This window comes from Manacus vitellinus, unplaced genomic scaffold, assembly GCF_001715985.3.
Source record: "Manacus vitellinus isolate BGI_N305 unplaced genomic scaffold, ASM171598v3 scaffold_36_pilon, whole genome shotgun sequence".
Classification (NCBI taxonomy): domain Eukaryota; kingdom Metazoa; phylum Chordata; class Aves; order Passeriformes; family Pipridae; genus Manacus; species Manacus vitellinus.
This window is the reverse complement of record NW_021940508.1, coordinates 7,676,364-7,745,992: the sequence shown is the minus strand read 5'-3', so window position 1 is coordinate 7,745,992 and position 69,629 is coordinate 7,676,364. Positions and strand designations below refer to the sequence as shown.

Here is a 69,629-nt window from a genome sequence, read left to right as displayed (position 1 = left end):
CCAATTGGTTTCTGTCTGCCTGATTCTTCTCAGCTTGTCAGAGAAGCCCAGGTGAGTGATGTGTTTTGCCTTTCTGCTCTCTTCTCCCCTGACCCCAACATGTGGTGCTGTAAATTGCAGGTAGTCACAGTTCACTCACGAGTCATGTCAGTCCTGTGGTGTCATTTCATGTACCAGACAGTATTTGCAGAATGTCTGTTGTTAGACTTTATAGAAGGATAGAAATATGATGGGTCATGCAAAAAGCTTCTCCTTGTTGTTTCCTTAGAAAGCCACTAGGTTTTTATTTTTAAGCATTTATTTTAGTGTATCTACTTTGAAGAAGCACGGTGTTTTTGTGCAGTGGTTACAGTTTTAAATGTTACCCTGGCTAAGTTTGAATATAATTTTTAAGAGCAAAAGTGCTAAGAACTGATACACCTCTGCAATGGCATAATATCCGGTTCTTTTTTTCTGTGTAGTTCTGAGAGGGAATTCTGTGGGGCAGACAAGTTACAACTTGGTACCTTGGTGGCTCCCCTGTCTTGAGGAGCATGTTTCTATTAAAATAAGCTGTTAGTAGCATAAAATCAATTGCTTTAGCCTAGTTGTTGAAAACCTAATCTCCAAATGCAGGTTGTGATACAGGAAACCTAATTGAACTATGTTTTCTCATTTAGATCCATGATTTTCCTTGACCAGTCCCAGTTGATGATTGTTTTCACTTTGTCTGTGACAGATTGCTTTAGGCTTTTTCCTTATAACCATTAAATGATTACCTGATTGTCCTAGTAGACCTGTTTCCACTCATTTAAGCTGATGTGGGAGAGCTACATATAGACACACACAAAGTTATGATAGCTCTGCTCACATACCAAAGAGTGTGTAGTAGTGGTGCCCAATGCTTCTGCCTGTGTGTTGTTTTCCAAAATCTCCATGCTGATAACTTACATATCACACCTCTTGGAATCTTAGAGCTCAGGGAAGGAAACTGGAGCCCGCTACAGGATGAGATGTGGCACAACACATAGTGAGTAGCCTGTAGAGGCCCATGAATCCTTGCTGGCTTGTTGCCCTTTAGAATTAGGAATTTATGACTTGGCAATCCAGTGGCAAAGTACTCCTGTTCAGGTATGTGCCATTGTCCTGTCGAGGCTGTCTTAACACTTCTTGTGAATCTGAGGTCTAAGCTGCCTGTGGACTTGACTCCTAGGCTGTGTTCTCTGAACATTTTGTGGTTATTTAAAGATTAAGGCTGTGCAGAATTTTGTCCTTTACAACCAAGCCACTGAGTGGTCAGTACACTGGTAGTGAGTAGCTTACAGATGCCTCTCTGTGCTAACCTGGCTCTGAAGGACCTGATATTAAGTGGAAAAAGCTTGAGGGATCCTGTCCTGTCAGTTACTACAGCAAAACCTGCTGCCGAAGGAAGGTGTTGTCATTGTTGTAACCATTGTATCTGCTTTGGCTGGCAAGGCAGTAGAGTGAAAATACAAACACCTCTTAAACTAGTGGGAGTGAAACTAATATCGAGTGCCTTAGGAATCTTTTAGGGCAGACTGAGTAATACTGTATTGGCCTTCGGATGCATAGTTACTCTTCTGCAATCTTGAATGACATGTGGAACTAGTGGATGGGAGGTAGTTCAGTGGTGCCAGGTTGGGGAATGATTGTCCATCTAGTAACGTGTTACACTTTCCCTTGCTACATCTGTAGTCCTGGGGGAAGAAGGCGGGAGACTTGTGAAACTCATTTTGGGACGATCAGTAGCTCTAAAGCAAAACTAAATGCAGAAAGGAGACAAAATATGGTATTCTAATTCAGGCTGCAGCCAGGTTTTGTGCACAGAGGCAAAATTACCCTCTTGTAGTGTCTGCCAGCTTTGTTAATCTGTAGGCTGGGAAAAGGTGATGACTGTCCATGGTAACTCAGGTAGCTCTTCTTCCTTGGTAACTCACGTTGCTGTTAGAAGTAGCAATTACGATCCTTACAAATTAATTTTTTTCCCCTTCTCTCCTTTCCCCTCCACCCCCATCCAGTATGACTTCTCACTGGAAAAGAAAACAATCGAGTGGGCTGAAGACATCAAAAAAATCCAGGCTGCCCAGAGGGAAGCTGAACGCAAGGCAGAAGAAGCACTAGCTAACTCCAAAGCAACTCCAGAGGACAGCACCAGGATGGGGTTCTCAGAGGGACCTTGCCCTGAAGCCATGCCTCCTCCTATCAACCCCATCCTCGCTAGCCTGCAGCACAATAATATCCTTACTCCCACGCCAGCCAACAGCAGCTCTGTGAAGCAAAAGGTCCTCAGCCCACCTCGTCCAAAAGCAGATTTTAACCCAGCTGATTTTGAACGCGAAGAAGACCCGTTTGACAAACTGGAATTAAAAACTATTGATGATAAGGAGGAATTAAAAAATATTCTTGAAATTCACGTTGGTACTACTGGGCCTATTGTTGCCCAGCTGTTAGATAATACTTTGCCCAAAGGAGGGTCTGAGTCTGTGTTACAAGATGAAGAAGTTCTGGCATCCATAGAAAGGGCCACGTTGGACTTCAAACCCCTTCATAAACCCAATGGCTTTATCACTTTACCACAGCTGGGAAACTGTGAAAAGATGTCCTTGTCTTCCAAAGTGTCCCTTTCTCCTATCACTTCAGTGAGCAATATCAAATCCCTGTCCTTTCCTAAACTTGACTCCGATGAGAGTGATCAAAAGTCATCAAAGCTCACGAGCACTTTCCACAGCACTACCTGTCTCCGCAACGGCACTTTGCTCAGCTCTTTGCAGGCCTGTGCCCAGAGTAAAGGCAGTGAACTGAATGGACTCCACATGGTTGGTGTTTCTGCTCTAAATGAGGACAGTGCCAGGGAGACGTCGACATCACCCTTCTCATCCAGGCTGTCTTCCCTGGCTGCGCCGACTGTTTGTACGGAAGACGAATCATCTCAAAGCACATCGACTACGGTAAATGTGCAGTGGATTGGAGCTGGGGCTGCTGGGGAGAGGTGGAGGTGCAGAGGCAAATCCTCCCTCTGGACTGTCCTGTGGCTTTGGCTATAGCTTCATTTATTAGGAGTGACATGTAGATCCTCTTGGCAAATTGATCAATCCAACAGGCCTTCATGCTGGCAATTCTGAACCTCAGATGATTACTCTGCAGTTTTTCCCAAAAATTTGGTAATTTTAGGCTAACTGTAGTGATTTTTCTTTCAGCTTCTCAGCTCTCATTTGTTGTTGATAGTTGCACACCTTTGAACTAAGTATATAAGGCATCTTTTGTGTATGGTCCTGCCTTTTGTCCTATCCGGCTGACATGTATCAGATTCTGAAGTGCTGTTAGGCTTTGAGTCAGATCTCTTCCAGATTTCTTCCTCGGTTTGCTTTTTTTATTTGCTGGAAAAAAAGGGAAATGCAGACTTCTCAAGGAATAGCAGTAATAACAAATTGAAAAACACAGATGTGCTGTGTCATTCAGGGAAGAAAAAAGTGCTTGTGGTTGACCTGCATTGAAATAAGTGTATTTTTTTATTTTTAATTTGCTTCCTGAGATCCTTTTAAAATTCAGTCTTCGAAAGGAAGACAGTTATGGTGGTTTGAAATCTGGTATCCACCCTCCCTCGTGAAGGAGGGTGGAAGGGTTGCTTGGTGGAGACCAAAACCAGTCTTGAAGATCATCTTGTATTTTTAACATCACCGTTGGTTGCTGCCCAGCTCTGAGACAGGAGATCGAATCTTCATTTCCTCAGTCTTGTTGCAAGTTCTAAAGTGACCCTGAGGACACTAGCTTCACACCAGCTGTTGTTTTTGTCTCTTTGTGAATAAGAGCAGAGATTAGAGTAAGTTTGTGGACTTTTTTTTGTAAAGAACCTCAGATCTGGACATGAAGGCTAGTGAAAACTGTGTAGTCAAACCCTCTATCTGGTTCTAAAATAATCTGCATTTTTTTTCTGTCCAGTATCAGCAGTGGTTCTGTGGTTTTACTGGCACACTGTAGGTTTTTGTGATACCATATGCTCTGTAACAAATGATGCTGCTCCTCTCCTGTTGTTCTCCCACCTCTTTTCAGGCTTAGGTGAATGCACTAACAATTGTGAAATACAGTATTCTGGGAAATGGTGTGTTTGTCACCGGAACAACTGTTTATTGGTGACCAGAACAAATTTAATACTGTGAACTTTGGCAGGAGGAGCACTGTGCTGGGCACCTGCTCACTGCTGCAAGTCACAGGGGTGAGAGGTGATTGTGTGGTCGTGGGTAGCTCAGAGGTGAAACCTCAGTTACAAAACACGTAGCATCTCGGGGGGACTAAGATGAAAAATCACAACTAGATAGATGGAAATTAAGATGGCCAGATTTTCCCTCTTAACTATTCAAAATCTCTCTGCTGGATTAAAATTTGTTAAAGACCAAGAGGGAAGGTGTATCCTCAAGAATGCTGCAAGGGAAGATTGAAACTGACAAAGAAAGAGACTTGGTAGTAGAAGTAATAAAGGTCTTAATTTGAAACTATTTCTCCTTTGGAAGCAGCAAATCAAGAAAGAGGTATGCTGACAGAACTAGTTCTTTCTGTTTGAATTCCAAGACTTCAGGTTATACTTGTTTCATGTTTCCACAGGAAAGTCCCAGTGACTGGAAAATGACAACTGAGAGGCAAGAAATTGAAGTAAATGCAACAAAAGAATTTAAGTAAATGTAACAGAAGTCCTCAGAGTAGGAAAACAACAGAAGGAAGTCAGAGTCAAATGTAGAATAAACCTGTCCTTTTTCACAGAATCATTATAGTAGTTTGGGTTGGAAGGGACCTTAAAGGTCGTCTCATTCCAGTCCTCTGCCATGGGCAGGGACACCTAGACCAGGTTGCTCAAAGCCCCATCCAACCTGGCCTTGAGCACTCCCAAGGATGGGACATCCACAACTTCTCTGGGCAGCCTGTCACAGGGCCTCACCAACCTCACAGGGAAGAATTTCTTCCCAATATCCCATTTAACCCTCCTCTGTGTCAGTTTAAAGCCATTCCCCTTTTCCTGTCACTACACGCTCTTGTCCAAAGTCCCTCTCCTTGGAGGGAGGGACTTGGAGCCCCTTTAGGTACTGGGAGGTGCTCTAAGGTCACCCCAGAGCCTTCTCCAGGCTGAACAAACCCAGCTCTCTCAGCCTGTCTCCATAGCAGAGGTACTCCAGCCCTTTGAGCATCTCTGTGGCCCCAGCCTTTTAGGAAGCCTTGGGACAATTGTGTGTCCACAGTGATTTTATAATTTTTTTCCTCATGAGACTAGAAATTGTAACTTTGAATTTGCAGTTACCAGTGGAGTTTTTGCTTTACCAGTGAATAGGATGTTGGAAATTTTGGATGGAAACAAATCTGTGGTTTCTCCATTTCTCTGAGGCTGCACAGGTTCTGTGATGGTCCCCTCTCCTCACTTTTTGGTATGATTTTCAGAGCTTTGGCAGAAGGAGAAAAGACTAGTGAAGACAACAGTTTGAAATTAAACTCAAGTAGATTGAGGAACAGGAGTTGATTTTCCCAGACTCTTGAATCTCTGGTGTCAGAAGCAGTTTTGGTTCTCCTGGCTACAGCATCAATAACAAAGCATCATCCTTCATTCAGACAACCAGCTGCATTTCAGGGCTTCTCCAGACCCACATTTCACCGTATCCCATATCCTAGTGCTTTTTGCCCTGGGTATTCAGTGAATATGATGTCTTAGACTTTGTCTTATAGAAGAAAAATTCTTACCCTTGAGATTAAAATGGTCAGAAATGGAGAAGAAAACCTTGGTGGTGGTTTGGCATCTTTTTGCAAATAAATGGAATTTGTCAAAATCTTGGTAGATTTTGTCAGAACTGGTTTTCTGTATAGGCCTTTTTGTTGTTCATTTTGGGCCCAAGGAAGGCCTTTCTGAAGGATGTGGACAAGCTTTCAAGCAATCTGTGTTGGCATAACTGTTAAGAAATGCAAAAAGCTGTGGTTTTTGGTCCACAGTGATTTCCTGCAGTCTGTTCTAATTCTGTTTAAAATGCAGGAGTTCTAGATGTGTGAACTGAAATGTACAGACTTGGTGGGGCCAAGGCCTCACTTTGCACAGCTCTTATCTTGGGCAAAATCCTTTAAAGTGATGGGTTGGTTCTGCCCTCTGGCAACCTGGTTTTGTGGAAAGGGAGCAGAAGGAACGTGACCCAGCCTTGCTGCTGTATCGGGAACGGGTCTGAGTGCTGAGCAGAAAAATCACATGCTCTTTTTAGCCAGTGTGCCACGTTGTTCCTATGCTGCTGTGGAATTCAGTGCTTTGGGAGTAGAAAAGAGGTGTATTTTTCTCTTACCCCTTCTCATGTTCAATAAGTCAAGAGAAGTCTCTAGGCAACAGTTTCAAAAGTACCACTGTTACTCAGGCTGTGCAGCGCTTGGTCAGGAGCTGAACTGGAGCCAGCGAGTTTCGCTGAGCTGTGTGAACACACAGCTGTTACAGTGACAGAATAAACAAGCTTACAATTATTATGAGAGTACACACATCCTGCTTGGAGTATAATCCGTTTGTAGAGTGCTGAGAGAAGAAATCCTCATGATGGCTATTCTGTAGCTACACACATATAGGTGGCTATTCTGTAGCTATTTCTGCATGTGAGATGTGTGATGTCCACTTCTCATATGCAGAAGTGTGATCAGACCTTGAGCCTCCATGGTGTGGTGGAGTATTCTGTAAAACCCTCCTTCCCCAGCTATGGCAAATTCTGCTCACTGGTGCATAATGTTTATGGTTGTTTTATTTGTGTGTTGTCCAGCAGGTACACCCAGACTACAAGGAAACAGAAATCCCTGTGGTAAGTTTCCAAATACCTTGCACTGGATCATGTTTATGATAATCTCCAGACCTAGTGTTCCTGTGAGTACAGGAAAATCATAGGTGGTGAGTAAACCTGTGGTGAGGGAAGCAATCTCTGTGCTTCCTCTGAGGTGTGGGGTTTGGCTGTATCATGACCTTCACTGTTGCAGGGGCTGGGTGTTCAAAGGTTTTGGTCACACCAGTAGGAGGGGGTTTATTGTGAAGAATCTGGGTTGTTGATTGCTGTTTTGGGCGTTAAAAGAGTGTGGTGGGAATCAGACATTGTGCACCGCTCTGTTTCATCCTCACAGCGTGTAACTTCCCAAGGGCAGTCTAGAAACCCTCTTGTATTAATTACATGGGGTATCCTGGTTCTGCATTAGCCAGGAACAGGATGTGGGGATGCAGGAGATGACCATCACCTCAGCCTCTGTGTTTTCCCCTTCAGGTAACACACCAAAACTTCCCAGTGTCTAAAGTGCCCAGCAGCAGCAGCTGCACGATGGAGCTGCAGCAGGGTCTCTCCCCCAGTGAGAGGCAGTGCGTGGAGACCGTGGTCAACATGGGGTACTCGCCAGAGAACGTCCTGAGAGCCATGAAGAAGAAGGGACAGAATATAGACCAGGTAAGAGCTTGTGCAGTACAAAGAAAGGCTTCGTTGGACACTGGTTCTGCTGAGGAGCAATCCTGGGTTTGCAAGATGGATGGGGGGGAAAACTTCTTCTAACAGCCTATAGTGACTGCCATCAGCTGCTGGAGGAGTTGTCACCTGGCAGTGGAGGCTCCCAAAAACAAAGAGAAGATGGCTTGTGCTTGTTCCTGATGAGAGACTACTCGAGCTGGCCACATCTGTGGGTGCTGTGGTTGGAGCCGTGCTGAGCGTGGGATGGGCCTTGGCTCTGTGTGCAGCCGGGAGAGGAGCTGGGTCTTCCCAGAAGCCACAAACCCATCCAAAGGAAGCTCAGCATGGCTCTGCACCATGCTTAGTGCCACATGGCAGAAATACAGCCAGCTTCCCTTGTTCTGAGCACGAGGGCTTACGATGCTGACGTCTCTCCTTGTAGAGAGATCGGCCCCTGCAGGCCTGAGACAGCCCTGAAAGGCTCCTGCAAGGCCCCACTGACCGACTTTAGTGTGCACCCTGGTGCTGGTGCTTTTTGCCTTGTGTGTGTTGCCTCAAATGACTGCTAAAACCAGGTCACTGAGCTTAAATCACTGCAGGGTGGAGGGTGGCTGTGGGTCTTGGATCCACTTCAAACACTTTTAAGTGGGGAGAGCACGGCCAGACTCTGTGCTGGCCCTGGGCAGGCTCTGTGCCACACAGGACTGTGCCTGTGCAGGAGGGTCCCAGGGGCTCTGGCTTGCTGGGCTGATCTCCTGCCCACTTCCTACACATTGAGAGTGGCTTAAGCTCTGCACTGGAGTGAACTGTGGTATCAAATGGAAAAAAGTGTCCCTTAGGAGGGCGGTTTTAAATCCTGCTGTACTTGCAGGCCGTGTTCTTTTGCACACCTCGCACTGCCCACCTGACCCTTCCCTGTACCTCTCAAAGCTGAGGATGGGTAAGAAATGTGTCAGTGGTTTCTGTGCATGTGAGCTGGGATTTGCAGCTCACTCACCGGGGTGCTGAGTTGATATTCAAAGGCTGACTGCTTTCAGATTGCATCAGCTCTTGTCGCTGTCTGAGAGGAAGCTGAAAGCTGACATGTCTTGACTGCTGGACCTATAGTTTCATTTTTAAAATGTGTAGTATAAAAAGCACACTTTGGCCTTCTGCTGCGCCGTAAGGCACAGAGGGCTGAAGGTACACTTCAGAGGGTGCTCTGACTGGCGTGGAAGATGTTCAGAGCTGGCTGGAGAGCACAGGAGGACAGAAGGGCTTGTCTGCTTTCTCTGCGCTCTTGTATAAAAAGAGTGTCTCAACTCTGCTAAGAAGGACTTTGTCTCTGAAGTGCCGGGTTGGAGTCATGCTCAGCCCCTCTGCACAAAGGTGCCATTCAACCACGCGCTGCCAACGCCACAATGCAAACTTGGTTTCTTTTCTTCATTCCTTACAGGTGCTGGATTACCTGTTTGCACATGGACAGCTTTGTGAGAAGGGCTTTGACCCACTTCTTGTTGAAGCAGCTTTGGAAATGCACCAGTGTTCAGAGGAGAAGGTGAGGGTGCAGTGGGTGCAGGAACAGAGAATGTGCCATGACAGGGAATTCCAATAGCAGTTTCTCTGGCTGATGTAATTCTGGCTTTCATGGTAATGCTGCTTTTTTTCCAAAACTGACTGCCAAAGGGCATCTTTGTGTTGATAAAGCTAGAATTTGTTAAAGCATTAGAATTCTTCTGCGTTGTTCTGTTACTCACTTTGCAAGCATTTTTATGAGGACAGGATTTTTTTGAAACCTTGCTTATTGTGGTCATAATGTTTTGAATGCCCAGAGTTCTCTTGTGGGCAGGGTGCTTGGTACATAGAGAGTTAACTTCAGCAGCAGCAAATTGTCTTTCAAACCCTGCCAGCCTGCCCTGGCCATGGATTTTCTCCCTTGTATGAATGCATCTGCCTGGCTGCTCAGCAAATTGGTTTAGGGCTCACTCTAGAAGAAGCTGGAAAATGAGTTTTGGTTCTGGTTCATTGTCTGGCTGCTTTACCAGCACCAAAGGTACAACAGGGGCAGGTAGCCAGGGCAGAGGACAGCAGGATCTTTTAAGTCTGCCAGCCTGTTGTGTGCCAGGTTATTACATGAAGTCTTTAAAGGTGCAACCCAACCCCCACCCCAGACATACGTATGCCTTCCTGCCTTTCTTGAACTAGTGATGAGCTTGCAAACAGAGGAACAGCAGTGTGAAGGTGGGAAGGAACTGAGTTCAGGAACACATTTGCTACTTGCTCAACCCCAAAATTGGAAATGGTTAATCTCCTGATTGTCCATTTCAACCTGCTTGCTTGTTGGGGATTTCTCTTTCCCCTGGAGTGGAGCAGAGGCACTGTAAATGGCAGAGGGTTCATAAAAATGATCAGCTGACTTGCTTCTTGCCACTTTATTTTTTCAAAGCTCAGGGAGGATTTGCAGTTGACGTTGGTAGTATTGTATGTGCACAGTGGGGTTTGTGCTAATCCCCCAAGTTTGCCCTAGATCTGAGAAGCCAGTTGACAGCAAGGGCTACTGTGCTGTTCCCAAAGTCAAAGTAACTTTAAAAAAAAATCAGATGCAGCAGCAGCTGCTGGATGGGGGAGCTGGGTCCCATTAATCAGCACTTTTGGGAGCCCAGATTGGGCCAGGCTGATAAATTTCCTCCTGGGAGAGAGACAACCACATAGGCTAGGCTTTGGTGCCCCTGTTGAAGAGGATTTTGGAAATGAAGGACAAGAAACAGAGGGCACTGAAGGTGAGGTCCCGTGGCCTCCTGCACCCAGAGCTCTGCTGTGAGCAGAGTTTCCCCAAAGAGAGCCAGAATAGGCTGTGCCTGGGGAGGAGGAATCTGCAGCCATGGCATGCCCAGTTGCTGAAGACAAGCTCTGTGCTAGACCTCCACCAAGCACTGATCCACTTGTCTCTTGCAAATAATGGGCTTGTCTGTCTTTCAGATCACAGAACTTCTCCAGCTAATGAGTCAATTTAAAGAAATGGGCTTTGAACTAAAAGACATTAAGGAGGTCTTATTATTACATAAGGACCGACACAACGCTTTGGAAGATCTAATGGCCCGTGCAGGAGCCAGCTGAAAACACATTCCTGGATTCTCGGCGTGCAATGGAGCAGGACCAGCCCCGCCACCTTCACACCCAGTGTGACTTGCTCTCAGCGGGAAGGAGTCCAGCTTTTTCCATACAAGGGAGAGTGACTGAGCAAGCCTGCCCACGTGCATCACTCCAGCATTTCTCTTTCCACTGAGGGCCAACTTTCTTTCTTAAATTAAAGTTTTAAAGTGTCCTTTCCTAAGTTTCCTTTTTCCAGCTTGGCCATGGAGAGTTCAGACTGCCCAGCCTCTACTGGAATTGTACATAGGTAGAGATGGAGTGGTTCCCCCCTCACTGTTGCACTGGAGTTGGACAGAAGAATATTAAGTTGGTTCTGAAACTAGAATGCTTTGGTTCTTTGAAGCTGCTTTTATGGTGTCTTGTCTGCTTGTCCTGAATTACTTGACTGTGTCACAGTCCAGATTAACTGGTTAAAGTTGACCTTTAGTGCAATGGAGTTTTATTTTTTGGTTGAAAGCTAGTCTGTAACTTAGTAAAACACTGGTTCAGAAATTGTCACTATGCATAAAGACAGAACCTTGTTTAGTCCTCTTGGATTTTGTTTTTTACCCATGCATCCAACACTTCTGCCAGACATGGGTGTCCAATGCTCAGTGGTGTGTAAGTTCCCTTGAAGCAGGTAAGCTGTGAACTCTACCTGGACCTGCAACTTGTGTTGGTTCTTGTACGTGAAGGCAGAGAGCTGGGGCTCAGTATTCTTAATCCCCCAGGCTTGTAGGATATTTAAGACAATGCCCTGCTAGGAAATCAGTTATCTTTTTGTTTTAAATAATACTCAGTGTGATGCAGGAGGTTTCTTTCAAGCACCTTCTTTAAAACAAATATACTCACTGCATTAGTTCCATTTTTCACACTGCTATAGAATTACATAATAACATCTAGTACTACCAATCAGGTTTGGGGTTGTTTTTGATAGTTCAAAATATTATGTTGTACATTGTTCGAGTTCTAAATACATAAAATATCAGCAGTCTTGAGGAATCTCTGATTTGCTAAATATTTTGATTCTGCAGAAGAACAACTAATAAAACCCTCCAATATAACTCCCAGTGTCATGGTTCCCATCTCTCACGCTCTTTGGCTTCAGCAAAGAACTTGCTGGGTCCTGCTCCTGTGGGCACATGTGAACACTTGGGCAGAACATCCCGATGTCTTGGGGCCGTGGCTGCAGTGGTGGAGTGTGCTGGGCTTCTCTGGGGCTTATTTTTGCTTTGTGACAAAAACCGAGCTTAGGGATCCAAACTCACATTAGAGCTGGAGCTTTGGACTTCCACAGGCAAGAACAGCCCAGTCATTGCCTTGGTGTAGGTTTTTCAGTAGGAGGTTTTAGCTCATCAGGACTCTGAAGGGGGTGGCATTTATCTCCGTGGTGTTTGTTTAACTTTCTGTGACCAGAACATCTAATTTGAGCCCAGTGTGAACTCCTGGAATTCTCTGTGAGGTGCCCAAGTACATTAATTACATACCTTTACTTAAAATGCTGCCAAGGAGGGATGTAGCTGGCAAGTATCCAGGAGATGTGGAGAGGGGATGAGGAGGAGGACCAGGGCAGATTGCCCTGCATGTATCCCATGGTGTTGAACGTCACCATCTTCTAGTGGTGGGACTGAAATTAAAACTTGTCTGAGAAGGATGTGCAGCAGCTGATGAGAAATGTGACAGTTTGAAATGAGACAATAGGGTTCCTGATTAATTGGAAAACATGGCAAACAAAACTGAAACTGCTTTACCATCACTGCCAGGAGCAGTCGCTGGTATTGCTTGTATGGCTTTCTCAACAAATCCCCATCTGGTACCAGACAGTCCTGAAGAGGCAAGAAGTCTTGCCAGTGAAACAACAACTGTTTAGACCAAACCTCTGAATAAAATAATCTCTTTGGTTCTGTTAGTGTGTGTTGTTTTTTCACATTTTCCCTGTGGGGGCTGGTTCTTAACCCCACTACTCTCTCTGCGTATGGAGGCTGTTGTAGAGGTGAGAGCAGGGAGGGGAAGGTGGTCTCCTCATTCCAGGGAGCCAGACCCACCTGACTCTTCCCTTGTGATGTTGCTCGTGTTTTGGCAGTGAGGTTTCCAGACTTACATCACTGGGTGGCTGAAGGCATGAAGTGTATTCCTGGGGTGGCATCTTGGAGAAGAAAAGACCACGCAGTGTGGGGATTAACCTCGTGTCTTAAAGGAGGGGAAGGAATGTGTAACGAGAGACAATGTGATGAGACTTCAGTGTTCTGGGTGCTTACTCAGTACTTTTCTCTTCTGTCAAGGCACAGCTCAGCACAGATGTGGAGAGGTCCTGCTGGCTGGAGCAATGCTGGGCTCTCCCCTGCTGCTGGCTGGTGGGCGGATTGGCTGCACCCCTGGTCACACTGGAGACCTCAGGGCTTTTCCTTGGGTTCTCAGGTCGGATTGATTTATGTACCTGGCACTTGTCACTGCTGTAACTTTGTCGGGGTGGGCACTGAGGGCTGGGCTCCTGGTGGGAGGGCTTGTGAGGAGAAGGGTAGAGGCAAAGCCAAAATTACTGGCTGGGGGTGTGGGAGCAGAGGTGTCGCTGTGGTCACTGTTCAGTGTTTTGAGGGTGAGTTCTTTATGGGATCCTGCAGTTGGGCAGGGGGAGCAGCAGATGCCCCCATGCTCCAGGGATTTCTCCACCGAGCCCTGTGGCTCCTGGCCCAGCCCTGCCAGAGCACTCCCAGCAGTGCAGAGCCTGGCTGGGCAGCTCTCGTGTTGGCCATGCAAGGGTCACTGCTGCTGGCCCAGGCTGGTCAGGCCGGCCACGCTTCTGAAACACCAGCCACACCAGCAGACTGGGGAAGAAGGGGATCTCTGCCAACTCCCAGCCCCACTTGATCTTCTGCAGTCAGTCAAATGGGCACTTCGATCACGTTTCCTTCAGAATGGTTTTTACCTGAATACTGAAGTACATTGAATTTTACTTTAAATTATGTCAGCTGTTGAAATAAAGTACCAAGCCTCTTCCATGACCATTAATAGTCTTTGTTGCACCTCAATACAAAAGTGAACCAAATGAAAACCTTTCATATCAGTTGTCAGTGGAATATGAGACAATAGGAAGAGGATGACACTTCTAAGATGCTCATTTAGCACATCTTCACATAAGAATTAATGCAGGGGCTTGGTAATAACCCTAAAAATGGAGAAAAAACGTTCATCTTTGGTAGTTGCATACGAGGAGCCCAGTGTTGGTATCTTCTCAGTGTGCAGCACTTCAAACATGTCCAGCTATTGCCATGGCTGGGCAGATTTCCACAGCCAGGGCTGCTTTATTTTTTTCATTTTAGTCAAATCTCACATTCAGTGGGGAAAATAAAATTTGGAGAACAGACTGATAATAAAAGATTACATTTAGGAAGGTACAGTCTTCTGGACTGGCTGGATGACTCCAGTTTAAAAAAAGATTGTATCAGACCTCGGGAAACTGTGTGTTGTAGTTATTTTGATTACTTCTTGTTTCCCAGTGTCCCTGGCCATTCCTCAAGGGAGCAAATAGTTCCAGCTCTGGGAACGGGCTCTGGGGCTCAGATCTGCCAGATGAAACTTGCCTTTTTCACAGTAGACCAGATGGGATTCACAGGTTGCTCAAAACTGGCAGCTGATTTAACTCATATCCCTGCTTGTGGAAATTTTTGGTCCCTCATCTGTCTTGTCACAACTGTCTGAAAGCACCGAGGTTTGGACACGGCACTGTTGGTTGTGCAAATGGTTCTTCCTTGTGTGTTGCTTTAGAAATGTTCAGTTGCCAAGTGCTTGTGAGGGTACTTTGCTGAGCTGCACTTTAAAATCCTGAACGTGCATTTAGCCAATACTCTTCTCCCAAATGTCAAAGCACGTGGAGGGAAAGTTTTCGTCCCTCGCACTGTGTTTTTGGCTGGGCATCACATTTTCCTGTGACCTGTGCACACATCCTACAGTCTGACCTTTTCCTTGGTTCCAAACAAACTTGCAAAACTCCTCAGCTGCTCCCTGACAGCCCTGTTTGCTGTGTGCTCGCTGAGAAAGTGCTGGGGAAACCACTCTAAGTGCTCACAACCTTTCATGCAGAAAGTACAAGGACTACCCAGCTGCCTCATATTCCCCTCGCCTTGCTCATCAGAACACTGTCCCTGGCCCCAGGAGGTGAAGGGAGCTGTTTTAAACACTTGCTGTTCCCTGAGTGGCTTTAGCAGGGTGCTGGGTGTCCCACTGCTTTACAGCTCTCCGTGGTGCTCCACCGCTCTGTGCTGTGCACAAGCACCAGGAGTCTTGCTCAGGGACACCTCATTTCTCTGGGCAAGGAAGGCTTTTGAACAGGGGGCTGGGACATGTGGGTTTAGGTGTGACATGTTGCTGGCCTGTAACCTGGACACAGGAACCATCTTGAGAGCCATCAACTCAGACCCTGGAGAAACTCCGCTCTCTGCTCCACAGGGAAATCCAGTTTCAGTTGTAAAATGGAGACTTAACCAGTGCTAAAACACCCCACCAGTCAGGAGAGTGATGTGGGATTCATGTGTGACATTCCTGGGAGTGTTTGCACCAAATATGCATCCCAGAGTGTCACTGTGATTACTGCACTGCTGCTCAGCCTGACTGGGGCTCCTGCGGGAGGCTGTGGAGCCAGGCAGTAAAACCCACAGCTGGTCAGACAGGAGTGTTCCATTACCCTTGGCATTTCTGGCTACTGAGCAGGCTTTGAATGAGCTACCACAGGCATTACTGAGGAGACACTGAGATGGATGAATGCGCTGCGACAGCCCTAATTTTGGAGCGGGAGCGCTCACACAGCATGTTGTCAGCAAGCATGTTTCAAGGTCACTTGTGCCTTCAGCAAGTGGACTTGCTTTGTGGTTTAGATGTGATGCATGTGCAGCACCAGAGCTTCTACAGGGCTCCAGCTGATGGTTCTGTAGTTGTTGATTCAAATACTAGTTTCACATAACAGCAATCAGCAGCCCCAGGGAGCTCAGTGCCTCCAGCCAGACCTGCTTTTCACATGAGAAATCAGTTCTGTGAGCCCGGTGGGCACTGCAGGGCCGGGCACGGGGCAAGGGGCTGATGTGTGCAGCAGGTGAAGCTGCTGGCCTCTAGCTGTGGGCAGCACCATGAAACCCACACGCTTATTAACACAAGAGATGAATCTCTGGTACAAAGTCCCTGCTAAACCGCTCATTACCCATGACTTAAACCACATCTTTCAGGAGCTCTGGAGTGTTCATCCCACAAACTAGGGCAACAATAGGCTTCCTTCTTCTCAAACTGACAGTGCTTCTTGCCCTGCCTTGACTTCCAATTACTAAGTAGGTCTGGTTATGTTATTGTAACAACCCCTGGCTCCTGTTTGCAAACACTTTTCTGGGAAGCTTTTGAGCATTTCTATTCTATTTTCCCCTCCGCCCCCCCTTTTTTTGGCAATGCAGAAGTGCCTTTAACACGTGAGAAGTTGCTGAGATACATGAACAGGACTGCCTGCTGCTTGATGAGATATTTAAAGGCTGCTGAATTGTTATTTTTAGGAAGGTGGCTTACGGGTATTAATGAAAATACAAAGCCTGTGTTGCCAATTAGTCACCTCTCATTTACTCAGAATTCTCTCCGTCCTTATATAAAATACACACTAATCGCACACATCAAACCAAAAGCTATCCCCTACCACCCACACTCTGCAGCACCAAGTGCAGCAAAGTGCTGGCTGGTGTTTTCCATAGCTGCTCCCATGTGTGTGGAAGCAAAGAAGGTCTAAACTGGTGGAGGTGGTTGCAGTGACATGTCAGTGCCAGGAGAGGCTAAACAGAGCTGGAGCTGGGCTCGCATTGTTTGGATACACTGTGACTTCAGTTCCAAGATTTCATCCAGCATGGCCATGAAATTCTGAAAATCCTGGTGAAGAAGGCAAAAGGAAAGTTTAGGAAACAGCAGCAGCAGGGTTGAGAAAATCAGCATATTTTTTGCACTGCAGCAGTGCATAAAAGCCTGTTTTCCATTCTGCAGTATAGTAGATTACATGAACATTTCCTTATTTAAGTCCCAACCCTCACAGACAAAGGTTAGTGTCTCTAAGTACCAAGGTTCACTGACTCTGATAGTTTTATCTGTTGGTGAAATTACAGCAAATACAATGGTTTAAAAATAAAAATGTATGAAACACCTGTTGTTACTCTGCTACACTGGTCAGCTTTTCAAAGATTTGGTACAGGGACTGGTCACCCAGTTTTACAATCTACTGAACACTGTTCCTGACACCTCTAATGTTGGATCATGAAAATAAATGGGGTGTTGGGCCACCCATGGATCATAACAGCCCAATCTTGAGAGGTGTGAGGGGTTTATTTCTCATCAGGTCACAGGCCCAGTCCAACTCCTGCCTGGCTGCAGGTCTGCCAGGTCTGACGTGAGCAATCCCAGCACTGTACACAGCCTTGGCCGAGGGGAACTCTACCTTCCATAGCAACCTGCCACACGGATAAAAAGCAATATGAAGCTGATTAAAACTGAAATGGAGGCAGGTATTTTTAAGTAGGGCTTGTATTAATAAGGGAGCACTTGGATTTGCTCTGCTCTCCAGCTGTGAGAAGCCTGGTGCCTCTGTTCACAGGTCAGTGCCTGAGAAGCTGGGAGGTGTCAACATCCCCAGGGCTGGGGAATTCAGCTGCTATGCATGGAAATCAATCACTTGAAAGCTGATTTGGCAGTATTCCAGCTATTTCCTGCACTGTATCTCTGTCTCACAGGGACATCGGGATAGTAATAAAGACCAGCCCAGCTGCTGTGGAATATTTTTCTTAAGCACTTTAAATATGGCTTTGTGTTCAGTGTGTGGCTGGTCTTGGCATGAGTCTCTCCTGCAGCCAAAGTTTCACGGCTGGAGAAGTTGAAACCATCTGAAAATGGAAGCAGAGAAGCTGATACAGGAATCCCAAGCTGATTTCACTACCCAAAAAACTGTCATGCTGTAAAATAACACTGCTGGGAGACCTGGCAAGCTTGTCATAATTCTGCTAGCCAGAAAATAATTGCTTGCTGCAAGGGGCAAATAAATGGGGGGCAGAACTGGTGTCCAGTGACCAACAGACTTAGGAAGAACAATTTCAAAAAATTTTTTAAAAAATTAAAAAAGGTAAAAGATTGCTTTGTATCACTCCATTGTCTGCCACAAAACTAACACAGTTTATGGCTCCTGTGCTGCTTTGTGAACCTCTGTATGTTATCTGTAACACAGCACATGCAGCTGGAAATCACAGTGAGTAAGCCACATGATGGATCCAGTCCAAAATCCCTGAGGGAAGAGTCCCTGTACTTCAGATCTGAATTGTGATAGGAACTGAAATGGTTTGGTAATGCAATGCAGCAATGCAGCCTGGCTTTACTGATAACATGAGGGAACTGGGAAGGCAGGAGTTCTCGCTGGGAATTGTTCACAGTCTGGGTGAGAGATGAGACTTGTCCCATGGCTGTGACATGTATTTGCTGGGATGCAGGAGGAACAGAGAACTGGGATTGCACTGGGGCCATGCAGGTGCCATCTTTGGGTCCAGCATACACCAGTTGTCATCTGAGACAAGGACAAGCCAAGAAACACCCGAGTGACAAAAGCCAAGAGCCTGTGAGGGCACAAGCCACAGCAGCCAGAGCACTGGAGTGAGTGGGGCCAGGGCTGTTGGCACATCTGCAGTGTGGGAGGCAATGGGGCTCCCAGAAGGAAGAGCCAAATGCCACCATTGCCATGCTTTAGGGGTGTGCTGTGTTCTGTGATATTAACTCAACTTGCTCCAGCCTTTAAAGAGAAAAACATCCCAGGGACAGACACCCTGTCTGACACAGTCTGGTGCCCTTTGACACAAAATAAGGGCAGGCTTTCTGATAAGAGACAAAGAGTTCAGGCTGGCCCATCCACCTCCTGCTGCCTCAAGGACTCTGGAGACTGGCAGAGACACAACAGGCACTGAGAATGAAAGGCCTCTCCAAGGACACAGGCACCGGAGAACAAGAAGAGGAACTGATGAGGAACATCACATCACCAATTCAAATTAATAATCTCTGAGATTAATCTATGCAGGTTCAACAGGCACCAAAATCATCATATGAAACACTTACCATTGCTGACATTTGATTTATCAAGCACTCCTCCTTGAAGCACAAGCATGCCATTTCATCCAGCTGCTCCTGATGGGCACGAATTACAGCCTGTCTGATAAACAAAAAATACACCTCTGGTTACACAGCCCACTGCACTACTTGTAGTTACTGCTGGCCTCAATAAACCTTCAAGAAGGGGGAATACCCCAGAGGAAGCCTTGCTGTCCTGTGTCCCTGGCACTCAGGAAGCTTCAGGGCTCCTTGAAGTGCAGTTTGGGATTAAGGGTCATCTGGATGACTGAGGGTTGTTCACAGAGGACAGACCACAGCCCCTCATTAGCACAGGCAGCACAGGGGCACAGAGCGAAATCAAGGAGCAAAACAACTGACTAATTAATTGGTGAAATGGCTTACAACCATGAGGCTGAAAGTAATTTTGGTGAAAAACAGGCAGAGAAGGAAGGCAGTTCTGCTGTTGGTTCCTCTGAGCAAGTTTCACTGATAAACAATGTATTTTCAGACACATGAATGCAGGCCAGTCCCTGGGAGCTGACAGTGGCAGGTCAGAGTACTCGGAAGTTTTATATCTACACCTTCAGTGACTGCCACGCTGCTTTTCTCTCCATAGGGATAGAACAGCTATGACCTGACTCTTGATGGAAGGTTCTGATGTATTTTAGGTATTTTACAGCTTATAGGAAGCCAATTAATTACTGAGAACTGCAGTTTGTACTATAATATTAGTCCCTCTAGCATTATGTTAGAAGTTCTAGTAGAAAAATTGGCTTCCTGTGAGATTTTAAAATATCACTAAGTAACAAGCAATCACATATTTAAAAGATACTGACTATAAATTGTGATTAATCTTATTAAATAATTATTTATTAGAAGATTACGCTTTGGTTTTTAAAGCACATATGACTATGACATAGAAATAAAGGCAAATGTATCACTTTTCTAAGCTTCATTACAAACTTCAATGATGAGCAAGACTTACTGTGCCTTTTCTAGGGTTTCCCTCTGCCACTTCCCCAACTCTGATGTAGCACTTGGAGAGCTGTTGATGGACATGCCTGAGGGGCTTTTTGCATTTGCTACTGGCTTATCATCTTTGGTTGCACATCCTGCATCTGCAGCAGAAGTCTCTTGTGTAAAACCACTCTGCATTAACTGGTTTTTTTGCAGTGCTGTTTCCTCACTGCTGAATGATGACTCGGCAGGGTCTTCAGAATGGGTGAGGTCCTCATTCCTCACTCCTGACTTTGGCTGCACCAGCAGGCTGTTCTCCTGAGAGGGGGACTGGGCTGCATGATCCGTGTGCCCCACACTGAGAAGGCATGTTGCCTCTGAAAAACAGCTCTTTTCAGGTGTTTCAGCATTTCTTTCCTCAGCCATGGGCTCAACACTGGGTTCTTGACTCGAGTTGGATTTTCCTGAACTACCGGCACCATCTTTCAGGTCAGCACCACCCCGTCTGCCACCAGTGTGTTCCCTGCACGTGGAGTCACTGTGGGACACCCCACCCTCTCCCTCTGCCCTGGCGCCCGGGGATCCAGCTGTGGGTGTTTCTGTGGGGTCAGGCCCAACACACAAGCCCCCTCCCTGCTGTGCTGACCCCGAGCCCAGGCGGCAGCAGCAGCAGGGCCTGGCACGGCAGCAGGCGGGCGGGAGCCACCTGTGCCCGGCCCGCGGGAAGCACAGCAGCGCGCGGTGCCTTCCCACCAGCCGGATCTGCTCCCCCAGCTCCAGCATGCTGTCCGTCAGGGCTCTGCTCCTCGTGCACTGCCAGCCCTCCTCCTCACATCTGCTCTGGGAGCCCTGCATGGCACTGCCTGCAGCCTGCTTCTCACCAGGGGACTTCTCTTGGTTGCAAGACACTTTGTCTGGATCAGTTGTTTCCTCACAGTCGAGAGGGGACATCAGGAGAGGGGCTCTTAGCTCGGAAGTGAATTCTGAGGAGCAGCTGGAGGAGACAAAGTGGTTAACTTCACTTTTACGAGCTTTCCCTTGTACATCTCCTGCGAGGGCAACCTGTTTGTCCAAAGTGGGTTCTTCCCTCTCCTCATGCTGGAGATCAATCTCTTTGCACTCCGGAGTTCCTGGTTTCAACACAGGAGATACATATGGGTTTGAAGTATCCTTTTCTGGAGTTAAGCTGGCTTCACTGGAGTAAACCAGACATCTGTGTTTGGTTTTGTACTCTTCGTGATCAGCTAGGAAATCCTTGCTGTGTTTCCAGCTACAAGCAGGATCTTCCTGCAGGCAGTAAGGCTTTTCTGCAGTATTGCTTGGAGGGGACTCAATAGCTAAGTCATAGTTCCAGTCTGCTGGAGTTCTGCTGCAGCCTGCATTTTTAATGGATTCCTCTGCCTTTGGGCTGCCCTCGATACAATCCCAGCTGTCATCTAGTTCATGCTCTTGCATGGGTATTGCATATGTAAAAAATAAATCCTGACGCTTTTGGCCTTTTTGCTCTTCTTCAGTTCCTTCTTCTCTTTCATGAAGGAAAAAGGAATGTTGACTGCATTTGTTGGTGTTTCCCCTTTTCACGCTCTTTTGACTACAGACAGGTGAGAAAGAATCTTCACTGAAATCGCTGTCATCCAGATCTTCCAGTGGCACCCCCTCTTTGTTCTGCATTTCTGTGGGAGTAAGGCTCAGCTCCTGTTTTACTTGAATCTCCTCGGGCTTGTACTGCATTAAAAACCTCTCAAGGGGTTGATAGTTCAATTTTTGTTGTAGAATAGGTGGCTGCTGAAACTGCTGATGATAAAGACGTAAATGCTCCTCTCTTTCCTTCTGAAATGGAGGCAGATACGTCCAGGGTTCAATATATTGTTTAGCAAAAGTATTTCTGCTGTCAGAGGGCAGATTTCCCTCTCCAAAGGAAATACCATCTCTAGAAACAAGCTGTTTCTGAATAGGTTGCACTGTCTGGACTTTCAGGCACTGGACAGGTGATCTGTCTTGCATATATTTGTCCCTCTGGCCACTCTCTCTTGTTTCATCTGTGGCAGCACTTTTGATGATGAAATCCTTCACAGAGGGACTCTGCTCAGAGAGGGGGGATAGATCATCAGTTTTCTTCTTCAGGGGATGTGCTATTCGTAGTACTCCCTTAATTGGGCTCATGAGCTGGAAGCACGGTGTGCTGGTATTTCCTCTGTAGGCATGTCCTTTGCTGACTGCCCTTGGGGTAGAGGTAAGAGGGACACCAGGTGGCTGGAGTGCTGCAGGATATACCTTTGTTTTTGTAGCACTTGAGGGATGCTGTAGGCCTAGCTTCACTTTCTTTGGAGAGCTCTTTTCCCCAGGTGGCAAAGAGGGAGTGCTCTGGACACGTTTTGGAGATACATTTCCAGCTCTGCGACGCCTATTTGTGACAGGGGTAGAACATTTAATCCCTTTCTTCAGCTCTTTGACCCTGTGAAACAGGCTGGATTTAGAAGGTGTCATGCTTTCAGATAAATAACAGCATCTTTAGAACAAATTAATGCTTTCACGTATTGAGACTAAATACTGAATTCAGCATTATGGTTTGTTTTGTAACAGGATCTTGTTTTGATACAGGTATCAAAATCCCTCTGCCAAAATGCCTGAACTTCTGGAAAGGCCTATAGCAGCCTTTTTAAGTGCTTCCTTGAACGGTGCATGACAGGCCAAGTGAGTTGAAATGGCCCCAGTTTCAGTGCAAGGCAGTGTCATTTCCTCATGCTATCATGCAGCAGAAGGAGCTGGTACTCTACACAGCACATCAGAGTCCCACAGAGCACTAAGCAGGACTTTTGGAGTAGTTGCAGTGGGGCTCCTTAGCTCTGGTGATGTTCACAGGGCTACACTGCTCCTGGATCAACTGATCCCCAGTGAAACTGTAAAGAGCTGATTAACTGGTATCACCCTGTTCCCTATCAGCCTGACCTTCAGCTGTTCCCTTTGCCCCTTTTACCCTTCAAGTATCTCTTGTCCTTCTAACACCAGTGTTGCACAGCCTGTAATTTACCTCCTCCTATGCAGGAGGGAAGGTGAAGGACTTGCACACATTCTAAGTAGAATTGTAATACAAAGCTAAACCAAATCCTGATTACAGGGGCACACAGTGATATCTTCATTACTGAAAGTACTTACAATACATGGAAAATTTTAAGATCTATTATAAGGGTTGGAATAGGTAAACATTTTATTAGCATTGTGCAAATTGCACTTCTTGCCTAAATCAATCTTTTCAAAACAGCCAAAAGAAAATGTAACCACAAATATCATACATTAGTTTTTCCTTTCTGTTTTTCATCCTGGCAAGACTGTCTTTCACCACCTACCTGTCAGCATATCGTAGAGTGTTCAGGGTATGCTCTGTAGCTAAGTGGCTGGGTGATACATTGGCTATCATACATGTCTTGGAATTGCCAATGAAAGAATCCTTTAGCACCTAAGATTCAAAGGAAAAAAACCTGGATTCTTAGCAGTTCATGCCCCTTGTTTGTCCTGTAAATTAGCAATGTGTACAGAAGAAATTTAACACTAGTTACTGGCTCCTTTTTTTTCTTTTTTGTTAAATGTAGTTCTTTTGTCTCAATTTGTCTTATCATTATTTGTTTACAGTTTAAAATGAATATGAGTGTTACTCAGGGCTCTGAACAAGCCCTTGCAGCAGGTGCCACAGGGGTGCCCATATGTTTTGGGGAATAAAGCAGATGTTACAACTGAAGTGAAGAAATGTTGATGCAAGCTCCCAGGACTGATATTGCACAGAAGATGCAGGATTGGTTGCAGATGGATGGGTGCAGATGGATGGTAACTCTGAATGAGTCTGAAAGGTAGTTTCTGGGGTTTTGTTTTGTTTTAGCTTTTTTGTTTGTTTGTTTGTTATTTTAACTACGCCAGTCCCCAGCACTGGCTGGGAGAAACTGGTAGTTGGCCTTAATTCTGCGATTACTTTTAGAATTAAAGTTTGCAAAAGTTATGCTTTTCCTCTTTTCCTAAGGGGTTTAATAGCAGTTACTGAACTATGCCACTTATTTATTTATTTACTTTTTTTGGTTAATTTTTGCCCTTTACAGGGAAACCTCTACTCTTGCCTTGCTGCTCATTTTACCTGAGTCAATTTGCTTTGCCGGAAAGGAGTGTGTGCATGCTCCTGATCCAGTGCCCGAATGCATTCCTTCAGCTGCCAAAAGAGAAAACATTCAGGAGGGAACAACAAATCAGTCACGAACTGAACTGCATCAAATCGAACCTAACAGGGCCCTATGTCACCTTTGACTCCTACTATGTCCTGTGCCAAGGTCACTTTGCAGCTGCCACAGGCAGGAACAGGCAGCTCCAGCTCCTTCAGGCAGCACAGATTTGTCTGAAGACATCCCAAACCCACCTGGGGGTGTTTCTGTGTCACCTGCTCTAGCTGATCCTGCCTTGGCAGGGGGGTTGGACTGGATGATCTCCAGAGGTCCCTTCCAATCCTGGCAGTTCTGTGATTCTGTGATTTATTATCAGCCTTGTAAAAAGATGTCATGTTCAAACTCAAAGATGTGTACTTCACTGGAATAAGCACAATAGCATCACACTCCATATCAAGCCTGGATGCTCTCTAAAACTGCCAGAAATGGAAAGTATAGCCACGAGACAAGCCCTTTAGAGGAAATATTGAAGGAAAAATAAGCAGATTACAGTACTGTCATGGTGATACTAGCACGAATCATTTACAGCCTTACTACATTCTACAGACTCCTACTTAAAATGACACTTATTTCTCACTTTTACAGCATTTTATTAAAAATTGCACCTGTAACACGCAGGAGATCAAACAATTATTTTTTTTTATCCTGCTTCTCCTTGTTGCAGCATCTGAAAGTCTTACACTTGAAATTAACAGGAATATTTAAACGAGCAGCAAACTTCAAACCTCATGTGTTTAAATGCCTGAAGACAAAGTTATTATTAGTGAGGGCAGAGTTGGTTTTACAGGCTGCAGGTCATGTGGACCTTTAATACCTCTTATATTACCTTTTACAGTTAATTCAATCACTACTTGTAGACTGCCTAGGTATTTTCTCAGTTCCACACAATATCAAAAGGTACACACTCTGATTTTAAAGTTTCTTTTAAAACAGTTTCATGAGCTTACACTACGCCTCATTTCTCAGGAATCACAGAGTTGTTTAGGTTGGAGAAGACCTTTAGGATCAGACTTCTTTCTATTCAGGTCCCAACTCCTTGTGCCATTCAGTTATTCACCAGCAAGTACTCCAGAAAGCACAAAGTACAGAAACACATTCACTTCACAGGCTACCTCCCAGTACAAATGCTAACACTCCACTGCAGGAAAAGCTTCTGTGAAAAAGAACATTTACATTCTCAAAACAGAGCAAGGCATCTCCCATTTACAGCTCACTAAGGGGTGCAGTTGTGTGCACTGACTTCTGCACTGTTGTGTATCACTTTCAGCCTTGCTTAGAAAAGACCACAGTCATCAGTGAGCTTTGTTCCTTGGCACTAAAGGAGGTGCAAAGCCTTCTGCACAATTTACCCTTACAGGCACTTCTGCTTTATCTCAGATGGCGTTTTTCTGCTCCTTTGTCCCTCTTTACCTAACTGCGGGCACTTAGAAAAGAACAGTTTACATTAAGACTGTATTTCTTCCCGTTCCTTTCTCCCCACGCATGAATTGCTAGTTTCTGTGCTCTTGAGTATTTAAATCCTTTATTCCTGATTTGAAAGAGAAGCCTGAGTTCAAGCGGTGAAAATAACTGGCAGGAACAGATGTGTTTTTATGAAAAAAATACAGCAATTCTAAGCCAGTATTCTTTGGATGTAGAAGGGACAACACTTTCTATATAAAATACGGGACACTTATACTATACCTGGCATTCTCCATGCTATGTTTACCTGGCTGGCTGTAAGAATGGCTAAAAAATATTTGATTTTCATCACAAAATTTCTTCCTTCTTAAATTGTCTTTCGGTCACGATACAAATTAAACTGGACACAATACCTTGGTTATTTTTCCTCCTCCATGGAATACATTCAAATATTATGGTGTGGGTCGTTTTTATCCTAAAACACATCCTAGTAATTAAATATAAAGCCTCCCCCAGATATGACAGTAGCTTACTGCTAAAAGACTTTGGTTTATTTCTGCTCCTTCCATTTTTGTTTGTCGATCTGAGTCTCTGGCATCAGCTGCCCTTTCACTGCCAGCCAAGTCAATGAATGATATCCTAGAAAAAAAAAAAAAGTTGCATTTATCTAAGAGCCTTTTTTCCCCCCCTCTTTTTCCTTTTTCTTTATTAAACCAGAGAGCTGCAACACATGGCATCAGGAGAACGATTAGAAATTACTACTATTGAACAATGAAAAACATCCACTGGAAATATCTGAGGCACCAAAAGAAGCACAGCAGCAGGAACAGTGTCAGAGCATCTTAACACTAACACAGTCGTAATAGAAAGTGTAATTACGTGTGATGACAGTGCTCCACAGTTTAATGGACAAGCTGTTTAAAGTGCAACACACTCATCTCTCCAGATAATCACTGTGATTGTAGTTTCCTAAGAACACAGTTAAAAGAAATTGTAAGTTTCTTGATTTCTCCTTCCAGGTAAAACAGACAACTGTCATTCCCCTGTCAAATGGGAATTCACAACAATAAGAACCGAAATTTCCAGTGCAGTAAATACACTGAGCTTTCAGTGATCCTTGTCCTTCCTCTACAAAACTCCATTATTCCATTTCACATTCTCTAGCTCTGGGTGCCAGCTGCTGTAATGGCTGTTGCACTGTATCTTTGTCTTTGCCCTTCTTGTTTTTCTCCAACAGCTTTGACTTCTTTTATAGAAATATCTGGGCACCCTTTCCTCTCTCCAGCTCCACCTCTCTTTCACAGATACACAAAAAAATAGCCCAGATGCCACACCTACATAACCCCTATACTTTTATTTCCTAAGCCTGCCTGTTCTGTCTTTTTCTCTCTCCACTGTTTGTGGTTCTTCCATTTTGCCTTGTGTTCAAAATCTGATCCTGGGAAGAAAGACTACATGGTAGTTGCTGGAAGGGTGTGTCAGCATGGGTTTTTGACACTCAGCAGTAATAAAGATACCTAGACCTTTTTCCTCAGATCTATTTCTTGGGGTTGTTTAGTCTGGAGAAAAGATGACCGAGAAGAGGCACAATTATTTTTCGAATACATAAAGTGGACGCTAGAAGAGGAAGCCAAATGCTCTTTCTGTCTGCTGGAGATAGCATCAGAGTCACACTCTCAAATTATCAGGGAGGTTTAGCTGAGGTACGAGGTAGGATTCTTCTGACCAAAGGCAAACATCTGTAATGGAATCATCTCCACCACGGTTAGTCATCCCAGACTCCCTTTGTAGTCAATTACAGGATAGAAATGCTTTGAGAGGCAAATGCATCTGACCTAATTTAGGTGGCTCTGAAGAATGGCATGAATTGGATCCCAGAAACGGCTATTTCTTTCCACTGACTTCAAAGGTGGCGAGCTCACATGTGGACCTGTCCACTGCAGCCATCTACCTTCAGCCAGATTAAACACTGAAGATGAGAAGATGGACTTGATTGCCAAACTCCTTCACTGGAAATCTGTGCAAACAGTTTTGTCAAAGCTCTAACAGATGTGCCTAAAATGTTCTTCCTGGGAACAGAGAAAGGACCGTGGAACCTCCCAAAGTCCCTTTGAACCCTTTCCTCTGACTTAACTCACACCTGCCCACTAACACCTCCTCTTTGTCTCTTGGATGTGCCTGGGCTTGATATCGGCACTGAGCACTTGCACTTCTTGTCTTACCTTCCAAATGTCCTGTTGGCTGCATCTTTAATTTGAATTTGGATGATGGCATGAGATCGAGAGGAATCCGAGTTGACTCCAGTGGCTCCTGTGCTACGTTCTTTCCCCCCCTTCAAAATCACCTGCAAAATAACGGGGACAAAATCCAAGCAATTAGTAAATAAAAATACAGTCTCTCAGAAAGAGATCTTGTCCTCCCAAGATGATGAATGGCTCATTATAGCCTTAAAATTTGGTGCAAGGCTGAAGTTAAGTTAGGCTGGATCCCTCACAATGTTTCTTTCAGACCTTTGTATGTGGACTTCCTTGCAGTGACACTACAAAGCTTAGAGAGCACTCTGCAAATAAGAAGTTGCTACATCACACACTCACTCTGAATTGCAAAATACCCAAACTATAAAATTAAATTCTTTCTTTCATTACTGGCATACTTTTGTAAGATTGTACACATAACCTAAGAGACTCATTAGACTATTTGTGCTCTTTTAAAATTTCACTTTCCCTTGTAGTAGATGGACACAATTATCCAGAAAGCGACACAAAAAATAGAAAGTGCCAAAACCTTTCTAAATTTCCCTAACAAAAAGAAATTATGCTAAAGGAAGGAACAAAGTTAAAAGAGCAATTATAATCAATACAACAATAAAACAAGAAGGAAGAGAAGCAAGGCAGAAGGACAAAGAGTCCTTCCAGATACAAATCTGTGTAATTATTTTTTGAAAACTTTAAAGGACTGTCACAGAAAGCCTAGGATTGACTGCAGCAGGGCATTCAAAAAACAATCATTCATTTTGCTTCTGGTTGTAAGAACAAAATAAAATATTACCTAGCAAAATCAATATGCTCTCAGTTGACAGATCAGAATTATTCATGCTTTCTGGTGGCCAGTTCTCAATGAGCAGCATAACCAACTGCTGCTGCTTCTGAGCTTTATATTAGTGCTAAGTGCAGATAATTTCTGAATCAAAGCCAGCATCAATTAATTGTGAATAACTAGGGATGTATTCAAGGCTCTTTCCATATATCTGTTGCAGAATACTCAGAAGCTTTGAGTCAAGTCAGTGACATTTCTGTGTTCAAAAGGGCCTGTTAATGATATCGTTCCCCCCCCAAGATATCTGTAAGAATGAAGTAATTTAATAGCTCTTCTGTGTGTGAAATGTGATAATACAGAGGAATTGTAAATCAGCCATATAGCAAATTTACACTCTAATTTGCAGAAGCATCACCAGCTTGCCCCAAAGCCTGGAGTTAATGGGAAGATGAAGAACAAAATTAAGTGCAATGTAAGTGGACAACACCACGCCAATTTTAATGAGTCAATTACCATACGAGGCACTTGTAATTTACACTTCCTTACCAAGAAAGGAACTAAACTATGCAAAGTCAGGTTAAATAGAAAGCAGATTTAATCAGCTTTCTTCTTGCAGGAGACAATGCAGAAAATTTGCCAGTGTTCTTTTCAGGCTCAGCCAGAAGGGGAAGGAAAATTGAAACCTTGCTTGTGGTGAATGTCAGCTACAATTTAAAGATCTTAATTTTACTTGGCTGTTATCACACATCATTACCTAAGCAGTGTTTTAATCCTAATTCAGATCAATATCTCAATCTTAAGTATTTTCTAATTACCAGTTCTAATTTCAAATTTATATTTTTTGTCCCACATACCCTTCATATACAAAAATCTAAGTTCATAGAATATCACATGGAGAAAATACACATCCAGCTTTCAAGGTCCCTTGCTGGGACACTATCTAATTTCTGGAATAGTGATAGCAGTCTCTTTCTTGGCAAAGATGTTCCCTAAGGAATGGCAGCAGAGGTGACAGCTGTGACTCGACTGCTTGCATCTGGCTAACACAAGTCACAGTGACCCAAGCAGCTTCATGAATGATACTTTTAAGCACTTTTAATAGCATCCCTTGGTACTCTGCTGGGATTGGCAATTTCAGGGCCTGAAACAGGAACATACACTTGTGCTACACACCCAATAACAATCTCTGCAAATATCACAAATCAGCAAATCAAGCTGTAGAAGACAAAGAATGAATCACGAACATAAAGGTTACCTCCAACAGTTCATCTACAGACTCCACCTGGACCTCCTGCAGTCCAACTATTTGAACCACGTGCTTGCCATCTTCTCTTGCATAAAGTCTGAAAACAAAACAGTGCAGAAAGGAGATTTCTGAAATCTCAGACAGCAGCAACGAAGACATGTGCCAGTGCTGTGACACTGAGAAAAAGCAATCAAGGCTACTCACTGGGGAAAGCCCTTGCTGCCACTCGTTTATTTTTAGAACTGAAGAAGTACTTAATTCATAACACAGGCCACTGGCATTTCACTGCTAAAGAGACACTAGCAATGCATTTCTGCTAGTTCAGGAATATAATAAAGCTAGGAAGTGAATTATCATGTTTACGTTTTAGAGTTCCTGTCTTTCTTTAAACTGCACCTCGGGTTCCTCTGGGAAGTTCAGACTAAGTTTTGCTCTGTTCATGTTCTCAAGATTTTTGCACAGGATTTTAAAGCAGCTCCTATGAACCTGTGCTACGAATCACACAGAAGCCCTACAATACAGAGGCAGAATACAGACATGATGCACATGGGAGGAAGTTTAATCTTCTTCAGTGACACATAAGTTAGCCAGTGGACATGCAGAGAATGTAAGGACATTCCTTCTTCCTTAGTTAATCTACTCCTTACACAGCAGATTACACTGCCTGCTCCTTAAAGACTGTTTTGGAGAAAGGGAACACACATGCACAGAAAAAGGTGCTTCCTTTGTGAACAGATGCTCGCTTCCCCAGAGGGGCAGAAAGCCTCCTCCTCAAGCCCTCTGGTGAGCCTGAAGGACAGTGCTCTGAGGCTGTTGCAGAACCCCAGCTGCCAGGTATGTTCCTTCAAGGTCACTCTGAAAAGATTTTGCTGCTGAAATTTAGAAATTTCAGACCACGGTGGGTTTTTTTTAAGCAAAATACATGCTGAGCTGTCCTAATTCCAAATGGAGCTCCTGGAGGAGTATAGGACCATCCAGTTAAGTCTGGGACTGAGGTGCTGCTACTGAGGTGGTGGCAGCATCACGTGCAGAGGCTTGCTCTGGCCAAGTCACTGGGCTGCCAGGTAAAGGTGGTCAGGGAGAGGGTGAGCAGGCTCTGCAGTGTCAGGCATGACAAGCAGAGATCAACAGGATCTTCAGAGACTGGACTGGAAAGAGCCAAAGCACCCCTGGCATAGCAGGAGAGACAGACAGAGGTTATGTTTGACCAGGGAAAGGACAATGTTTGGCCTAAGATAAGTTGCCCAGGGAAGTTGTGAATGCCCCATTCCTGGCAGTGTTCAAGGCCAGGTTAGATGAGGTTCTGAGCAATCTGGTCCAATGGAAGGTGTCCCTGTTCGTGGCATTGAGTGTGGAACAAGATGATCTGTAAGGTCCTTTCCAATCCAAACCATTCTAAGATTCTAAGATAGGAACTTTAGGCCACAAGAAAGTTGTTTCTCTACCTATGGATGTTCAGCTGTTATGTTTCTAGAGTGTAAGCAAAACAATCTGAGCTCGTATCTCAAACATAGGTCCTTATTCTTACTTATTTCTCCCCCAAACAATAAAACCAGGAGTCCCTATCAGTGTCACAGTATTTAGTGCTAGACCCTGCCTTCCTCCCTAGGTAGCTCCCAGAAACAGCCCTAATTAAATACATAACATGTACTGTAAATGCCAATATGTTAAATGAAATTGCACGAAACAGTAACTGATTTCTAAACAGTAACCAACCTATTCATAACCATAGGTTTATAGTAAACCATGTTTTTTATTTAAATACCTCTTCCTTCCATTTAGCAGGTCATAAAGCTGCCCACAGTAGATCTCATAAAAACTGATGCAAACAAGAAGGTCCTTCCCTGACGGTGAAGCTTCCAGGTGTCCGAAGATGTCCTTGGCAGCCAGGGCGTAGAGTCCCGGGTTCCGGTGAGTTCCTATCATGGTGTAAGTCTTGCCAGCACCAGTCTGCCCGTAGGCAAAGCAGGTGGCATTGCCTCTGTGAAGATAACTGATGTGTTTAGTGTCACATCTGATTCATTCATATCTATTAAATAAGACTCTGCAGTGTTGGTATCTATCTATAGTGGCCCCTTAGCAATGAGGTTTGGTTTGCCATCCTCTCTTGGAAACTGCACACCACTTAACAACTATTCCCAAGCACATCCTATGGAGATCTCATGTCTCACAGAGTGCTGGCTCTCTTCCTTTCTTTTCCTTTCCCTGTCCCCCTTAAAAAAAGACTTTTGACCCAGATAAGTACCTTGGCAGATAGTGGGTAAAAATGCAGGTCTGCAGTGAGCATAGTGAACAATTTCTTGACAGCTTAGATTGCAGAATTAGCTCACCATGGTGTCAGATTAGACCAACACTTGTGAAAGGGATGCAGCAGGAGGGACAGAAAAGTTAGGGAAACCTGAGGAAAAAACAGTGTCATCTATTCTGGTGGCATTACTAGATTAGCTGTAATGTGAATCGTGGCTTTAGTGACTATTAGAAAGCAAGACAAAGCCTCATTTTCCTTTTTTCCATTTTCCTTTTCTCAGGACCATGATATGCTCTCTCTGCTGATGACACTTAGAGATTTTCAGGAACAGAATACTCCACTTCGTTAATTTTCAGCACAGATATGTAATCCTTTCCTTCTGTGACTGAATAAGGTAACTATATTCGAGCTCATTATTTTGCATGAAAATAAGATCGCTCACATAAAACCACCATCAATTTCCCATTAATCAGGAAGTATGTAATTATGATTAAACCTCTAAGCAAATATAAATCAATAAAATAAAAATAAATCACAAGGTTATTAATAATTTCTATTGCCCTGTGAACTGTACAAATACATGCAAAAACATCTCTCAGCAGTCCCAGGAAAGAAGTAACATATTTCCTCTACAGATGACCGTGCACCACACGATTGTTAGAGTGAAGATTAGACTTCAGAAATCCTGGGACACATTTTTTTGTTCTAGGCTGGCCATGGTGTCTCTTGGTTGCACCTGAGGTCCAATTTTACCTTCCTCCGTAATTTAGATTTGCCGCCAAGCACGAAGAAAGTTTTCCCTGATTTATTTTGTCAAAATTGCAATCAAAGACATTCTGAAAGGGGGAAGGTATGTAGCAAAGGTGAAATGAATGCATTTTTCAAAAGATGAAAAGCATAAAGGAAAATTAAAGCAGTATATGAAAATGGAAAAACAAGGCAAAACCAAGGCAAAAAATAACAAATGTAAGCACTTATGCCCTACCCGTTAAAAATATGCTGAATGAGAGGATAGGCTGTCTTCATATACACATCCTGATTGGTACATGACTCCCCAAAGACTTCATCAAAATAAAAAACATGCTGAAAAATAAAGATGATCTTTGCATGAAAATGAACACGTTTTATTTCCCCTTCAATCCCACTCAAAGGTAAAATGAAATAACCAAAGTCTTTCCAGTGACTTCATATGGCTTTGGAACAAGCACAAAGTGACCCAGCACACTTAACATGCAGCATGACACATTGCAGGGACACACCAATCAGGAGACTCAGGATAGGAAAAAAAAAATAAAGGGAAGAAAAATGCCTTGATTTCCCATCATTCTGAAGCAGAACATGCCACAAGAATAAAAAAATACCGATTAAAAAAGGCCTATTCATGAAATGACTCAGCCTACAGATGTACAGTACGACTATAACAGTAAAAAGAACTTCGAGTCAACTCTTGCCTTTCTCAAAATTAGTCCTCAGTTGTGACTAAGTTGTGATTAATTGCCTCTGTTCTTAAAAACTTTTGTGCCAGAGAAGAGAGGAGCTGTTCTTAGGCAAAGCTGGATTGTATTAACTCAGAAGGGGGCAAGAAAACCCAAAACTTCCCACACTCCAGCTCTGACTCAAAGAAGCAGGGTCTGTGGAAAGGATGCAGCAGAGTTCATTATGAGCTCCTTCATTATGAGGTTAAGAGTAGTGATTGTAGGGATGGTCACAAATATCAGGTTTTCAAGAGTGCTCGTGAACTGGTGTGTAACACTGCACTCCAATAAACTCACTGCAGTGTAAATTAAGGTGGCAGATCTCTAGGACTGAGAATCATTTCAACAGTGCACAAACCAACCACACTAGTGCACAGGCAGCTTAAACCAGGGTGTCTCAGCCCACAGGGTACATGTGCTCTGTGATGGGTCTGAAGTTTGGGTGATGGAATATGCTCCACCACCTCCCATTTGCTCTGTACCCCTTGCTGTCCTTTCTATAGGAACCAGAGAAGGATGCAGGGTGAGCAGACAGACTTGGAAGCAGAGAAGTTCTCCTAGGTCCTACAGAGCAGAGACAGCCTTTGCCACAGCACTTTTGTTTGGACTACACTGATTGATAGCAAGAATTAATTTATCTGTACTGACATAACGAAGTTAGTTAACGGTTATTTCAGCACCAAGACGTGAAGGTGATAAGCACTGCATACATGCCAAATATAGGTCCTCAGATGGAGGGACTGGGGTGGAGTTGCTGCATGTGTTGCACCATAAAATGTGGCACATGAACAGGACCCGAGAGAGCTGCAAACTGGATTTTCACTGGTTACTCCAAACAGTTGTTCCTAGGACCCAGACTGTAAAAATAACACCCAGTAGAGGGAGAATGGCTTGCTGCTCTCTAGAAATCAGTTCTCTTCCTGCTGCTGTCAGTCAAAAGGGAGAATTTGAACTATGACAGCACAAAGCATTCGGGATTAAGAAACAAAGACCAAAAGGGAACTTAATTTTCAAGAGAATTTAAGAACAATGGAATGGAGGGGATGAGCGTGTATGTGATTCACTGAAACAGACCTACAGTGCTGAAACAGTGGAAAAGGAACCCCTCACTGGAGTACCCTGTGAAGCCATCAGTGGGCTCTGCAGCAGGCAGTTCTCCTGCAGCAATGGCATTGCTGCAAGAGGGTTTATTTTGCCACATACAAAGAAAGCTGCAAAAGACTTAAAAAAGCTTCTAGAGCTTAAAATTCCAGGCTCAGGTTTTCTGCCACAGGCTGGTATAAATCAGAAGAAAAGCCCACCATCTATTTCAGTGTAAGAAATGCTGACAGCCCTTCTCTGTTTTCCCTCATGGAAACTCCAAGCACAAGATGCTTTACGCTTCCACACATGTGACCAGCCCATAAACTCAACATTCCAGTGGAGCATGTTACCTGTAAAATGTACTGTGTAAGATCAACTGCCTCCTTCTTCTCATGGAGCAGTAGGGTTTCTCTGTCTTTCACTGTGATGATATTCACCTCCCCCCGTCGCTCCTCCCTCAGGCCTAGAGGACGTTTTCGGACACACACTCTGATTTTCTCACTCTCTGTCCACGGAGTCTCTTTCTCAGAAGTGTTGGATCTACGACAATAGTGTAGGCTTACATTTTAAAATCAGGTTACAACAGTATCTAGGATATGCCTGAATTTGTCAGCTTTATCAGGTAATGTTTCTGCCTTTAATGCTTATCAAAAAACTCCATAACACGCCTCACTCTTACACGATGAATTTTCTGATGTTTTTTCCTAAACAGGTTGATGCTTTTTGTGCACTCCTGTTAAAAGTTGAGTTTGTACAGACACATTCCTGACTTTGTTGCTGGACTGGCATCTTTTCAGTTGCACACAAATATGTGATGGAAGATGGTATAATATGGAAGTTAACATAATGAAATTTAATCTTGCTGAAATTATTTGCACTCACAATTAGTCACTTAAAAACGTACAGATAAAAGTATGAATAGATCTTGAAAAGGAAAAGGTATAATATTTAGATCCTTTTCCTCCTATGCTGGACTGTCATTCTTCCCATTATAGACTGTCAAACAGGTTACGAGTAAATGACCAAAACTGGGAAATAAAACAGCACCACAATGTTCCTATTCAGCTCAAAAAAATTTGAAACGTGTCATTGTCTCCCTTTTGGTCTTTTTTCATAAAAAGTTATGTGGTTTCAGACCACTGACAAAGTTGTGCTCTTATGTTTTGGCAAGTCTACTTTAGCTCCCTTCCAGACACCTCAGAAACAAAGGTCATTTCATGTTTCATTGATTAACCTGCTGTGTAAAGCATTTTGTGATGCAGCATAAAGAACAGGCTCGAATTTAACAATAATGTATTCATTATACCTCTCCCTTTTTCAAGCTGTCTTCAGCCAAATGAGTAATGATTTTCAGCCTGGACTTGAGTTTCAACTAATCAAGCCCCAACTTGCCCAAAAGTTGTGTTTCTGCCATGTTGTCCGAATGCCAAAATCTCTTACTGTAGCAACTGAAAACTAACACATACTAGTTGTCTAATAAACTGAAATCAAACCCAGAAGTTACTCAACATCTCACTACAGCTACCAGCTTGTGGTATCGTTGCTATTGTGCTGCTCCATTTCCCAGAAGCACATGACAGATACAAATCTCAAGACATGGTCTTCGAAGACCACACACCAGTTACAATCTTTACTTGTAACTGGATTCCATTTAATTTTAGTGCAGCTCTCCCATGCAGACCAGCATCAGGCCCTGCTTTTAAGTGGAAAATTCCTCCCCTGGAAAAGAAAGGCAGTGATACTTGAAATAAGAGGCTTCATAAGTGGATGTGAGCTTACGGGTATCACTTGGCACAAAATGTTGTGCAACAAATGACCAGCAGCTCTGAAGTTCAATTCCTGAGTCAGAGGTTGGATTTGGTGATCTGCAGAAAGAGCCTGTTGTGCTCTAAGAGCTTGAAGGAGGCAGTGTTAATGGCAATTTTGGAGAAAGGAAAAACTGAAGACTTGGAGGCTCTGGCAATGAGCAAAAAGGCATAAATTCTCTCAGGTACACAAACACATTTACTTAAGTATATTTTGCATGGGAACAGAATGCATGTTAATTATATATGCTAAACCTGAGGTTCGTATTTCCTACTAACCTTTTGAAAATATAAATTGTATTTCGTAGTACAATATAATTTTTATTACCAGAAAAAAAAAACCCCAAACAAAAATGTCTTGACACAGATCATTAGAAACCTGATTAGATAATAGGTCGGAAGAATCACTGCGCCCTGTCAAAATCAAGCCATTTGCTGTGGGCAAGCGCAAAATGAATTTAAACGTTAAAATAACTCTATATCTTTCCACTGAAATCATGTCAGTGTTTTCCAATATTTCTCATGGATGAGACTAGACTAGGTAACATGGGAACGGATGGATTCAGTGAAGCAGCTGGGCACTTGCAAAACAGGAATTACAAACCCAAGTGTCTTGCCAACAGGAATTACAAACTCAAGACTGGCCCAAGCCTGAAATGCACAACTCTCCAAAAAGGAGAAGAGGGAATTGAGGCATATCAGGAGGAAGATGCAGAAAGCCCACAAGATGAAGTATAATGTGCTTAGGAAAAAAACAGAAGAAAGCAATAACAATGAAGACTCTACTGCAGGATTAAGAATCTTGAACTCTCCTAGCTGAGCCATTAGGTTTTATATTTTAGCATTTTTTATGTGCCAGCACTATAAATCCTGCCCTTTTATTTGCACTTGGCTCAACTTCCAGAAAAGACAGAGAATGCACCACGATGTCAATGTATACAGGAGGTTAGTGCACTTCTCTGGTAGGTGAAAATGATTTTTTTTCCAGCAAAGGAGAGCTATAAACTGTTGTGTTATAAAATCTCTTGCATTTCACAGCTTAAGTGCCCTAATTACTATGTCACCTTAGCATTTTTCCAGTGTGGCAGCAGCAACTATTTCTCCAGGCTACATGCATTCTCAGTGGGATTTGTAATTGATACCTGGACTCCATGGATCCTCTCATATACCAAATCTTTTCCCACAGCCAATATAGACAAGCTCCAACTTCATACAGCTGTCTCTCCTCCCTGCATTTTAAAACAAAAATGCCATGACTGCACTGCAACGACCAAGATACTGGTATTCTGTGTGCAGAGGATCTCTGATGCTGCATCAGGAAGAAAAATATTTGGTGCTTTAAAAATGTTGTCAGGGTAGATTTCATGATAATCATAGCCTTTCTGTTACCAAATACCAGGAAAAGTATGGAAGTTACAGATCATGATCTTGGGGAGCAGCTGCAAGGCATCCCTCTAACCACCATGAACCTACCTCAGAATTCTCATTCTGATTCCTTTTAAAGTTTCAGTTCAGAAATTCCATTAGAAACAAATATAGCCATCACAGCGTGTATCCCTTCTACTGGGAAAAGCTTGACAAACCTGACAACAGACAATGCCATCTTTTGGCAAAATAATGTTTTAAAAGATGGTCCCATGGAAAGACAAAGATTCGCCAAAACACCAGGAAAACAAAGCCTTATATCCTGAAAGACAACCTCACCAGGTTGACTATTCTTAGACAACCTGGTGAGTAGCAGCTGGTCAAATTCAGATGATTCCTTCTACAAGACTCAGAGAGTTGCAAGTGTTTACTAATCCCTCTCTTGTCTACAAGATTTTGCACTGCTCTGTAGTGATGGGATTGCTTATTTGGACATGACAAAGACAGATCCTTCTCCACAATTAAGAAAGAATTAATTATGACTAACCTGAAATATTAGCAAAATAAAGGTGACTGATCATTACCTGATACAGGAATGAGGTAGTCCGTAATTATACCCTGAAATATGAGTTACTCTTTGCACAATAGGAGCTTCAGAATCCCCCAGGAGAGGGGCAATATCATCAGAAACCGCTGGACAGCTCAGGTCCTTTTTTGTGCATATTCCAGGAATATTTAGGTCCCTTCTAGTTAATCTGATTGGCTCTGAGTCCTGTGGTTGAATGTGTCCCAACATTTCCCCTGCATTGTCCTTCTCTTCATTGGCATTGAAATCAGATGAACGATACAATTCAGGCTCAGAGTCTTTAACTGTTCCATCATTCTCTTCAAAGAAGGACTCAAAACGCAGCTGCCTACGGGGACCTGACCTGGCCACCTGGGGCTGAATGAAAAGGCCACGTGGTTGAAAATCCTGCTTGCTTGAGTCTGCAACGCCTTCCCCTCGCATAATTTTGATTATTCTAATGAGCTGAAAGAGCCGCTTGCGGTCGTTCATGTCATGGACCCCCAGCTTGGTGTAGTCTTCCATGGAAACTTTGGCAAGCTCATCGATACTCTGAAGACCAAAGGCAGCAAAATGGGGATAGTATTTTTCAAGGTCTGCCTCACAAAGGCATTCATAAAGGCATGATGCCATCTTCAAGATTAAGTCTAAAAGAAATCAAACAAAATAAACATTAGAATCATATGAAACATCACATCTGACAAAGTTACTAACGAAGAGACTGCACATTTCCACAATGCCATTTCCTCCTAGCCACTCAGGCTAGAAGCTTGTTTAACTCCAAGTCTGTAATACACTAGACTGTTAAACATTACAGAATATTGCAATAACTATAAACTAAAACATAAAACAACTGTATTTTATCTATCAAATTATATTTCAAAATTATATACAATACACAATGTGTAAGAAATGCACAAGGCAAAGTTACTCACTGCTGCTGAGTTCCTACACGCCCGATGTCTACTTGATGAATGCCACAGCTACTGAAACCCTGTCCTCAAGCTGCAGAATGTAAAATGCCTAATTTTAGAAGAGACTCAAATTAATATGAAGGCGTGTGGTCTAATGTGGTTCAGCTAGCCCTGGTTAAAAAAACCTGGAGGAAAAAAACCTGCATTTGTTCCTCACTTCAAGGTGCCTAATTAAGACCATTTGTCTTACAGATGAACAATAGCAAAGCTGTAGTTTTGCTATGTAGGTTTCTCTTTTATGTCTTGTGAGCATTTCTGAGTCTCCTTGGCAGAATAACCCAAACATTCTCTGAAATCTGAAACATAGGATTTCTCTAAATCTACGTGTGCCACTGGAACGTCACACTTGTGTTCTTGGGAAACCCGAAAAAGCAACATGCATCACCGAAAGGTATGCCAAAAACCCTCCAACTTCTTCACTCATGTCTCACTGGCAATGCATTGTGCAGCTGTCTGTACCCAGATGGATTAATATCTGCAGATATTTTTACTTGTTCCACAAAATGGAAAAATGATAGCACTTCAAGTATCTGTTGCCCACTCTCTTCTTATATCTTTGTACGGTCTAGGGCTTCAGCAACTATAGGTCTTATTAATTTTTGGAAAATACAATAAGATTCAACAAAATCAAGGTTTTTTAAGACCTAAATTTTCCTCCCTGTAATTCAGGGTAGATTCTTTGTGAGGATTTTCAAGCTTCTCTACAATACATTATCTAAGAAAATAAGGTCACCAAATATCACCCCCAACTTTGAGTCCATATCATTAATTAATACATTATGTTGAAGTAATAATAACAACAAAATAAAAAAGATTAATATAAAGTGCTGATTGTATAAGACATTACAAAGGTCAAAAGGTGCAGTAGAGGTCATCTCAAATGACTCAGAAGTTAGTCTATGCTGTAGACAAAATTCTGAGATTGAGCAGCGACGAACTTCAAGACAAAAGCACTGGTATGTAATTGGATTTATTTAATGTGTATGTAATGTGATTCTGAATCTTGAGGTAAAGTCAGAGTCACTGCTGAGGTTGTGAGATCCTGGGAGGGGTGAATCAAAATTGACAGGGAGGATAGCAAACCCAGAAATCAGGGAGGTTAAACACGAAGACGTGTAAGGGTTTCACAAGCATTCACAACTTGCCAACTTCTCTAACAGATAAAATTCCACAGGAACCCGAGACTTCATTTAAAGAAGAGTTATGTCCTAGAAAAATTCCCTTTCTTACATAAGATGGCTTATAATGTAAAACCAGTACAGGTCCTGTGCAATTCTCTCTGTGCACTGCCATGGGAAACTCCTGCTTGATGAAAGGAGCAGAGAGAACTCAAAGCCAAAACACCAATCTCAAAAGAACTGAGAATCTGTTCAAAATAATCCGACAAATTTATTTTCTCTACTCTCTATCTGCATCCTAATTTAAACCTATATTTTTACATATCCTTATGTTAAACACAGAGTGGCCAAAGCCCAGTGCAAGAACTGATTCAGTGTTAACCTCAGTTTGAATTATAATTGAACACAGCACAGAGAAGAAAGGCAAAAAGGGGAAAAAATGGAGACACTTCCTGAAAAAGGAGCAGCAGACAAAGGAAGAGAACTATGAATTTGAAGGTCAAAGTTCTAATTAAAAATGAAACAAAATATGTTTAAATAGCTAGAAATAACAGGTTTTCACTATACAGAGTAACAAGTGGCAAGAATTCTCAAAATGAGGAAACTCCAAGTAATGCAAGAACTGCAGAAAAGAGGAGAAGGTTAGTACTGAGCCATGTTAGCAGCTCTGCATGGCTAATTGCTAAGGTCTGTTGCCATGTGAAAGCAACTAAATGGCTTCTTAATGAGGGCTGATCTCTTAATGAAAGCTGAGATCTGCCTTCCCAGATATAATAAGTCTTACTGGATCTGAGTGGTTTCAGGGGATAACTCCAATGACTTCCCATCCACAAAAAGGAATTTCACAACCTAGGAAACCCGAACATTCACTAATTAAGGAGTAACAAATTAATTAGCCATGGGGAAAAAAATTAATCAGTCATTATGATGACATGTTCCAGCATTTCTGATTGCTTTAAAACGTGAGAGGAGACAATTTCTAAAAGATTTGGTCTGGTTCATACACGAGAGAATTCAGGGAGAACTGCAGTTGTCAGTGAAATCTTTCAGGCCTTTCAATGATGCCCTAAAAAAAAAAGCCTCCTTTCTCCTCATTAAAGAATACTTTAATTCATCCAACACTTTGTGTCTGAAGGCACTTTTCCTAACAGATACATAGTCTTTCAAAATAAATCGGCTTTGCAAAAACTAAGAAGAGGTTTTCAAGAACTCTAAATTGTTAATGCCATCTTCTGGCAAAAGAAAGAGAAGGCTTTTGACTCTTATAAAATAAATAACAGCCAGCATTCCCTCAGTTACTGTCAGGATCCAATTCTGTTTGTTCCCTTGAGAGAATAATGTGTCCTGGGGCAGAAAAATATAACATTCTTCAGTGTGGATATCCAAACCTAGGTCTTGTTCCCCACAAGGCTATGAGTGACTTCACTGAAAAAAACAGGGTTGAGATATAAGTCTAAGACTTCTTAAAATAGTTGGGTATAACACATCTTGATAATCAAGAGGTGAGTCATTGTGGAAGTACAATTCTCCACGCACACCCAGCCTGCCATCTTTATGTGGCAAACTCGAGTGCTCTGCAAATTATTTCTTAGGCCAAGAAGTTTTACAAAGATCTTAAAAGGCTGCCAGATGCTGGTAATGGACGAGTACTTGTTGTAAAAAGGTACTAGAATTATGTATAAAGGGACTAGGTCTAACCATGGAATTAGATCACAGCTTGTCATCAGAGAGCTCATCCTCTCTTTCAGCATTAGAGGTTTTTAAATGTCATAAAGCTGCAGAAAAAAAAAGTCAGGTGTAAACAGAAGAAAGGAGTGGTTACATTTTTCTGTTCTGCAGGAAATTAACTTACCACAAAATTATGCTCTATGAGCTGGTTCTCCGTTTTAAAAGGCCTTTAATTATTAATAAGCTCTTTCACAGAGCTAATCTTCTCCTTCTCAATGCACTTTTCAAAGTGGAGAAAAGGCTGGTTCTTCAAAGATACTCAGAGTGTGTCAATCACTGCGTGTAAAATAAATCACATAAAATCCCCACGTGGTCTATTTTAAGAATAATCAGCCTTGGACCACTATGTTTTGATCCTTATTAACTTCTGATATGTCAGTGATCTCAGTGCAGCCTTCACCTGAATAACACTCACGTGCCCGGTTATCCCGCTGTAGTTCACTCACACTGACCTGGGAATTTTAGATTATTGCCACTGACGGTCCTGAGTGCCACCACTGAGAAATGACACAAGTGATCATTATATCCATACTTTAAACTAGGGAAACTAAGCCTTGGAAAAGTGAGGAAATCTTAAGTGACACTCCTAGAAATGCGAACTAATGCTTCTACACATTCAAATAGCCTAGGGCAATCATTCTGAATCATAAGCTCTGGCCTGATCATTAAATAGGTTTATCAGGCACGATTTTCAAGGGTATTTGATAAACAAAGAAATTGTTAATCAGTGGCCAAAACCTGAACACCACCTTGTTTTCCATACAGATCATTTAGCTTTACAAATACTTATACAAATAAAAGTTAGACACTTGCAAAGTTTGTAAATGCATGCAGCAGGTAGGTGTTTCCTCTCCTGATCACAACCACAGCAGCGTGCAGCACTCACTACTTGCAACCACGTCCCCCTCAAAGAAGACTCCAGCACAGGCTCTGCCCATGCCAAAGTGTTGCCTGGTTTTTCAAACACGGGAGCAGAGACAAGAAAGAAGCCAGTCTGGCAATCACACAATAGGGAAAAGGGAATCACATTAACACACGTCAACACTCATCCATCGTTATTCCTTATTCATCTGAGCATTAAGCTCTTTCTTTAACTGTGATCCGAAGCCAAATCTGATTTAGCCCTCCAGAAGTGAATGGTTAATTTGCTTTTCCAGAGTACCACACAAAATGCTTCACCTTTAAATCATTCTGACCCCGTTTCTTGGGAATTAGGGCATTCCTGCAAAGAATGGGGTCAGGGTGTGTTGCACTTTTATAAAGGCAAGCTCCACAACAAGAGATAATCTGTATTGTAAAAAGAGTCCATAATTTTAGTTCAACGCAGCAGGCAGGGAGCTGTGAGGCCGTGTTTGACGTTGCAGCAGATCCCCTTGGAAGATCACAGGATTACTCCACTCTGTGCACGTAAACAACATGGCATTAAACATCCTGCCCCTCCTTGGAACAAGTGTTGGGGCAGCCCTTTGAATAGATAGATAGCGACTTTCAGCCTCAGTACAGTAAAAGTAACTGGAGAGGAGGGAAAGCTTTTAATGCTAAATGACAACTATTTTACAGCTGGACCATGACACAGTAGGCAGGTGTGCTGCCCTTTCCTTTGCCACTGACACACCTGACCCAGAGCAGGCCACTAAAACTACAATTAATGTCCTTGCTTCTTTAAGCAGGCTTAAAAACAACTAAATATTGGGGGGTTTTTTTGTTTCCTAAGAGAGTATTTTGGGGTATTTTAATCCTCCCTCCACACTAAGTATAGCCTGGTGACCTCAGCAGAAGAGGCTCCATCCTGCAGCTGATCCCAACAGCTGCCAAGAACAGCTGCACAGAGAGGGGAAGTGCCCAGTATTGGAATACTGGATATTGGAAGCGTCCACTATCCATCCATGTGCCAAGAAAATAACCCACGAGTTATATCAGGAAAACTGATTATTTGAAAACCTCGCCCAAGCTGCTCCTGCCAGCAGGATTTACCAAACGGCTTCTGAGGTTTTACTTTATAATTTTAATTTTTTGTAACGAAATACACAAAACACGCGAAATATAGTTGAAATATTATATGTAAAATACATAATATATATTATGAAGTGTTCTGATATTTTATATAATGCATATGCATATGTATTTTAAATGAATATTTAAATACTTATATTTAGTATGTATTTAAATATTTTTATATCTTTTATATAAGTATGTATGATTATATAATACATGTTATACACTGATATTTATATTATATATAATATAGACAAAATATTTAAGTATATATTTTAAAAGTATGTTTAAATATTTTATATATTACAAATAAAATATAGAAAATGTGAAATATAGAAAATATAAAATAAAGAAAATACTATTTTTAAAATTTTGTTTTATAACTATAATAATGTATCGAAACAAACCTCCGCGCGTCCGGAATTGCACCGCGTGGCTGACCGAGGGGAGATATCTCCTCTCATCCTTCCCCGCGCTGTCCTACCACGGTTTTCCCCCTTCTAGAGCGCGCCGGACCGGCAGTGCGGTGTTGCGGGGGGCCCTGCCCCGGTCGCCGGCCAACCCGGTCCCCCTCAGGGCAGGGACCCCCCTTCGTCTCCTTACGGCCCGCTGGCGCCGCCGCGGCGGCAATTGGCGTGTCACCATGGCAACCAACGCTTTGCCGCTTCGAAAACGGCCCGGCGCGCACCTCTGCGCGCCCCAGCCATGCCCAACAGGGGAAAGATGGGGAAGGGAGCGGAAAGAGGGCCGTGGCCGTCAAGAGGTGAAAGACCAAGTCCAAAACCTCAACGACGAGAGGGCGGGTCAATGAGAGCGTGGAGCGGGGAGAAGGGAGGGCGAGCCGAGAGGGAAGTAGTTCCCGTCCCCACGCTGGAGGCCTGTCATTGGTTGAAGCCGCCGCCAGTCCGCTGCTCTGCGTCCCCCCTACTCTGGTAACCCCGGAAAGCGCAGGTTGCAGGGCCGGGGGCTAATGCGGCCGCCCCGCGAGGGGACACTGTCCGGTTCTCCCCGCTCCCGCTTCCCCGTTCCCCACCACACCTCTCCCCCCTCCCTGGCACCGCCGGTGACCTTCTGTTGGGCGGGGATGGGAGCGCCGCCCCGGGGCGCCGGGCAGCGGCGTGGGAGGCCTGGAGAGGTTTGTCCTTGTCCTTCCCGGCGTGTACGGGAGGTGGTGCTGGTCCCCCGGGCTGATCCTGGGGCTGTGGGGGCCGGCGAGGGGGTTTGTCCTTGTCGTGGTTGATCAGAAGCTAATGGAGGCGGTTAAAGGGGTTGACCAAGAGAGCGGAGCGCCGTCCAGGGGCGTGGGTTGTGGCGAAGGGCTCCGTGCTGTGGTTTATCCCGCACTGGAATCTGGAGGTGTCACACGATGCCGCGCTTGGCGTCCCAGGGAAGATCAGTGTTGTGTAAAGTTATTATTTGTTAAAGTGTGCATCTCTGTCCAAATGCAAAGCTTTGCCTGGAACTGGGAATCTCCCAGACCTTTAACGTGGATGACTCATCTCCATCGCTTTCCCTCTTTTTCTGTATAGGGCCAGACATCCCGGCTGCGTGGCTTATTGATGACTGTGTTTATCACTTGAGAGGTGTGTTCCTTTACTGTTTACATCAAATCAGTGCTTAATACACATGCCAAGAAGCTTTTAGTTCTGTAAAACAGATTTATCTCTAGCCCAGACGGCAGAGAGCCTGTCCTTTGCAATTCATTTTCTCACTGACATCCTAAGGACTTCTCTGCTGCAGGGGCAATTATTTCTGTATGCCAGTTCCAGTAATGTTGAAGTATTATCTCTGCACGGGACCTTTCAATTTTTGCAGTGGAAAAGGCTTTCCTTTTTGCCTTTGCTTTATAATTTTTTATCCTTCCCTGCGATATGTTTTGTAATACACCATAATATATCAACAGCAAAGAAATGTCATGCAGGTCATATTTCATGCTTCTTGATAACCTTTTTCTTTTTTAAAAAGCTTTTATATAGGTTCTTGTTTAAAAAGGAAAGGCTTCTGGTTTTTCACATTTCAAAGATAGTTAATAAGATGCAGTTTGATTGTGTAGTAATACAAGGGGGTGGACAACCTTTAGCTCTGCTGAGATACATTTGCTGGCTAAATACAAATAATCCATTTGAGCTCCATGTTTTGTGTTGTTCTTTGATTCCCCTGTGCTGTCCCACAGCTCTCCGTGTAGTTGGCAGAGGGGGAATGGCTGTGAGAGCTTGTGGCTTGATCATCTATAGGAGGCTGCAGCCAGCACCATCCTCCAAGGTCGCTGACAGCATCGAGTACCTCCTCCTGCAGACATCCTATGGCACCCACCACTGGACCCCACCAAAAGGTGATGTTTGTTCTGATAACACTCTTGGTGTGAGGTTGCAGACTGGACGTTGGCCCGGTGCTGCTGAGCTCAACTTAGAGAGGCAGTTACCAGCCCAGAATAGCTGCTGATTGTGGTGTTTGTCTGATGCTGCTGCTCCTGCAGCTGCGGGGAGAGTTTTGAGGCTTAAGTCGTTTGCAAAGGATACTGTATAAGGTATTGGGCGCGACTAATTTCGGTTGGGGCTAGGGGTGACACCCAGTCGTGCTCCTCGTGTATCTCACCTTTCTGGCAGACCTTCAGCGCACGACCGAGGTAGCAAGTGAAGTTTTTACCTTTTTGCTCAGATCTGATCCTCTGTCAGGTACCACTGACCAGGTTGGTTGACCCGTGTCTAGTCAGAGGGGTCACAGTCTGCAAGAAGGCAAACTGAAGTCTGCAATGGTGCACTTTAAAACACTTTTCTTGGAAGTTGCAGGAATTCCTTGTAAGGGACATCACTGGTGAAAATCGCATGCCTAATGCAGTGGAGATGAGAGGTACAGATAAGGTGAATTCTCCTGTCAGCCATCTTCGCCTAAGCCATCAGTGCTCATCAGTGAGGTCCCAAAGCAGAAGACAAGCCCCAGGACAAAGAGCAGCACCTCCTCTGTAAAGAAAGGTGGCAGAGCCGGTGTTTGGCAGTACGCAGTCACAGCCCTGATAACCAGGAAAAGTGCAGCACAGAAATACTTCAGGTTCCTTGCAGATCTTCTTACACGCTGCTTTTTACCTTCCGAGATTTGTTCCTGATAGTTTTCACTTATCTTTTTGTAAAATGCAGTGCTTTTAAAGCCTAGTGCAGCAGTCTGTAGATGGGAATTTGCAAATTGGGAAAAAAAATAATCTTTTAACAGTACCAACTACGCTCTCCTATTAAGGGAAAGAAGAAAACTTTCCAAACCTCCCCCTTTATCCACTTCACCAAAAGCCTAAGGGAGTTGAGTTTGCAGCCTCATGGAAAACCAGAAAACTAAAAGACATGATTGATTGTTGTGAGAAGAGACCCACGTGAAAAGGCTCCCTGGGAACACAGTAATTCTGGAGAAGCAATTGAAATTACTTGGAGGCATTTTGGTAGGGAGTTAGTTGTCTCATGGGCATACATCTCACACACTCAGAATCACAGAACCATTGAATGGTTTGGGTTGGGAGGGACCTTTAAAGATCATCTGGTCCAACCACCCAGCAGTGAGCAGGGACAACTTCAACAAGAGCAGGTTGCTCAGAGCCCATCCACCTCTCTGGTGGCAGCCTGTGCCAGTGTTTTCACCATTCTCATGATAAAAAAAAGCCTTTCTTGTCTGTAGTCTGAATCTGCCCATATACATAGCTTGTCTGTCATGTTGACATAGATTCAATGTGGCAGGAGCCAGAAGGTGACGTTGTAATTGTCTTTCGCTGTACCTTGTTATTTTAAAAGTTCCCTAAGCAGCTGCAATCCTGTGGGATTAAACTGGACTTGCTTGGATTTCCCCATGTGAACCTCATCAGCCTCATCTCTGCCTCTAGAACTGTGACTTTGCACTAGCCAAGGCTGATGGGAAGGGAAAGGGATGTGGGGTTCGTTTTCCTCCTCAATACGTTGGAACTGCATCAATGGAAACAGCTGAGAGGATCTGAAAGCTGTGGTGCGAGGTGCTACCACCAGTCCTTTTTCTCCCCAGCAGGTAGACTGCACTGTGCAACTTGGAAACTTACTGAGATTACATCTGAGGTTATCAACAGATATCAACATCAGATACTGTTTTCTGCACAGTTGCTGCTTGTAAGAGAAGCATATTTTGCATTTGAGTTGGTGTTATGTTGTAAGAGGTATTTAAACTTCTGGTGCACAGACAGAGAAGTGAGTGAGACCTGTTGCAAAAGCAAAACCAACTTCCCACATACCCCAGTTGTAGTACTAGAGTGGGCCTTTGGGTACCTGTGACCTGAGGAAGGATTCATCTCTGTAATTAAATTACAGATATTTGCAGCCAGCTATGTAGAAAATTGAGTGACACCAGAGGCAAAATAAAGCTTAGGGTTTTTTTTTTCCCTTTTAAAACCTCCCAACTCCTGCTATGTTGCTTTTTTGAGGTCTTGCCTGGCTTGTTCTATTTATGTTCTGGTCTGGAGCTTTCATGAGAAAACCAAATCTGACATTTCTCAACAAAAGTACAAATGGCTGGGGATGTGTTATATTTATCCGTTGTTTGTAGTGGCACCTCTTGTTCTGAGCTATGTAAAATAAATGATGTGTCTTAGGAGAACCATGCAGCTGGTGAAAGGACTGGCTCTGAGGATTCAGAGGGGGAATATGGGAGAGAGAGTATTCATGGGGGAATATGGGAGAGAAATAAAAAAAATAATTAAAAAAAAATAAAAAGATGCTGACTGCATAGACAAAACTCACCTTTTAAATGGGCATTTGTTGGTGCCTGGTCCCGTTGTTTCTGGTCTGTTGGCATGAGTGAGAGTTTTGCAGAACTGAGCCTTAAGCTTATGTGGGAGGGCAGGGTTGAGAGAGGATTAAGACTCTTGCAGATGAGCAGTCTCCCCTCTAACAGGATGAAGGAAAAACATTCATAGGAGACTTGGTCCTCAGTATAATCTAAGGTGGAACAGGTGTAAAGTGCTCCAGAAGACTAGAGGAGGACTGGGAGGAAAACATGTCTAGTGCTGACAGGCCACTGGGGGTTTCAGAAGGTGTGGGGTAAACAGTGATCCTAAAAGCCAGAAGGCAAAGACAAATCAAGACATAAGAGTTGGAAAAGCAGTCTCTGCTCTCCGAATTTCCGTTCCGTCCCATATCAGCTGCAGTGTGCTCCCATCTCTGTCTCCCAGCATTTCCCAGTTGTTGACTGGAAGTTTCCTTCTCAGAGACTGACTTTTCCACCCTCTTGGTAGGCCACGTGGACCCAGGTGAGGATGACCTGCAGACAGCCTTCAGGGAGACGCAGGAGGAGGCTGGTCTGCAGGCCAGCCAGCTCACCCTCGTAGAGGGCTACAGGAAGGAGCTGCACTACCCTGTCCGTGGCAAACCCAAGACCGTGGTTTACTGGCTGGCAGAAGTGAAGGACTGCAACACAGAAATAAAGCTGTCGGAGGAACACCAAGCTTTCCAGTGGCTGAAGCTGGAGGATGCTTGCAAATTGGCAGAGTATGAGGACATGCAGGCAACGCTGAAAGAAGCGCATCAGTTTCTCTGCTCCAAAGAATAAGTTCTTCTGTGAAGGATAAGGGGAATTTCTGAAGGAAAATGGCCTGGGTTTTTTGGGGGTTTTTTTTGTTTGTTTTTAAACTGGAGGAAGAACTACATGGCTGCAGAAATGTAGATTCCTCTGTTAACTCTGTAGAAATTCAGTGAAGATACATGGAGCTTTTAAAGAGCTCGTGCTTTTGTCTTGTCTAGCTAACACAAAAAGGCATGATCTGATTGAAACGTGAGCCAGAGGTGTCTGAATTGAAACCTAGATCTACCAAAGACTTCCTCTGTCCCTGTCTCATTTTCTCCCTTTTTTTAAATTTTTTTTTATTTTTTCCTCCCTTGAAGTGCTGAACAACCACAGGTCTTTTTGAAAAATGAAACAATTGATGTATCTTGACTTGCTGATGTAGAGCTACAGAGTTGAGAAAATGAGCATATGGAGATTTTTAATAACAGAATTCTTGCTGCAAAAGTCACACCTTGCATTTCAAATGAGGAAGCAGTAATTCTGTTCCCAGCTCCTCCACTGATATGCTGTGATCACTTGTCAAATCATTTCAGGTCTTGTTTGTTCATATCATGAATTTATGTAAATCCCTAATGTACTGTTATGAGAACATTTTCCATCCAAAAAGTTAGTAAATGGTTGAGGTACAGTTGGTTGAGATGGTAAACCTGAAGTTCTTCTTTGGCCTCTTTCTTTTTGTTTTTTGATCTTTAACAGACATCTTAGCCATACATTTTTCAGGGGGATGAGAAAGGGAAATCTATGTGGTTAATACATTTTCTGTACAGGATATTTAAGCTTATGTGCAATCTGTTTAATACTATCCGTGTTTCTGTGGCTGCAGCCACTCATCTTTTGGTGCAGTATCCGTTCATAATGTTAGTACCAGTGTGACAGGAGCACCTTGCTCATTACTCTGTTATCTTCCTGTGGAGAAGTTTATAAAATCCTTCCTATAGTGCATCTTTATATGTATGTATGTATGTATATATGCATACGCACAAAAAAAGGATGCACTCTAAGGAGGCTTTTATACAGATACATGTATACACACATAAACAACTTCAATGTCCTCCACTTTACAGTCAAGTTTTATTTTGATTATGAACACTGTTCAGAAGCATTTCACTCAGGTAGTCGCAGAAGTGGAAGCACACAGGCTGTGCGATTGGTCTGAGTGTTTCTCAGCTAACTTCAGAACCAGAGGATGGAAGGTGAATCCCACTGTCACAAGGTCCAGCCCCATGGCAGAATCAGCTATTTTGGAGTCTTTCCTGATGTATGTTCCGCCAACCTTCTTTCTAAGACCTCTCCCGATGAAGACTCACACCTTCAGTTCCTCTGTCCATACCTGGCAACATTTGGTCTCTAGCATCTAATGTGAGTAAACTAGTGAGAAATAACAAAAAGCTACAGACAGGGTGAGAGAAGAGTTAAAAGCCTGTGCTGCTTCAGTCTTGTTTTTTCATTACTGTTTGAGCTACATTTTAATCAGTGCTGTGTAAACAATGGTGTTGCTGCCTTAGTGTTTATGAGCAAGATTAACATATTAAGTACGAGTTACAGAGAGTCATTAACAAGTCATCAGTTCTGCCCATTCAGCAGTAATGAACATATGTACTTGTTGCTTTGGAAAGCAAGGAGCTGAACTCCAAGCCATTATTTCTCTTTTAAAGGCGCTGCTTACTCAGTGTTCCCAAAGTGTGTCCAGATTTTGGAGGGCGACCAGTGCTGTGCACTGTGAGGTGATGTGCTCCTTGGACAAAATTTCAAAGGCAGGTATCTTAACTCTGGCAGAAGAAGGTATAAGGGATGTAACTGTGATAATTGGTGAGGCAATTCTTGTGCATTTTGAGATATTTATGTACAGAATGCATTCCCACAAATTTTCGAACTAAAATGATGCTTGCATATTTGGAACCTTGACCCCAAAGTCTTTGAATTTGTTTTAAAGTGGAAACATTGGAAAGTCAGAATTTAACTCTGATTCTTTTTTGTGTTCCCCACTCACTGGTGAAGAAAGAGTTCTTCCTCTGCCCATGTCTAGTAGTAAATTATTTTTCCAAGGAGCGTCTGGGAAACCCTCCAGTAAATAATTAAGGAATAATATGCCTGGGGAAGACATTTATTTCTGACCTCAACAATTTTCATGCTCTGAACCCAATAGGGCTTTTATTTTGTTTCTTGAGAACAGTTAAATTTTTGCTTGTAATAGTATCTCATGGCAGTAAACCTTTTACCAAACTGTGGATCTATATTTAAAAAGAAAAATTTAAAAAAGGAAGAGACTTTAAATTCCCTAGAGGAACCTTATTTCTGCCATAGGTTAAATAAAGTCAAACTCTAGAAAAGTCCAAGCTACTCTGAAATAGCAGAACAACCTAATTTAGGTAAAGAGAAAAGAGTTGTTCTAGTAAGAGACATGAGGATATGGTTGTCCTTGCTCTGCTGAACGAATACACTGACACAGCTCATACCTGTAATTTCCTGGTGTTAGTATTTCTTTGTCCAAGTAACTCCTGACTTATAGCCACGATTACATCATCTCAGAATCAGAGAGAAGAAAAGCATAAATTCGTGAATATTAGGAAAGCACTAAGACATTGCAAGTTTCACTGAGAAAAGACCAGGACTGAGTGTGACAGTCACAGGTAATTACGCTCAAACAAGAAGTGTAAAGGCTGAAAACAGTGTCTTAACTCCTGTCTAGAAAAAAACCTCAAACTATATTACTACTCTGATGGGAACAATATATCTGTTCATTGACTATTTCATGTGATTATAGGAGATCAGAGACTGAAGCTGGTATAACGTGGCTCTATATGCAATATCCCCAACAAGCATGACCGACGTTTCCTGCCAGTCTGTTTAATAAAAGAGGATGTGTGTTTTAATAAGGTTTTGTACATCCTAAATAGGGAAGTATTTGGAGAGACACATGCTCTCTCAGCAGGGCTCTTGCAGACATGCAGAGAGGACAATGGAGTGCTGCCTTTTAAGTTAGAAAAATTGCTTGCTGTTACTTAATTGACAACTTAGTGGGGGTGAGTATTTTGGCAGATATCTGGAGGAGACTATAATTTTTTGAGTCCTGAAAATAGTGCTTATTAGTTATATTCTCACACTGACAACATAACCGACAGGTTCTTGTGTCTGTTGACAGCTAGTTTTGTCTTAAAAAGAATTTATGGATCATCAGGATTTCATTTTTTCCCTTATACCTTATCTTAAAAGATTTACTTTCTCACATGCTCAGTAATCTAGAATTTCGGTTCAATGAGCGGTTGCAGCTGGTGAAAGTCTCAGCTTCATTTAGGTAAACCTGGGCTTTGTTATGGGTTAAAGCAGCTCTGGAACTGCTAAGCAGCATGTGCCTCTACAAACCAAACAATCTACTCTGCTTGCTTCAACCCTGTGCTGTGCAAGGAGATTGTACTCAAGTGTTCAAAAAAAAAAACCAAAAACCAAACAGTGCTTACTGTTGAAACAGCAAGGGCAGAAAGACCGTGGTGGCATTCTTCCTGGTTGGAAGAGTGACACGGGGCGGAACAACAGCTCTGTTACTTTGAAGCTAGTCCATTTGATAACTGACATTGTCAAAAAGAGGAGTGACTGTCCCATCTTTCCACTCGATGAGGATCTCACCGTGCCTCAGGGAAGGGGAGCGGGATGGTGGGAGGTACGGCTGGGGACCCCTTCGTAAGGGAGTTGGCTCCCGTAGGTCAACCCTGCTGCTGTTGGCTGGAGAGCTCTTCAGGGCAGAGAGGATTTTCTTCTTCCTAGGAGGAGAGAGAAGAGGGTACGTAACTGCACCCGCCTGTCACTTGGTGGCTTCACTGGTAATGCCACATCCTCCAGGGTGGTGTGAGCTGTGCAGGAGAGGAGCAGCCAGCTCCAGTGGCTGCATCTGGAGTGAGTGGGACGGATAAATGGGGTGGCAGAGAGGAGGTATCACCAAAGGTGACATCACTGGTGAGCAGACCCATCTGCTGAGAGCCAGAGACTTCAGGTGTGAGATGGAGAAGGGCAGTGCCACGAGCAAGACTTTTTGTTTTGAAATGCTCAAGTTTTGTTTTAAAGTACTGTTCATGGCAGGCTGAATGAACCTGAATGTCACTTACTTGTTGTAGTGAACATTGAGTGTCAGTATTATTAATCCCAGTATGAATGCCAAGGGGCTGAGGACCAGCATGGCTGTCTTCCAGTTGGTGCCTGAAAGGGTATCATAGAAAGCATCAAGTGTTTGCTGTACCTGTCCCTGCTCTTACGCAATACCCACAATTGACACAAAAAAGCACCTGTAATGTCTCTAAAGACTGGCAGATACCAGTAAAAGTGTTTTGTCTACAATATCAACCTCTTACAGCTGCTTTACACTACACAGCACCCCTCTGTTGAAAATGTCCACAAAAGGATTTCTTTTTTGCTGTGAAGACAATAACTATTCGTGCTTCTCCTCTCTGCAGCTTTCTGATACAAAATAGGAAGTGCTGGGGGAAGGCAGCAGTGCTCGTAGGTAGGTAGCTAATTCTTCTGATGAGCTGAAACAAAGCATTTACATGTTTTTACTCACTTTTTTACTCCAGGCCTGTGGAGATTTGTTTAATCTTTAAAAAGAGTATTTCTGACAGGTAATTTGGTACCCTACTTCCTACTGAGCATCCTCAGCAGTACCCAGGGGAATGTAGCTCTGTTGTGATGGGAAGGACAGGAGCACTGATGAACCTTCATTTACCTGGTCCCTTCTTCCTCTGGCTGATCCCTGGACTTACCTGCAAGCCTGGCCCCAGTGTTTTTTCCTCGATTTCCATGCTTCTTAGAGTGATTCTGGGATACATCTAGGGGAAGAAGCAGAGAGACTCAGATTAGAAGCTTCCAGTTGGACCAGAGAAAACACCAAATTCCTCCTGGGGCTGCACTGTAACCACAAATACCCTTTGTATGGACCCAGAAGGGAAAAGGAAACTGTATTGTTCCTTGGTGTTCCCCATCTGCTGGTATTTGTTGCTCCTAAAACATCTAATGGCTGTGCCTGCAGGTTAAGGCTATGGCCATATCACTGAACTGCTTGCCAAGGGAAAACACCTCAGCATGTTTATGAAAACAGTCCGTGGTACACATGGAAGTTCTTCAGAAGTCCTCAGAGCACTGAAAATAGTTGAGTAACCTCTGAGTGCTGCCCACACTTTCCTTCCTGCTGTTCTCACATATGCATTCAGAAAAGTGCTCACCCTCATTTGCTGGGAGCTGTGCCTGTCTGGTCCTTATTGGAGACACTGTGCTGTTCCATTTGTTAGCCAGAGGTGGGTCAGTCAAGATCACAGGAGACTCTCTGTCCACGGCATCGATCTTTGATGAATCGATGGTTTTAGCTTGGAAGAAAGTAAAGCAAAGATCTGTATGATTATCATTTACTTTTTGTACAGGAACCTGAATATGCTCAATGCCCAGCAAGGAAAGGGAACCCATTCCTGCTGTTTTGGTCCTCTGCCCTGCAAGGCAAACAGATGTGGTGCAGTAGGAATCACCTCCTCCTGTGCATCAGGGGCCTTCAGTTCTCACAGATTTTAAAGGTGAAATGAACATCTCGGGACTGAATCAACAACCAAAGCAGAGCTTGTTTTCTGGTGGTAAATACAGTCATTGGTCTAAAAAGTATGAGTGGAACACCTGCTATTAAAGCTATTAAAGTGTGAGGAAGAGGCAAGAGGAAGAATCACAGCTACTACCAACTCTGCAGATGAAAAAATGGGATCAAAAGGGTGCTAAGTAGTCCATACCTCTTGCAGGGCTCAGCAACTTCCTTTGCCTTCGAGTCCTACTGCAGAAGTAGGGCAAGTGGGAAAGCAACTGCTGCTAGAGGGGAGGTTGTGGGAATTCCTGGGGCAGCAATTCACCCCTCCCCTGCACTGATATGTGTGGCAAGATCAAAAAACCCATGTCTTCAGGGCTCCCTGCTGCCTATCTGACCCGTATCCCCTCCTGTGTCATCTGTGGTTACACAAGTGTAATTTATTGAGTCAATAACTCCCCGAGATAGAACTTCTCTGTCAATGATCAACTGAAACTTGGATACGAAATGCCTAAACAAACACATAGGACTTTGATGTTGTAGTGAGTGATCAGAGGTTCCCTCCAGTAGACTGAACCATGGGATTGATAGGATAATTATTAGTTTGCATGAGACACACTAACTGGCACAACCTGATTCAAAGTCTGCTCAGTGTTTACCCTCACAGCCTTATTTGAGGATCCTGGCTCAGAGGCAGCCCTGGACTGCCAGGAACAGTGCCTTGGGGAATGCAAACGCTCTTTTCACATGCCTTTTTCCCATATCTTAAATGTTCCACGCATTTCCTAGCCTATATTTAACTAGCCTGTTATGGTATCTGATTTGTATGGTCCATATTTAACTTCATGCTAAACAAAACACTAGTTGTGACTACAGTGATAATTACATGTTAACCTTCTAGTTGGCTTATTAAAAACCTTGGGAAAAAGGCCACTGTATCTTCACATGGCAGCCCAAACAGCTAATGTATCTGTTTTTATTTAAAATTAGATATAACCTCTTTGTGTCGAAAGGTTATACTCATAATCCATCTGCTTATGCCAACCAGATTTATCACATTTTCTCTTTACTCATTTCTACAAAGCTCAAAATCTCTTTGGACCGTCAACCTTAAAGTAAGGAATAGCCTCCTGTAAGGGAAATAATTTCCCCTCAGGAAGGTTGAGAACCTCATAACCTACAGAGGGGACAAACAAACCCAGAAAAGCCACTACAAACACCAGCTTTTTTCTGGTACCTGGAGTGGAAGAAAGGAGAGGATGAGGGGAGGAATTGAGTGTGATTTTCAGGTCTCACTTCTGTACAGAAATTTAGAAGAAAAGTCCTGAAATCACCATTCTTTACAGAAGGGATTAAATGGAAGAGAGAAACAGACTGGACCATGAATTATCAGTGGTCAGCAGTGGGCTTCACTGAGCATGTGACAAATGATGACAGTCATTGTGGCACAGTGACTATGCCTGTTGTCTTTTAGCCTCGTGTCCAACACTTAAAACTATGACAGGAGCAAGGTTTCTACCTTTTTTGTGTCCTGTCTAGGCAGAGGCTAGTGAACACTCATGAAGGGAGAGACTAGATTTTCTTAGCAAAGATCGAGGGCATGAAACTGATAATATAAACCAGATTTTTTATAATTTTTGATGTCATCTTCTGGGATTTCTTACTGCAAAGGCAGAGCAGCACACTGCCTCCCTCGACTTGCTGTGTTCACTAATCTCTTTGTGGTTACTTCAGGCACCGGGAGCAAGGTTCACTTCTGAGACTCATGACAACACAGAATGAAGGTTAGAATTATGGTTTCATTGGTGAAACGTGCATTGTTCGAGGGAGATAACTGTACCTTATAACAATTCTGATTTCAAATAACAATTTCTGATTTCAAATATAGCTACTTCTCAATGATTCGTACAAGTTTAAAAGAGATTTTCAGCTGCCTCCAGTTGTCTTGTTACCAAAAATGACCTCCCAACGTACCAAAAGCCCTTTGAAAGACTAAAGCACCTGACTTTGCGGGACTGTCTTCATTGTTCTGGGCTTGGGAGACTCAAGCCATTTCAACTATTACTGGCTATGGGTACCTGAAATATTATGTGTGTTCTGAAATATTTGCCTGTCATCAGAAATGCAGCTGGGGTTTAGAGACCTGATCCTATAAGGTAGTGTGAGCTTTCTGGGAAACACTGAACAGCAGCTACTGGGGGAGCCAGTGGTACCAAGTGGGGCTGAGCTGGAGCCATCTGGTATCTCTCCAGATGGGGCTGAAGTGAACATGAGTTAGAATGATGGATGCAAGCCCAGTGTTAGGTGGCTTGGGTGATATGTAAGTTAGATGTTATCTGATGCTAAATCTACCTCATCTTACTTTCATAGATCCACACACGTGTGTCTACATCTTGTTGTGTTGGCTTGCTGGGCCTCCGAGCTGCTGTCCGGGCAGCAGCACAGATGGTTTCATCTGCTAAAGTCTTCCACCTGCTGAGTTTGTCCTTCTCCCTTGAGACAAAGACCTTGTGGCCTCCTTCCTGGGTGCTGAGGTGGAAGCCCAGACTCTGCAGAGTCAAGTGCCCCTTCTTGCTGCAGGACCATGCCTGGCGTTCCCAGTCTCCGCAGGGCTCCAGCTTGACCAGAGCGTTCTCCCGCGCCCTGTGGGCCGACAAGCACTGCTTCGTTTGGAGGCTGACAATGGTCCTGCTGTCGGGGTCCCAGCTCCACTGCTGCTGCTGGGAATGTGCCTTGCAGCTGGTCAGGCTGATGCTGTTGGTGTTGTGGAGGGAGACACGAATGCACTTTTCCAGGCGGGTGTTCCGTATGAGGAAGCCTTGTCCCTCTGCTACTGCGGTACAATCAGAGCACGGTTTAGTATCTGTGCATGGCTGAGGCAAACGCCTCTTCTGAGCACCAGACATTGTAAATGCCCTGGGGAAGGGGAGAACATAACCCACCAGTCTTTTCCTGGGTGGACATGCCCAGATAAACAGTTCCCTCGGCTTCTTAATTCCCCGGAATGGCATTTCTTTAAAATACAGAGTGTGTAAACAGCCCTGAGCAACGCCAGAGAAAAATAACATGCCACGTAACTAATGGGGAAAAAAGCTTACCATCCTTCTAACCTGAACAATTCTATGATTCTGTGAAATACCTGCCTATATATATTTAATTCAGTATTTCAACTGCTATAATTAGGTACCCATCCTTCCCTCCCTCCGAAATGATTAGATGGTTTGGGGTTTTTTCACCTCTATCCGGGTCAAATCTTCCTTATAAAAAAGCAATTGAAATTCCCCCAGTACTATTCATCTGGGGCCAGCTAGGCCACCTTGCACTACACTTTCCATTAAATGGCTTCTGGTGATGTTAAAGCAGTGTTGGGATAAAACCATATTCCATCAGAAATGTGTAAGTACTTGGCTGACGCCGCTCATGTAAGTTTTGAAATTATCTTCTTTTTGGCACACCTGACTTTGGTCTGTGCACCCCAGGCATGAAGGTACCACTTTTAACAACCCCTTTGTAAGAGAGAGACATTACAGCCATCCCACAACAAACATACAGTTTGAAGCAATTTCTGTAGTTGCTTGTTGCTTTTAAGAGCAACAGGTCCCAACATCTCAGATGACTTAGGGTGGATATTGTCATGTTATGTGGACAATTGGCCCTGTTTTCAGTATGAAATCGTCAGGTGTGGCCTGTGAACATCCTGAGCAAAATGTTAAATGCCAAACCATCTGTCACTGATGTGGATGTACCTTCTGCTGTGTATTTTACGCCTGAGACAGAGGAATAGAAATAAGTTTCAAGTTTTTGAACATTCTGGAAATCTCTTCATTACAATTAACACATGGTAACTCCCAGCTTTCAGCAGTGACTTTTTTCCCCCTGTTTTCCCCAGGAGCAGAGTTATAAAAGCCCCATCAGCAAACAGTGCAGAGCATAAAGAGTAAGAGGACAATGAAAAGTGATGTTAAACAAGAACACTGATTTTATCTAAACTACTTCTGCAGAGTTTCCCCTCCCAGAGCAAAGAACAATACTTTTCTCTGTAGCAAGTATTTGGTTCAGTACCTGAAAAAATAAGTGACAGTATAAACAGAAGCCAGTACACAATACCAAGTGTATAAACAATAGCTTAAAAGAGCTCTCATGTTTTTCTCTCAGGAAATTCAGGGGTTCTGTTAGATAAATCGTGCCTGGGGGCTGTTAAATCAGAAACAGATCAGGCCTTTCTGCTCCTCCTGAATGTCTGGAGAGAGGCAGCTAGAAACCACAGTACTACTGCACCAGCTCTGAGATGAGGATGGATGTGTCTGCACTGGTATATTGAGTTTCATGGACCTGTGATAGCCACTGATCCAGACAATTTCTGCCAAGCCAATGTGCCTAAATGGAAATTAAATTTCTAGGCTGTCTGTGGACAGCTTATGAGTCCTGTTCTCTTTAACCCTTTTTGAGGGTTGGGTGGAGGTAAGATATTTAATGCACTTTGGACTTGAGTTTCTGCCAGTTTCAAAGGGCATGAGAAATATCTCATATATAATCTCCCATAATCCACGGAAAATTGAAATGGATGAACACAATCCCACCACCACCCCACCCCTGCCTTTTTTCCCTAGAATCTGAAATCCAGAATTCTCACATCTTTGCATCAGTTTAACTGTGAGAAACCCATTTCCAAAATAATGATTTGAGAGCTGTCTAAAAAAAGTAACAGGGGAATATGACAACTGTTCTGGGACAGATAAAACATCTGCTGAGCCCAGGATTTATGCTTAAAATGGTTTTTCTCATGTACACTACATTGTATTTTTCAACTCAGAAGGTAAAAAATCCCATCATTTTGTTGCTCCATCAGTATTATGAGCTCCTTCTGCAGTTCCACACAGTCAACCTCAGTTTTTATTATTCTCAATAATTTTGTGGCATCAGCAAACTTAATTACTTCATTATTCACCCCTTTTGATTTTTGTCAGCACCTGCTGATATCTTCACTCTGCTGTCACCATTGTCAGCTTATTCCAGCTCTTTGTTCCAACCTGTGGGCTAAGCCTCTCTCTTACTCCATGAGAATGGAGCTTCTTAAGGGCCTTGGTGGAAGAATCTTATCAAAAAGCCTTTTGCAAACACAAGCACAAAGTCTTGGTCAGCTCACCCCATTTATGAGCTCATTGATGCCCTCATGGATGTCAGATGTCCCCATTACAAAAGCTGTGTTGACTTTTCTCATATTTTTCTGTCTGCCTGTAAATACTGTGCTTTGCTTTCACTGACTTTCCTGGTGCCAAAATCAAGCCTTGTGACCTATGTCTCCCCAGGCTCTGCAAGGATCCCTCTTGAGGGGGACATCATTGCTGTACTGCAGCCCTTTGGTGCTGAGGTTGCTTTAAATAAGAGTTTACACACTCCTTAGAAGTATAAAAAAATGTCATCTTTGGTTTCCTGTAACTCAGTGTGAATGCCATGTGGGCTGGTCATTTGCCACAGAATTATTTATGATTTTTTTTTCCTCCTAAAACTTCCTCTGTTGCCAATTTTGCTTGATAACACTCTTCAAACTGCAGAGAGTGACTGCCTGACCATGTCTGAAGTGAGCACCAAGCCAATTCAGCCTTTCTACACTGCCCTACTTTCGGCCTTCTTATATTTATATTCTTGCCCTTCTTATATTTATGTCAGCTGTTTATTAACCTCCTTACCCCCACCAAATTCCTATTTCAGATGCATTTGAAAATTTCCATTGGCAGGTTTTTTGTGCCCTCTCTAGGTTCCTCATCTAAGTCTCTTTCTCCTATGTTTTATTACAGGTTTTATTGTTAAACGTGCCAGAATCTCTGCTGCTTTTTTTCTTTTCCCTACTTGGCAGTGACTGTCCATTTGAAAGTTTTGTGTATTTTTATTACATTTTAAAGAGTGCTGCTGTTTAACCCAGCCAGCAGGTGCGTGTTTTGCTCTCTTGTGTACAGCCCCTGGTGTTTTATGTTCCACTCTAAAGAACGTGCCCCACACAGTTAAAGCTGGAGTATGTTTACTTTGAGATACACATCAGGCACTAAGAATCTTTACTCAGGAGGCAAAATGACATTCTTTTTCCTGACATTGCCAAGTCCCCACTGTCCAGTGGTCCAGCAAATAAGGCCATCAGCCCTAACATTTTAGTGATGTTAACCTGGAGCAACCAGAGCATCCAGTGTACTCCCTGAGGATGGGACTCAGCGTTTCTGGAAAATACAAGCCTTACCCACAGAGCCCAAGTAGATGCCTGCTTTGAGCTGCTCATACTTGAACACTTAGGCCTCTTCGTATTTTTAGGTACAAAATAAACAATTTCTAGCAAGGCTCTTGATGCCAGCTCGTTTGTCCTATGATACTGCCTCTCTGTCTGGTTACAAGATAGAAAAAGCAGGCAAATATAGCCCCCTGCTTCTCTGCAGCATGGCCACCCTTGGGACATGCTGTTCCACGTAGGATTAGGAGCAAAAGCCATGCAATGTTCCTAATTAAGGTAATGCCACCAGTAAAGCCTTGGTTACCAGTAATCCCAGTGCAACTGGGAAAGTTTCTGCTGTTTCTAGGCTTTTCTACCATTTCTGTGATGTTTTGATAGAAGACACTTGCAAATTGTTTGGGGTGAGTTGTCCTCTCTAAAGGCTCTGTGGAGGGAACCAAGTCAGAGCTGAGCAAGCACAGGTTCCCAAAACACTCCAGGTCACCCAGGAATATCAGCATTGGCTTTGACCTCTTTTGTCCTCCCTAGTGGGGTTCCTAACACTTGGAAAAATCTTTTAATTAGCTGAAATTCTCTTTGCCAAGTGGGTGTTTTCTGTAGAGAGATGTGTGCTGAGTCACAGTCAGAAATTTACCTTTTCCTGCCTCTACCTGTCCTCAAAGACAGGTATCCATCTGCAGCAGCCATGGCACCTCTCATAGGGACTGCTTTGAGGGGACATCTCACAGCCCAGAAGAGCTCCCAAACGTGTCTCTTTTTGGGTACCACTGTGTGACAGCAGCTCATCCCGAGTGACCCAGGCAGTGGCAACAGTGGCTGGGAGAAATGTCTCCAAGCTGTCTGCTGCTTCCACCCAAAATGAAGACAGCCCTAGGGGGTACCTGCACCATGGCTGAGAAACCTCAGATCCAGCAGGACCATGGCCTGACTTACTGGTGAGATAACCCAGAGAGTTTTCTGCTCATGTTAATCTACCTCCACTCTTCTCCACTGCAGCAGATCTTATCTTTTCCACAGAGCATACACCGATGGAGACTGACCCACACAATTCTCATATACATCCTATATGTTTGTCTCCTTGCATAACTCCCCTGAATATCAGCTCTCCCAGGCCCCATTTGCCTTCTTGGACTATTGCAACTGTTCAAAGAGCATGAGATGGGAAGAGGCTTTGGAAGACTCACATCCTCTCAAGCTGCTCTGACAGCAATGCTGGTCTTTGCCCTAGCTCTAAAAAGAGTTGCGAAGGACTCCAGTTCCTACCAGAAATAGCTCCAGCCCAAAAGAGGTAAAATTTAACCAGAAAATATGGGAAAAGCCATCTTTAGCTGCACAGACACTGTGGTGATGAGGACAACACCACTCCATACACTGCTACTAATTATGGTAGTACTGGTACTACTCCCTTCAGGCAAAGATACAAATGAGATGGTGCAGTAGCAGAAAAGGGAAACTCCCAGTTAAGGCAGGAGGATTCCTGGTGCAGGTGTTGACATTGCTCTGTTTTGATCACTTGTAGGAGTATTACATTGAATCAAACTGAGGCAATCAGTTTGAGCTGCTGTCAGGTGTAGACAAACAGGGCCCCGAGTAAGTGAGTAGGAGCAGAGCTGAACGCAGCCCATCAGCAAATCCTTCGTATGGAAACATCTCCTTCCATGCAAAGGAGCAAGCCCCTGTCTGCTGCCCATGCAGGACTCCAGCCCAGAGCTGTGGGATGAAGAAATTAAAAGCAGCTGGAAGGCACTTGCTGTCCTAAGAGAAGTATGATGGTATGTGTTTGGTCAAAGACAGGAAATTCAGATGTGCACAAGGGAGTGGTGAAATTGGCACTCTGTTTTCTGTTTTTATAACCAATACCAGCATGGTAGGAGGTGAGATTAAGTATTTTTTTTTTTGCAGAACTGCTGTTGACTGGAACCATTTGCTTTATTTTGCCCCAGTCCTCCCTCAGCCTCCAACTGTACTTGCTTGATATAAAGTTGAGAGACACAAATGTCCGTGGCAGTTCAGTGCATGTGGCCAATCTCCCTATGGGAGAGGATGATGCTGGATGGAGCCTGGTGGGTCCCTGGTGGAGAGCAAATAGGCTTCTGCCCAGCAGAACAGGCAGAACTGGGTGAGCACAGCAGCCGTAGGAAAAGAAGGAATGTTTGGGGCATGGGAAAAAAAAAAATCTATAAATGATGGGAAGCTGGGGAAGTTGGAGACGTCACCACAAAGCTGGTGCAAGTGGGGAAAACCAGTCCCTGGGAGGATATGGTGGGTGTCTATAAAATCCAGAGAGGTCTGGAAAGGATGGACAGGGGCTGTCTGGTCAAGGACTGATCCCAGATGGGAAGGGGGGTGCCAAGGGATGGCTCACAGCGTGCAGGAGGTGGTTCTGTACCCAGGAGTTGTGCATCCTTGCTGCCAGGGAGAGTCTGCACAAGCCAGCAGAGGAGATCTGATAGCTACTGAAGAGTTAAACACACTACAGTCAGGAAATCCCCCAAGCTGAAAATAGTTGGAGACTAGAAAATTAAAGGGGAATGAGAAGTCTCCTATAAGCTTGGCTTTTCTGCCTCTTCAATTGCTTAGGGCTGTCTTTTGAGGTTGAGACATGAGGGATCAGGGATCAGCCAGCACTGCCATGGGCTTGAGGGAGAGGAGAGTGGCTCCTAAGGTACGGGATCAGGCCAAAATGCCAAGCAGAGCCACCACCAGCCTCACACTTAGTGCATGAGGATCCAGAGTAGGTGTTGAATGCAGTCTTATTTCAGCAGTTTTCTTTCTGTCTGTATAGACACAAATACCTCTGGTGCCCAACTTCCCTTCACCCACCCACCCCCACCTCACAGAGTCACCATTAGGTTTGACTTCGTAAGAAAACACTTTAGCTCCCTCCCTGCTTGCAGGTACTGTCCAAAGAAACAGCTGTCAGGTCCAGCTTAGGCAATTCCAGGATTTTCAGTTTCCAGCAGGAAACCAAACCCTCGAAGGTCTGTAGGCAGCAAGCACCTCTGTCCTGCCAGCAGCCTTAAAACTCAGCAGCCTCAGGCAGGAGGGAATGGGGAGAGGCTGCTGCAGGGGGAGATCAGCCCCAAGCAAGAACATGTTTGTGCTCTGCTCTTTGAGCTTCTTTGGGCACTGCCAGGTGCTGGGAAGATAAATTCCTTTCTGGCAAAACAGTTGTGGTTTTATTAGTGGTCTGGCTGAAATGCAGCAGTTTGAGCACGTGTTTCACAGAAAGCATTACACTGGAAAGGAAAAGAATGTCCTGTGATCCTCCATACTTTACGAATAAAACACAGCCATGAGGCTCCTGTCGTGTGGCAACAGAAAAAAAATCACTTTCTTCTAACACTGGACAAGATCTGAATTAGAGGGAGAGAAAGAGCAAGACCCTAAAGGCTGCTCTGCTTTCCTAACATCCCATCATGGTGTCATCTCCAGGTCTTAACCAGATCTCCTCTAACTTTTAAAAGATGCACATGTATTGTCACCCCTTAATAGTACAGTGACATACCCTCAGCCTGGGGCTTTACAAAATGAAAGACTCAGTTCACTGGATTTACTCTAATTGGAAAAAATAGCAGAAGTCAAACCTGTAGGAGTACAAACCTGTCCTTTGACCTGGGTGCAGAGGAAAATAAGGGCTGGCTGCTCAAAGCATCCCAGGGAACATGCACATAGAGATTGTGGAGCAGGGAACGGAAAGTAGCTTGTCAGAGCTGCCAGTCTGAGGGTTGTCTTTAAACCATAAACATCCCAGCTTTGCAACCCAAATAGCTGTAGTCCTCCGGTCAAGGGATTTTGAACAGCTCTGAGCAGGTAACCTGTAAACTGCAGGGCTGTTCTCCTCTCAGATTCAGAGTCTGTATGAGCCTTGAAGCACTTCAGGGATTTATTTCAATGAGTCCCTTTCAACCTGACATCTCAGGAATAACAAAAAGGGAAGTGCTTATTAGCCATGGGAGTTTTTCTTTTCAAGGGAAATAGATCTGCCCAGTGCCCACGATGGGATGGGTGAGACCGCAGGCAGCACCACTGCCAGGTAGCTCTTCCTGGGCAGCACTGCTCTGGTTCTGCAAGATAACACTCCGTAGGACTTCTGCTTTTCTCATCTACCCATGCATGTCAGAACCAAGGCTGCTTGGGTGCAAAATATTCCTGTGTATGATACAGGGTTTGAGCAACCTCAGAAAGCAGCTGAATATTAACACGAGCCACTACCGGGTCTGTTCCACGGAGATGAGCAGTGCAGACACTGCAGCTTCCCAGCACATCCTCCTCCTGGACCCCCACCACAAGAGGAGGACAATTACATCGAGGTCCTGCTGCCCTTCCCACCACCCTCTCTCATGCTGCCAGCATGTTCTGAGCCCACTCACTTCTCCTGGGAAGGGGCAGATGGGGCAGGGAAGTCCTTAGGAAGTCCTTAGTGCCTGCCTCCCTCCCAGAGCAGGTTCATTCATCCACCATTCTTAGCACTTTAAAAGCACTTTATAAAAGTGGCTGGCATGACACTGTGGTGTTCCTGGCCCAACCATCCCCGCACCTTGCCAGCCTGTCCCTCACTCTTCTGTAGCCCTGTGTTTAATACCATTTTAGACGCTGCCCTGAAATGTGCCTGGAGGCACTTGTTTTACAGCTAGTGGGTTCAGAGCTTTGCAGCCCAAGCAACAGTTCAGCAGAAAAGCAGGTTAAAACCTGGGAGGCAGTTCTCTTCCTACTTAACAGCTACCCCGAAGGAGGAGAAACTTACCCTCAAGCCAAGGAAGAAGACAAATACAGCCCAGACTCAGCCTGAAAAGCTCCATGGTCTGCCAGCACAGCAGGGGAGAAGGAGCCCCCAAAGCCTCTTGCCCACGAACAGTGCCAGGCAGCTCACTTTTCCCCCTTTCTCTGTCATTCACAGCAGAAAAACCTGCTGGGACGAGAAGAACTCTTTTGTCTCAGCACTGAAGGCTTGGCAGCCGTCTTATCAGCAAAGGATCAGCTTGGAGACACGGTCCCGCTCAGCAGTTATCCCTTAGGAGAAATCATATGACGAGCCAGGATGGGGGGGGGACACTGGACTGAGATGCTCGTGGCCGCCGAGCTTGGCTCCTTAGCAGCAGCAGTTGCTCCCAGCAATGACAAGTGCATGCTAAGCAGGCTGGCAGGCTGCCTTCCCTGGGCTGGGAGCAGAGGAGGATATAGGGGTGGCCTGGCAAGGAAAAGCAAATTTCGGCAGGAATGCCCCGATGGGCGTTGGATGCGCCTGCTGAAACCTTGCACTTGGCTGTGCTGTCATAGGGTCGTTTTCTCTTTAGAGAGAATTATCCCCACCAAGATGATTTTAGGGACTGTCACAGTTCCTGGTAGAGATAAAACCTCACAAACCAGCTGTGGGGTCCTGGAGCCGGAGGGTGATGGAAGGGGGAGTTGAGCTCCTGGATGGGGAGCAGGGTCTTGCTGCGGGTCTGCCCTGATGGTCACCTCAAGGGTTGCTTGGGTCGAGTTTGGCTTTTCATGCATCAGTTTGGGCTCTGCACAGTGGGGAAACCACACATCCCTCCCAGAAGAAAAGCAGCAAAGGTTGACAGGTGAAACAGCAGCGAGAGCTGTAATTTTGCTAGTGAGATACTCCCATTCAGCCACATCCTTTCCTTTCTGTTCCATGTGCTGGCTGGGGTCATTCTCACCTGGGGTCATCCTTGCCTTTTAAGTGTCTCAAAAACACTTAAAAATGGTGGTTTCACTTTTACTTTTGGTGTCCAGTCCTAGCTGGCACCAGTGTTGCATCTCCCAGCTCTGCCTGTGAGACCAGGAGTCACTTGGAGGGCTGGGAGTTGCTTCCTTTAGTGGCCAAGCTGTCAAATTAAAACAGCACAGTATTGGCATTTATGCAAGGGCATAGGCTTAGGCCATAGCCTTGCAATGGTGCAACTCTCTCTTTGCCCAGCCCTGGGATGATGGCTCCCAGCTTTCCCACTATCAGAAGGGGGATCTGGCTTCAAAGTAGCCTGGCTTCTTCACAGGTGGATCTGCATATAGCAAGGGATATCCTGTGATCAATCAAAGGGGAAGGCTGGGGTAAATTCTTACCCTGGTGGGGTTGCTCCTGCCTGACTGCAGCACTGTGCTCAAGAAAAATATCACAGAACTGGTTTCTTTGTGATTACTGGTTTCTTTTCCCTGTGGGAATGGGTCAAGCTGCACTAAATACTGGGCATTTTTAATTTTAAAAGGCACAGCTGTTAAACTCTGCACTGCATGACTGGGACTGAAAATGCAAACACTCTCCAGTGCGTTGCTGGGTGAGTGTGTCCCTCCCACAGGAGAAGGAGGAGAGGAAAGAGCTCAGGTTGAAGAGGCCTCTCCGTTGGATGGAGAACACTGAAGCAAATATCCTGGTGAAGAGGTCACTGTTCTTTTCTACCATGGATCCTGCTACTGCTTTCACCCTGAGAGCTGGCATACCTCCTGTTTCTCCTCCTGGCCCTTCTGTCTGTTTCATACAAGGGAAGCAGAGGCATGGAGAGGTTGTGATCTGCCCAAAGCCATGAAGTTTGCCTTGGAGCTCCTAAAGCCCAGATTTATCCCAATCCACTCAGTTGCAGTTGCTTTTAAGCACCCAGCAAGCCTTTCCCTGTGTGTGCCTGGGGTTGTCCTCCTTCTGCCAGACAGGGGCTCTCAGGCATTTTTGCTGTAGGGTTGGCATGGGAAGGACCATGCAGGGTCAGGCTACAGGTGTAACCCCAGGCCTGAATCCACCAGAGTCCCACAGAGGATGCTGAGCGAAAACTGAGAAGATAGTGTGTCCCCTACTCTTTTCCAGCCCAGGATTTCCCAATCCCAGCATGTTTAGCAGATTTTTTGCCTCTGCATGATAAGCAGCTCAGATTTTGCCCTGGGCAAGGCCCTGTCACCTCCTTGAGGAGAATGATCACAATCCCATTCCCACTGCTTCCCTTCTTTCTGCAGATATTTAATCTTGCCAGGACCTTCCTTCTTATTCCGAGTCCCCTCTTTTCCTGTTGAGGGTCTTTTAAACTCTGTGCAACACCTTCAGGAAATCCAGGGGGTTTTCTTCTCCAGAGTGTGATTCGAGCTTTTTGAAGGGTATCTTCTTGCTTCGAATAACCCAGAGGTTATTTGAAGCAGGTTAACAGAGGTTAACCTGCTGTTAAGCCATACTCACTTCCTTGCCCTAAGGAAAGAAAGGAATGGAAGGAAAAGTCTTCATCTTATCTTCTGTGTCATTAATGAAGATATTAAATACCACTGGTCCTGCTACGAACTCCTGAGGGATCCAATGGCAAACCTTCTTTTATGGCTTTGGCAATCCCTTAATGAGATGCAGGGTGTTCAGGCTGCTACTGAACAAACCTCTGACACCAGAGTGAGGAGACCCCAAACCAGAAACCAATGCCCTATATAAGCCCTGGAGAAAAGTGGTCAGTCTTTCTGTCAGCACAGACTGAAAGGAATCAGCTGAACCTCAGACACTGAGATTTTTAGGGTTTCAGGACACGATTTTGGCTTTAGTTCTTTTAAATGCAAGAAAGTATTTGCATATGCAATTGCTCTGTAGCCTTAGAGCCCATTCTTCCCCAGTGCACTGCCTTGCTTATGGCATGGTGCAGCCTCATGCATAGGGATGCTTTCTTCAAATAGTTTCCACAGCCTTTCCTGGGCTGTCCCTAGGAGACAGCAAACTATTTTCCAGCTGTGGCCTCTCCCACGTGGAGCAGGATAGTCCTGTAATTGCTGGCTCTCGGCCACGTAATTTCCATGTCAGTTAGTCCTTGCCAACTAAGTCCCATGGAACAGCCTTGTTCTTGTCTCCATCGTCAGTTTGGTGGGTGCATTGCTTTTTCTCATCGTTTTGCAGCTCATGGTGAATTTAATCAGAGTGAAGCGACCATCAAGTGAAACATCATCTCCTGATGGTGGCATGGTACTAACCACCAAATCTTCAGACACCGGGGTCACTCACCAGACACTCAAATGCAGCCCTGTCTGGTCTGGGACAGGCACTGCTTTTCAGCACACAGCAGCTTGGGGAGTAAGCAGAGACAAACATTTCACCAGCCTAAAACTTTCGGGGTGCTCAGGAACAGCATGACCATCTGTTAGGTTTTGACTTCAGTCTTGGAGCCAGCAAGGTACTTTAGGACACTGGGGATGCCAGCAAGCAGCTTAAAATCCAAGTTCAATCCTGTACCCTTATTGTCATCCCAGAACAGAAATGGCAAAACTTGCACTGGGTCTGCAGGGTGAGAAGGACTGGGGTTCTGAGGGGCTCCCTGTTTGTTTGGTATTTTAGGAGTGAAATCTTCCTCTCTCCCTGGGTAATGTCCTTCAGGCAAGGTGCAAATGCTCATTAGCTTTCTTTTCAGCTCTCTGGCCTATTGCAGGTTTTCTCTGCGGTGAAACCTTTGTTCACAGAGAAGCACTTGCTATTGAATATTTATGAAA

General features: G+C 44.2%; 4 protein-coding genes across 8 annotated transcripts in view; 2 read left to right on the top strand and 2 right to left on the bottom strand.

Moving 5' to 3' along the window:
- Nucleotides 1-12,447, top strand: part of UBAP1 (ubiquitin associated protein 1) — a 34,059-nt gene extending 21,612 nt beyond the window's left edge. The window contains exons 3-9 of one of the 3 annotated variants that reach the window (XM_029961547.1): nucleotides 1-51; nucleotides 2,019-2,948; nucleotides 4,600-4,647; nucleotides 6,765-6,803; nucleotides 7,254-7,430; nucleotides 8,863-8,964; nucleotides 10,386-12,447. The exon at nucleotides 1-51 is cut by the window's left edge and continues 74 nt beyond it. In XM_029961547.1, coding sequence (XP_029817407.1) covers nucleotides 1-51; nucleotides 2,019-2,948; nucleotides 4,600-4,647; nucleotides 6,765-6,803; nucleotides 7,254-7,430; nucleotides 8,863-8,964; nucleotides 10,386-10,523 — 1,485 coding nt within the window. In that variant the 3' untranslated portion in view covers nucleotides 10,524-12,447. The remainder of the gene's footprint in view (nucleotides 52-2,018; nucleotides 2,949-4,599; nucleotides 4,648-6,764; nucleotides 6,804-7,253; nucleotides 7,431-8,862; nucleotides 8,965-10,385) is intronic. The other 2 variants (XM_029961546.1, XM_029961545.1) reach the window with 2 other exon arrangements.
- A 3,670-nt stretch (nucleotides 12,448-16,117) lies between these two features.
- Nucleotides 16,118-44,356, bottom strand: KIF24 (kinesin family member 24). Of its 2 annotated transcripts, XM_018077336.3 has the most exons (14): nucleotides 44,250-44,356; nucleotides 38,963-39,032; nucleotides 38,047-38,674; nucleotides 34,643-34,832; nucleotides 32,720-32,817; nucleotides 31,252-31,467; nucleotides 29,496-29,583; nucleotides 27,427-27,548; nucleotides 25,738-25,843; nucleotides 23,722-23,793; nucleotides 22,946-23,055; nucleotides 19,627-22,053; nucleotides 18,648-18,741; nucleotides 16,118-16,433 (listed from the first exon to the last, which is right to left on the bottom strand). In XM_018077336.3, exons 3-14 carry the CDS (start codon nucleotides 38,658-38,660, stop codon nucleotides 16,293-16,295), a joined length of 4,278 nt encoding a protein of 1,425 aa, XP_017932825.3. In that variant the 5' UTR covers nucleotides 38,661-38,674; nucleotides 38,963-39,032; nucleotides 44,250-44,356; the 3' UTR covers nucleotides 16,118-16,292. The 2 variants fall into 2 exon arrangements, with proteins under 2 accessions (XP_017932825.3, XP_008925955.4); XM_008927707.4 differs by lacking the exon at nucleotides 38,963-39,032.
- Nucleotides 44,357-44,960: 604 nt separating this feature from the next.
- On the top strand, nucleotides 44,961-50,179 carry NUDT2 (nudix hydrolase 2). The gene is made up of 4 exons (XM_018077295.2): nucleotides 44,961-44,977; nucleotides 45,372-45,425; nucleotides 46,016-46,174; nucleotides 49,082-50,179. Exons 3-4 carry the CDS (start codon nucleotides 46,042-46,044, stop codon nucleotides 49,393-49,395), a joined length of 447 nt encoding a protein of 148 aa, XP_017932784.1. The 5' UTR covers nucleotides 44,961-44,977; nucleotides 45,372-45,425; nucleotides 46,016-46,041; the 3' UTR covers nucleotides 49,396-50,179.
- Nucleotides 50,180-50,462: 283 nt separating this feature from the next.
- On the bottom strand, nucleotides 50,463-66,192 carry LOC108640524. 2 transcript variants are annotated; one of them, XM_018077292.1, is made up of 6 exons: nucleotides 65,929-66,192; nucleotides 57,324-57,794; nucleotides 54,621-54,761; nucleotides 54,162-54,227; nucleotides 53,511-53,601; nucleotides 50,463-53,168 (listed from the first exon to the last, which is right to left on the bottom strand). In XM_018077292.1, the coding sequence occupies exons 1-6, from the start codon at nucleotides 65,981-65,983 to the stop codon at nucleotides 52,961-52,963; spliced, it is 1,032 nt and encodes a 343-aa protein (XP_017932781.1). In that variant the 5' UTR covers nucleotides 65,984-66,192; the 3' UTR covers nucleotides 50,463-52,960. The 2 variants fall into 2 exon arrangements, with proteins under 2 accessions (XP_017932781.1, XP_017932782.1); XM_018077293.1 differs by having other exon boundaries at nucleotides 57,324-57,791.
- Between the last annotated feature and the right edge of the window lie 3,437 nt (nucleotides 66,193-69,629).

Bases quoted from the DNA above. Each gene is read 5' to 3' on its own strand.
- KIF24 (XM_018077336.3), bottom strand. From the start codon at position 38,660: ATGGCATCATGCCTTTATGAATGCCTTTGTGAGGCAGACCTTGAAAAA. The intron at 27,549-29,495 runs GTAACCTTTATG...GTTATTTTGCAG, and splicing joins CTGTAGATGAACTGTTGGAG to GTGATTTTGAAGGGGGGGAA. The intron at 25,844-27,426 runs GTAAGACAAGAA...TTTTTTTTCTAG, and splicing joins GCCAACAGGACATTTGGAAG to GATATCATTCATTGACTTGG.
- NUDT2 (XM_018077295.2), top strand. From the start codon at position 46,042: ATGGCTGTGAGAGCTTGTGGCTTGATCATCTATAGGAGGCTGCAGCCA. The intron at 46,175-49,081 runs GTGATGTTTGTT...CCCTCTTGGTAG, and splicing joins CCACTGGACCCCACCAAAAG to GCCACGTGGACCCAGGTGAG.
- LOC108640524 (XM_018077292.1), bottom strand. From the start codon at position 65,983: ATGGAGCTTTTCAGGCTGAGTCTGGGCTGTATTTGTCTTCTTCCTTGG. The intron at 57,795-65,928 runs GTAAGTTTCTCC...ATTGTACCGCAG, and splicing joins TCTTCTTCCTTGGCTTGAGG to TAGCAGAGGGACAAGGCTTC. The intron at 53,169-53,510 runs GTAAGTGACATT...CTCTCCTCCTAG, and splicing joins CTCAATGTTCACTACAACAA to GAAGAAGAAAATCCTCTCTG.